At 47.3% G+C, this 72,089-nt stretch overlaps 2 protein-coding genes across 2 annotated transcripts; one reads left to right on the top strand and one right to left on the bottom strand.

Moving 5' to 3' along the window:
- Window positions 1-20,929: 20,929 nt before the first annotated feature.
- Window positions 20,930-50,456, bottom strand: LOC141153253 (interferon lambda-3-like). The gene is made up of 5 exons (XM_073637960.1): window positions 50,316-50,456; window positions 21,772-21,849; window positions 21,485-21,628; window positions 21,284-21,364; window positions 20,930-21,019 (listed from the first exon to the last, which is right to left on the bottom strand). Exons 1-5 carry the CDS (start codon window positions 50,454-50,456, stop codon window positions 20,930-20,932), a joined length of 534 nt encoding a protein of 177 aa, XP_073494061.1.
- Window positions 50,457-56,320: 5,864 nt separating this feature from the next.
- Window positions 56,321-57,765, top strand: LOC141155534 (interferon lambda-3-like). Its single transcript, XM_073642399.1, has 5 exons — window positions 56,321-56,461; window positions 56,851-56,928; window positions 57,055-57,198; window positions 57,316-57,396; window positions 57,676-57,765. The coding sequence occupies exons 1-5, from the start codon at window positions 56,321-56,323 to the stop codon at window positions 57,763-57,765; spliced, it is 534 nt and encodes a 177-aa protein (XP_073498500.1).
- The last annotated feature ends 14,324 nt before the right edge of the window (window positions 57,766-72,089 follow it).

Genomic DNA, 72,089 nt, shown 5'->3' with positions numbered 1-72,089 from the left:
ACTGCATGGCTCTTGTAAGGGGCATTGCAAGTTGCTCCGTCCTAATTTTTTGCAGCTTTTGCTGGGAAAGCATAAGCAAATACTATGGGCGACCCACTCCTCAATAATGGGACTTATGTTTGTAATATCCTGTACTACATGGCTCTTGTAAGGGGCATTGCAAGTTGCTCCGTCCTAATTTTTGGCAGCTTTTGCTGGGAAAGCATAAGCAAATACAATGGGACACCCACTCCCCAATAATGGGACTGATGTTTGTAATATGCTGTACTGCATGGCTCTTGTAAGGGGCATTGCAAGTTGCTCCGTCCTAATTTTTGGCAGCTTTTGCTGGGAAAGCATAAGCAAATACCATGGGACACCCGCTCCCCAATAATGGGACTTATGTTTGTAAAATGCTGTACTGCATGGCACTTGTAAGGGGCATTGCAAGTTGCTCCGTCCTAATTATTGGCAGCTTTTGTGGGAAAGCATAAGCAAATACTATGGGAGACCCACTCCCCAATAATGGGACTTATGTTTGTAATATGCTGTACTGCATGGCTCTTGTAAGGGGCATTGCAAGTTGCTCCGTCCTAATTTTTGGCAGCTTTTGTGGGAAAGCATGAGCAAATACTATGGGAGACCCACTCCCCAATAATGGGACTTATGTTTGTAATATGCTGTACTGCATGGCTCTTGTAAGGGGCATTGCAAGTTGCTCCGTCCTAATTTTTGGCAGCTTTTGCTGGGAAAGCATAAGCAAATACTATGGGAGACCCACTCCCCAATAATGGGACTTATGTTTGTAATATGCTGTACTGCATGGCTCTTGTAAGGGGTATTGCAAGTTGCTCTGTCCTAATTTTTGGCAGCGTTTGCTGGGAAAGCATAAGCAAATACCATGGGACACCCACTCCCCAATAATGGGTCTTATGTTTGTAATATGCTGTACTGCATAGCTCTTGTAAGGGGCATTGCAAGTTGCTCCGTCCTAATTTTTGGCAGCTTTTGCTGGGAAAGCATAAGCAAAGACTATGGGAGACCCACTCCCCAATAATGGGACTTATGTTTGTAATATGCTGTACTGCATGGCTCTTGTAAGGGGCATTGAAAGTTGCTCCGTCCTAATTTTTGGCAGCTTTTGCTTGCAAGGCATAAGCAAATACTATGGGACACCCACTCCCCAATAATGGGACTTATGTTTGTAATATGCTGTACTGCATGGCTCTTGTAAGGGGCATTGCAAGTTGCTCCGTCCTAATTTTTGGCAGCTTTTGCTTGCAAGGCATAAGCAAATACTATGGGTCACCCACTCCCCAATAATGGGACTTATGTTTGTAATATGCTGTACTGCATGTGACGCGCCCCCTGGGCCGTGTGTACACGTGTGTGGGATACCCGGTGCCGGGTCTCTGGGGTCTGTAGTCTCCGTGGCGTTGACCCGATCCCGTGGCTCAGGCTGGTCAAACCAGTGGCAGTCTTTCTTAGGTTTTGAGGTTAATTGTCCGACTGCGCCACCCTTGGATTGCGGTCAGGGAGTACCTCCGCTGCGAGGCAGACCGCTGAGGCTGGTGTTGTGTGCGCAGCATAGAATGGGATAACTCCCCTCGGGAGGAGTATAGCCTCAGGGCAGTGAGTGTGGATGATGGGGGTGATGGTGCACGAGCGCAGCAGGAACGACTCAGAGTCTTTGCAGTGTAGTTCAGGGTCTTTACTGATGATTATAAGGTAGACCCTCCCGGGAGTACTGGCTAGCATAAGAGGCCTGGTCAGTCTGTGAGCAAGCAGGAGTTCCCCTGGCCAGGTGGAGTTGTAGGCCTCCCCATCTGTCTGCACTCTTCCTGGCTACCTTGCTGTAAGTGGGTAGAAGTAGCCCACGTCCCTGAGTGTACCGTGTAGTGCTCACCCGTATGGCTGGTGACTTGGGGCCTTCTGTTAGCCTCCGCTCCATGACGGCTGTGCTGGTCCCTTGCTTGTGACTGAGCCTCCGGGCTTCTATGGCCAGAGGACCTGAATTCCCCTGCCGGCTGGTTTCTGCTGCTGGATATATAAGTCCTCACAGCTTCGGACTCCGGTGTCTGGTTCCTATTGTCTTCTGCCAGGGCGAGCTCTGCTCAGCTTCCAGCCCCTGGTCTTTAGCTCCTAGCTCCTACAGAGCTCCTTGCTGTTACTTTCCCTTGCTCTCACTCTGACTCTGACTGTTCTCTGACTCACTCAACCCCGCCCCAGATCCAGTTTATAAGGGCAGAATTCTCCCCTCCCATGACTGGGGCAGGAGGATGTTGCATGTTTAAGGGATCCTGACCAGGAAACCTCCCACTTGCTCTCCGACATAATAGCTCTATTACTGTGGTGACCAGACCCCTGGGGTGCCACACATGGCTCTTGTAAGGGGCATTGCAGTTCCTCATAATTTTTGGAAAGCCTTCCATTCACTGCTTAGGCCAACAGTGCACGTGAGACCCAGTTGCTATAAATCGAAAAAAAGGTTTAGTTGGGCATTGGAGTGGCTCGAAATTTTTGGTAGGCATTGCACTCACTGTATGCCCTATAACTGTGTAGCCGAACCGCTCATTTTGTTACAGAAACATATCCTACAAGACATATCTGGTTGACTGGCCTGATATTGATGTGAATGGTCCCTGTTCCTCCTGCTCTTTCTCCTTTGCCACCACCTCATCCATCATTTATCACCTGAAGCTTTGTTTTAACGGGAGTCATAGAACTGGGATAGTAGCAGGAAAACATCCAGCAATCCACGGAGGAGGTAGGATATGCACCAAAACGCGGACCACCTCAGGCCTAGCCGCTACTACATACATGCGCTTGCATTCCAAGTAAACAAAGCAGATGCTAACTTCTAATATCATCATCATGCTCCTCACCTAGGCACTAGTGTTGAGCCACCCCCGTAGTGTTCGAGTTCGGTTCGGTTCGTCGAACACCCGTGTGTTCGCCGAACTGTTCATCGAACTGTTCGTCGAACACCTTCGAACACCATTAAACCAATGGCAGGCAAACAAAAACACATAGAAACACATAGAAAACACCTTCAAAGGTGTCCAAAAGCTGACAAACTGCTCAGAAGACACAACTAACACATGGAAAAGTGACAAGTACATATAGTCATGCGAAAAGAAAAGAGGTGGAGGAGTAAAAGGAGGGGGAGACACAGATATAGGCATGTCATGCCCTTCTAAAATCCAAAAAGTGAGAAGCCGACACGTTCAGTGCGCTCTTGCCCGTGCCACCTCCGTGTCGCCGGGTTTGTGCCAGAGCCGCGGTGAACCCTGACGGCCAGCCCCCCTCTCCCAATACTGGTGCCTGTCCGCTGGTGGGTCGTGCGAGCCCCCCTGTGGTGGAGGCAGCTCTAAGCTTTTTAATTTAAATTGTCTCTCTAATTTGAATAAATACACTTTAAATCCATTTACAAGGATCTATTGGAGGGCAAGTCTCATGCCAGCAGCCGCGTAATTCCAGCTACAGTAGCGTCCACTAAAGCTGCTGCAGTTAAAAAGCTTTTATAAGGATCGAGCTCGGCTGTCCACCGCAAAGCATCCTACTGCCAGTCCCAGCCCCTATGCCTTGGGGTGCCTCCTGATGCTCTTCACTGAGTATCCCGTGGTCCCGAAGCATTTTCTTTGAAAAAATTAAGTGTCCAAACTACAGGTGGTGTAGCTTGCTTAACAGCCGGGATAATCCGCTGACTAGCAGACACTGCTACTAGGCACAAAGTATTTCCTGGGCTAGATGCAGTTAAAAATTTGTAATTAGATACTCTCGTTGGATGCTGAGAAAGCATTCCATAGAGTCTCCTGGCACGCCATATATGATTCTCTTAAAAAGCTTGGGGTAGGGGTCTAGGGGACCCTTTTATAGCCAAAATCACGGCCCTGTATCACAATACGTCACCTAGGCTGAAGATAAATGGAACTGTAGCACCCTGAGGGCTCGGTTGCTACAGAGGTATTGCACCTCACCCAGAGGTGTGATATCTCACTCTCAGGTAAGGATGGAGTGTGGATCAGGACCCGACACCTGCATGCATTACACCACATTGCCGTGGGGCAGGGCGACCAATATGCCTCTGAGATGGGCACGACAGTCCCTCTCCCTGGCTGGAGTAGGGGGAGGGAACACTGAGGAAGGGGAACCCTGTAGTGCAGGAGCAGGGAGGAAGCAGTTCCTGGGTGCATTGAGAAGGGAGTATAAAAGGTGGGCACCATCTTAGTTCAGTGCAGAGAAGTCTGAGCAGAAGTGGCAGGGAGCAGAGGCTCTGCATGAGCTCTGCTCCGGAGGCGGGCCTAGTAACAGAGGCCCAGGCCTGGAAGAGGGAGAAGGAAGGAAGAGGAGCGGAGAAGTCTCCAGGAACGAGGAATGAAGGGATCCCAGGGGTGCGGACGGGCGAGTCGCCACCGCACGCCCGAATCCACCTGCGTGGAGGGGTTAGGCCAAAGGGGGAGACCGGTCCCTGAAACTAGTGGAGGCAGGAAACGACCCTCAGCTAGAAACTGGAGGCTGTGACATTTTATGTGGCGCAGCCCCTCGCTACACCCGATAGGAAGGCACCACATAGGGTCAGGGAAACTGGCGCCAAGTTTACCAAGAGGAGGCCCGAGGCAGCTGGACAGAAGGGTTGGTAAGAAAGGCCAGACAAAGGACACACAAAGGGGGTCCTGTGAAGCGCTCCAAAGTTATCTGGGAGTTGTCTGAGCCCCTCACCTGGTGAGCACAGTACGACGTGGGCAGCCGTTACCTGCAGACGTGGTCTGGATAATAAGAACTGTGAGTAAAGGCCCTGGACTGCATCACTGACTCCGTGTCGTTACTGCTGCTGCCCTGCACCATCACCCCCATCCTCCGCATACACTGCCCTGAGGCTATACTCCTCCCGTGGGGAGTTATGCTATGCTCTGCTGCACCCACAACACCAGCCTCAGCGGTCTGCCCTGCAGCGGCGGTTCACTCTGACCGCAATCCACGGGTGGCGTAGTCGGACATTTAAACATCAAAACCACATAAATAGTTCCGCCACTGGTTTGACCACCCTGAGCCACGGAACCGGGTCGCCGCCACGAAGACTACAACCACCAGCATCCACCAAAAAGGGTCCGGCTCCGGGTGTCCCAAGGCCCAGGGGGTGCATCAGAACATTTTCATCACCTTTCACAATCACCAATGGGACAAGGCAGGGATGTCCTCTGTCCCCTCTCTTATACATCCTAGTGACGGAGCACCTGCTCTCATCAATTCGCCATAACCCCAATATTAGGTGGATTGAGGTGGGAAGCATCGAGTACAAGTGCTCTCTATTTGCTGATGATGTCCTAGTATATATCACTCAATCACATATATCCATCCATGCTGTTATGGCTGAAATAATCACTTTGTTACATGGTCAAATTTTAAAATCAATGCAGCGAAGTCTGAGGCCCTCGATGTCTCCCTCCCCAAATCCATATAGGATTCCATCCAGTCCAACTTTCCCTTTGCCTGGCCCTCACAGGGTATCAAATACTTAGGAATTCCTATTCATTGAGACCTCTCCCATCTATGTTATCTTAATTTTGGGCCCTTTATTGAACAACTCCATACAGACCACGGTTGGCAAGTTAGAACTGTAAGATTCAATACGTGAACCACTGGTGTTTTGTGGAAAAGCACATGTACACTGTGTTCCAAATTATTATGCAAAAAGTGTTTAGGAGTGATAAGGGAAGAATTTGTTTGTTTGTCAGTTAAACTCATTGATGGTGATGTGTGTCAGGGCTCTTTATATCACTGTAAGCAATTGCAGACACCTGTGCTAATTAGTTTGGCAGGTGTGTCCAATGAAAGGCAAGACTACTTAAGAAGGCTGTCTCACATTATTAAGCAGCCTACATTTTCTGCCAAAATGGGAAAGAAAAAGGATGTGTCTGCTGCTGAGAAGCAACAAATTGTGGAGTGTTTAGGTCAAGGCATGACTACAATCAACATTGTGCGATGATCAGGATGAAGTGTCTTGGCAATCAAGAAGTATGTAGCTGATTCACAGTACACACGTGTGCGTGCTGATAAGGGCAAATTGAGGACTCTTTCCTACAGGCAATTACGTCAGGTTAAAAGAGCAGCGGCAAAAAAGCCTTGTCATAGCAGCAGACAAGTTTTTGAAGCTGCTGGTGCCTCCAACGTCCCCCGAACAACAAGATGCAGGGTCCTTCAGAGGTTTGCAGCTGTGCATACGCCATCCTGTCGACCTCCTCTATCCACTTCACACAAGCAGAAAAGGCTCCAGTGGGCCAAACATTACATGAAGACTGATTTCAAAACTGTTTTGTTCACGGATGAGTGCCGTGCAGCGCTCGATGGTCCAGATGGATGGAGTGGAGGATGGCTGGTTGATGGACACCTCACGCAAACACGGCTACAGCGCCAACAAGGAGGAGGTGGAGTAATGTTTTGGGCTGGAATCATGGGGAGAGAGATTGTCGGCCCCTTTAGGATCCCTGAAGGCGCTAAAGATGAACTCCATAATGTATGTGGATTTTCTCAAACAGCACTTCCTGCCATGGTTCAAGAAGAAGAACCGTGTATTTCACAGCAAGATCATTTTTTTGCATGATAATGCACCATCTCATGCTGCACATAAAACATCTGCATCTCTGGCTGATATGGGCATAAAAGGGGACAAACTTATGGTGTGACCCCCCATGCTCCCCTGACCTCTACCCCATTCAGAACCTCTGGAGCATCATCAAAAGGAGTGTCTATGATGGCGGGAGGCAGTTCACATCTAAGCAACAGCTCTGGGAGGGTATTCTGTCCTCATGCAAAACAATTGAAGCAGAAACCATCCAAAACCTGACAAATTCAATGGACGAGAGAGTTCAGAAGCTCCTTTCGAACAAGGGGTCCTTTGTGAAAATGTAACATCACCTAGAATAAAGTTTTGAGTTGAAAACTGTTTGATTTCAGTTTCTAATAACCTGCTAATGCTTATAATTTCAAAAATGACCATTTTTTTGGTCTTTATTAAAATGAAAAGGTTGATCGAAAAGTTTAGGGGATCTAAGAGTGTGGCAACCCAGTAGTCATGATTACTTCGAATTCTGACAATATGAGGGTCATGTTGCAGGTAGTGCAGCAAGAAGACACTTATGTGTCTTGCGCATCTCGGAGCCCCAAAATTATTTTCCGGGCTAGATGCAGCTAAAAATTATTATTAATTTTAAATCTGGTGGAGCTTAGTATAGATGGCCTAATAGGATCAGTGCTGCACACTGCTACAAAGCCCAAATTATTTTCCAGTCAAGATACAGATAAACATGATTAGTAATTTTAAATCTGGTGGAGCATATTATAGATGGCCTAATAGAATCAGTGCTGCACACTGCTACAAAGCCCAAGTTATTTTCCAGCCAAGATACAGATAAACATGATTAGTAATTTGAAAGCTTAAAACGGTTGGTAGGGTGATTTTAACCAATCATCAAGCTTTTACTCTCCCCAGGATGACACAGGGGTAGAAAAGTCGTTTTGGATCCATGATTTGTTCATCTTTATAAACGTGAGTCTGTCTACATTATCAGTGGAGAGCCGCGTGCGCTTATCTGTCAGCACACCACCAGCAGCGCTGAACACACGTTCAGACAGAACGCTGGCTGCGGGGCACGACAAGATCTCCAAGGCGTAAGTGGCTAGCTCCGGCCATTTATCCAGATTGGAAGCCCAAAAAGAGCAAGGGTCCAGTGACACAGTCATGGCTTCAATGTTTACTTGGAGATACTCCTGTATCATCTCTAGGCGTTGACTATGTGTCAGACTTCTTGTCTCCTGTGGCCTTGCAAAGGATGGGCTAAAAAAGTGGTGAAATGATTCCGCAAAATTGATGTTACCAGCAGATACTGTGGTTCTGTTACGATTTGAGTGCTGAACACTTGACGGTCCCACGGTTGGCAAGTTGGAACTGTGAGATTCACTACGTGCACCACTGGTGTTTTGTGGAAAAGCACATGTAAGATTCTGCAACAGTCTCTGCTGATACTCCTGCATGCGTGCATCCCTTTCTATGGCAGGAATAATTTCGGCAAATTTACTTTTGTACTGGGGATCTAACAGTGTGGCAACCCAGTAGTCAGGATTATTTCTAATTCTCACAATTCGAGGGTCATGTTGCAGGTAGTGCAGCAAGAAGGCACTCATGTGTGTTGCGCATCCAGGAGCACCAAGTCCCTGTTGTGTTGGTGGCGAGGTAACAATCATGCTTCCTTCCTCTGTCCTCTCCCCCCAACCTCGCACAACAGAAATGTGATCAAGGTCTCCCTCATCTGATGAGTCTTCCATCAGTTCGTCCTCCACTCCTTCCTGGGCTCCTGCACCTTCCTCACTAGTTTGGCTGCTACCATGCGCCCTGGTAAAACCATCTCCCCCACCCTCACATGTCTGCCGCCTTGGTGCTGCTGACCGTCTGGACCTTGCAGATGTTAGCCCTTCCGCATACAACTCCTCCTCCTCTACTTCCTCCACCTCCTCTTGTACCACCACCTGACTCCGAATTATGTTTAACATGTGCTCCAGCATGTAAATCACCGGAATAGTCATGCTGATAATGGCATCGTCAGCACTAAACATCTTCGTCGCCATTTCAAAACAGTGCAGAAGGGTGCATAGGTCCCTGATCTGAGACCACTCCTCCAGCGTGATTTGCCCCACCTCTGGATCTCGTTGGCCCAGGCTATACGTCAGAACGTATTGCACCAGGGCTTGTCGGTGCTGCCACAGTCGCTGCAACATGTGCAGAGTTGAATTCCACCGGGTAGGCACATCGCATTTTAGCCGGTGAAGTGGCAGGCCCAACGACTTCTGTAGAGATGTAAGTCGCTGAGCTGCGGGATGCGAACGGCGGAAGTGAGCACACAGCGACCGTGCCCTCTGCAGAAGGCCATCTAGTCCGGGATAGTGGGCTAAAAATTGCTGGACAACCAGGTTCAACACGTGAGCCATACAAGGCACGTGTGTGACATTGCCCCGGCAAAGGGCCGCACCCAGGTTTGCAGCATTGTCGCACACGGCCTTCCCTGGTTTCAGGTCCAGTGGAGACAACCATTCATGAAATTGGTTCTCCAGAGCTGACCACAACTCCTCAGCTGTGTGACTCACATTTCCCAGACATTTCAAAGTAAAAACCGCCTGATGACTTTGAGCCCTACTGCCAGCATAGTAAGGAGGTGTGCAGGATCCCTTCTGCGCAGTTAGAAAGCTTGTGGCATGACCAGACAGGCTTTGGGTGCAGGTGGAAGACCGAGAGGAGGTTGAGGAGGCAGAAGCAGTGGAGGAACTTTGACATAGAGGATTGACGCACAACTCGTGGGGACGGCAAGACTTGGACAGCAGCCCCTTGTCCTGCTGTCACCATAGTTACCCAGTGCCCAGTCAGCGACATGTAACGCCCCTGTCCATGCCTACTCGTCCAAGTGTCTGTGGTGAAATGCACCCTGTCACACACAGAGTTTCTCAAAGAAGCGGTGATGTTGTGTGCGACATGCTGGTGGAGCGCAGGCACACCTTTCTTTGAGAAGTAGTGCCGACTGGGCATCTGGTGCTGGGGCACTGCGACGGACATAAGGTCTCGAAAATCCTCTGTGTCCACCAGGCGGAAAGGCAGCATTTCTGTAGCCAAGAGCTTGCAGATGGTGAAATTCAACCTCTTAGCTTTCTCATGGCTAGGATGAAATGGTCTTTTACTTGTCCACATCTGAGGGACCGAGGGCTGGCTATTGTGCTTAGACGGGGTTGATAAGGGTGTCCCCGGCAAACTGCCGGTCTGTGAGGAGGATGCAGGCGGACATGTTAGGTTGCCTTGATCCAAAGGTGGTGCTATCGATGTCGGACAACGTTCAACACCAGCTGGTGTTACCACCTCCAAAGAAAATGATGACCTGCCAATCACGCTGGCTGTTGCGGGTAAAGAGGTGACAGGTCTGCGCCCCAAAACAGGTGTGACTGCTGTCCCCCCAGTCACAGAGGATGAAGAGGCCGCGGATGCACAAGATATGGCAGACGGTGGTTGGCCCGGCCGGCTAGGCCGCATTGTAGCACACTGAGCTTCCCACTGCAACTTATGCTTCATGTCCATGTGCCGGTTCATGCATGAAGTACTCAAACTATGTATTTTTTGGCCTCTACTTAGCTTTTGCTGACAAATGTTACAGATAACACGAGTTGGGTCATTTTTATCGATCTGAAAAAATGCCCAGGCTATGCAAGGCTTAGCACCCATGCGACCTGAAGAGCCACCACGACTTGTGGTGAGAGGCAGAGTTGTGTTTGAGGATGCAGCTGTTGACGTGCTTCCAGTACTACGTCTCTGTCCAGGAAGGCGCAACCTGACCTCGTCGTCACTAGCATCTTCCTCCACCTCCTCTGCTGACCTCATCTCTTGGCTGACTGTGGGTTGACAGTAAGTGGGATCTCCAACCTCATCATCATCACCCTGTGCGTTATCACACCCGTCGTCCTCAGAGCCAACCTGTTCCTGCCCTGACAAAAAACTAAAGTTGTCGCTCCAATCAGGTATTTGAGTATCATCATCGTCTTCCTCATTGTCTCCACCAACAGGAGTTACAGTTTGGGAATGAGGGTCTACATTATGGTCAGAACCTTCTGCGTCTGGTCCTGGATCCGACTCATAAAGATTCTGGGCATCAGTGCAGATCATTTCCTCGTCTGGATTCACAGAAGCGCTGGAGTCGACCTCTGATTCCCAGGCTATAGTATGAGTAAACAGCTCTGCAGACTCAACCATCTGTTCTACCGCATACTCAGACGAGCAGCTGGAGATTTGGGAGCTGTGAGGAAGCAATTGCGATTGGGGTGACAACTTTGAGGACTGGAGTATTTGTGATGTTGAAGTTGATGTGGAGGAGAGCCCACTTAAAGGAGCACTTGATATCCGTTGAAGCACCTGCTGTTTTTGTGCCTCATCTGGAATTTGTAGCGATTGGCGTGGCCGTAAGAAAGGGATCTTATCACATTGTCCGCTAAAAGAAGTAGACATTTTAGTTTGGCTGGAAGATGGTCTTTCTTCTGCAGATGTTACTGTTGCTTTAACAACTACCCCACGGACACAACCTTTTTTCCCCTTCCCAACACGCCTATTCCCCTTTCCACCAGCAGCAGGCCTTTTTCCACTCATTTTGGTGGTTAACTAATTCACAACTCTGGAGTTGTTTGCACAAAAAAACAATGGATGGGAACCGAGCAGAGCTGAGTGGCCAAACTGTGGTATTAGGCCAAAACTATGCGCTGGGTTAGATGCAGAAAAAAATTATATTCAATTTGCAACCTGATGGAGGTCAGTATAGATGGACTAATAGAACAAGTCCCATACACAGCTAGAAGCCCAAATATTTTTTCAGAGGTAGATGCAGAAAAAAATTGTATTCAGTTTGCAACCTGATGGAGGTCTGTATAGATGGACTAATAGAGAAAGTCCCACACACTGCTAGAAGGCCAAATATTTTTTAAGAGCTAGATGCAGACAAAAAATTATTTTTAATTTGCAACCTGATGGAGGTCAGTATAGATGGACTAATAGAGAAAGTCCCACACACTGCTAGAAGGCCAAATATTTTTTCAGAGCTAGATGCAGATGTAAATTATTTTTAATTTCCAACCTGATGGAGGTCAGTATAGATGGACTAATAGAGAAAGTCCCACACAATGCTAGAAGGCCAAATATTTTTTCAGAGATAGATGCAGACAAAAAATTATTTTGAATTTGCAACCTGATGGAGGTCAGTATAGGTGGACTAATAGAACAAGTCCCACACACTGCTAGAAGGCCAAATATTTTTTCAGAGCTAGATGCAGAAAAAAATTATATTCAGTTTGCAACCTGATGGAGGTCAGTATAGATGGACTAATAGAACAAGTCCCACACACAGCTAGAAGCCCAAATATTTTTTCAGAGGTAGATGCAGAAAAAAATTATATTCAGTTTGCAACCTGATGGAGGTCTGTATAGATGGATTAATAGAACAAGTCCCACACACAGCTAGAAGCCCAATATTATTTCAGAGGTAGATGCAGAAAAAAAATATATTCAGTTTGCAACCTGATGGAGGTCAGTATAGATGGACTAATAGAGAAAGTCCCACACACTGCTAGAAGGCCAAATATTTTTTCAGAGCTAGATGCAGAAAAAAATTATATTCAGTTTGCAACCTGATGGAGGTCAGTATAGATGGACTAATAGAACAAGTCCCACACACAGCTAGAAGCCCAAATATTTTTTCAGAGGTAGATGCAGATAAAAATTATTTTTAATTTGCAGCCTGATGGAGGTCAGTATAGATGGACTAATAGAGAAAGTCCCACACACTTCTAGAAGGCCAAATATTTTTTCAGAGCTAGATGCAGACAAATATTATTTTGAATTTGCAACCTGATGGAGGTCAGTATAGATGGACTAATACAGTAAGTCCCACACACTGCTAGAAGGCCAAATATTTTTTCAGAGCTAGATGCAGACAAAAGATTATTTTTAATTTGCAACCTGATGGAGGTCAGTATAGATGGACTAATAGAGAAAGTCCCACACACTGCTAGAAGTCCAAATATTTTTTCAGAGCTAGATGCAGATAAAAATTATTTTTAATTTGCAACCTGATGGGTGTCAGTATAGATGGACTAATAGAGAAAGTCTCACACACTGCTAGAAGGCCAAATATTTTTTCAGAGCTATATGCAGAAAAAAATTATATTCAGCTTGCAACGTGATGGAGGTCAGTATAGATGGACTAATAGAGAAAGTCCCACACACTGCTAGAAGGCCAAATATTTTTTCAGAGCTAGATGCAGACAAAAAATTATTTTGAATTTGCAACCTGATGGAGGTCAGTATAGATGGACTAATAGAGAAAGTCCCACACACTGCTAGAAGGCCAAATATTTTTTCAGAGCTAGATGCAGACAAAAAATGATTTTTAATTTGCAACCTGATGGAGGTCAGTATAGATGGACTAATAGAGAAAGTCCGACATACTGCTAGAAGGCCAAATATTTTTTCAGAGCTAGATGCAGATAAAAATTATTTTTAATTTGCAACCTGATGGTGGTCAGTATAGATGGACTAATAGAGAAAGTCCCACACACTGCTAGAAGGCCAAATATTTTTTCAGAGCTAGATGCAGAAAAAAATTATATTCAGTTTGCAACCTGATGGAGGTCAGTATAGATGGACTAATAGATCAAGTTCCACACACAGCTAGAAGCCCAAATATTTTTTCAGAGGTAGATGCAGATAAAAATTATTTTTAATTTGCAACCTGATGGAGGTCAGTATAGATGGACTAATAGAGAAAGTCCCACACACTGCTAGAAGGCCAAATATTTTTTCAGAGCTAGATGCACATAAAAAATTATTTTGAATTTGCAGCGTGATGGAGGTCAGTATAGATGGACTAATAGAACAAGTCCCACACACTGCTAGAAGGCCAAATATTTTTTCAGAGCTAGATGCAGAAAAAAATTATATTCAGTTTGCAACCTGATGGAGGTCAGTATAGATGGACTAATAGAACAAGTCCCACACACTGCTAGAAGCCCAAATATTTTTTCAGAGCTAGATGCAGAAAAAAATTATATTCAATTTGCAACCTGATGGAGGTCAGTATAGATGGACTAATAGAATGATGCTATGCCCAAAAGATTTTACTTCACTAGGTGCAGTAAAAAAATTGGTATTCTATACACAGATGGTATATCTTGCAACACAGATAGGCTACTCCACTGACTAACACACTCTGCAATAGGCCAAAAAGGATTAGCTTTGCTAGATTCAGCCAAATGCTGTGAAATAAACTTGCACAGCACTGGCACAGACCTGCCTGGCAAAAACTGATAGGAACTGATGTAACCTAGTCCTGAAAAGGACTGCAATTACAATTTGTCTTTACTCCCACAATCTATCTATTTAAGAGCACAGACCTGCCTGATAAAAGTCGTAGGAAATGCTGTAACCTAGTCCTTAAAAGGACTGCAATCACAACTATTCCCTACTCCCAAGCTATCTGTAGATTTGTGCGAAAATTGGCTTGAAATTAACAAGGTATAACGCACACAGCAACAGCGGTGCCATCTAACACGCAGCTGCAGCAGTGAGAAAATGGTGGCGACGGGGAAAATGGCTTGGTCTTATAGGGCAAGGACATGTGACATACACTGCCAATGACACATGCTCTTGCTTGTGTGAAAAAAAGCACTTTGCTCCGTGTGTGCGCTGCTGATAGGCTGACAGATTGCACTGTAAATGCGGGAAAGAGAAAAAAAAAATGGAGATCTTCATTATTCCTGCAGAGACCCATCCCCTGCCCCTCCCCCCACCCCGCTGTACTCTCAAACTGCGTATTAACATTAATTTTCATCATTACTGAGAAAAAATCCAGTTATGATTTTGGTGCACGAACAGTTATCGAACATAACCTCGAACAGCCGAATTGTTCTCAAATCGTTCGAGTTCGCCGAACAGCTCGAACACTGCCCAAAACAGCTCGAATTTGAGATTGGCGAACAGTTCGAGTCGAACAACGCTCATCTCTACTAGGCACTCTCAACTCCCCTGATGGAGAAGCCAGGGCCCACCGGAGGAGTCTGGTTCTCTGGTGGGCTCGTCCAATGCTGCCTTAAAGCAGGCCCGGCTAAGAAAAGTGTGGGGGAAGGTGACAGGAGAAATCATGGCAGCTGGGGACCGAGTATGGACACCTGGCCGCCACCTGGCGGCTGGGGACCGAGCGTGGACACCCGGCCGCCGGGCGGCTGGGGACAGAGTATGGATACCTCGCTGCCGAAGCTGCCATGAGGTAGTGGCCAGCTTCGGCATCCTCCAAACTAAAAGTCCCCATTTCAAGTGAAAGCTAGCAGTATGGTATTGCAGCCTGCGGGTGGGTGGGTGGTTGGCTGCATATTTTCGCTTGCATTGCAAGGAATGGGGGAGGTACAATTGAACACTGCCCTGGGACAAGGACTTGCACAGGGATAGTTGCAAGTCTGCATCTTCTGATGCGGCAAGGATCACTTCTGATGGGCACACTTTTAGACAGTGACCTGGGGGTCAGAGATGCTTCCAGGGGTCTTCCCCATGCTGATCCCTTGTCTTTTCAGCACTGTATGCATGTGTCACACAGCACATGGCCAGATACGGTTGTAAAATGTTAAAATGACATTTCCCGGTGAACGCATTTGTCACGGTTGAAAGCAATACAAAAGTGCAAAAACGCATGAAAAATGCTACTTGTGAACATAGTCCAAGGTGTGGAGGAGTATTTTTGTTTTTGGTTATTTATTTTACCTTATACACAAGTTTTTACCCTGGAAAGGAAATTCCTTAACATATTTCACAGGAAAACCGTTTCAGTTTCGTTTTTGAACGTTTTATTGTGAGCCCGCAAAAGTGGCTTAATACCTCTGACCACGTTGTTGACAGCAGTGACCTGGGGGTCAGAAATGCTTCCAGGTGGCGATCCCCATGCTGCCCCCTTGTCTTTTGAGCACTGTCACTATCGTTTTGGGCACTTTTTAGGCTTTCTACAGACTGCCGGGGGTGCTGCCGCAAAAATGCTCGGGTCTCTCAAAGACTAACATTGGGCTCGTTGCTCGGGTCGAGCACCCGAGTATCACGGTAAGCTCGGCCCGAGCTTCGAGCACCCGAGCATTTTAGTGATCGCTCAACACTATCAGTCGTCATCTTGGTGAGGACACGGAAGTCTTGCCCGTTACCAGTCTGGCACCCATGGCTGACTTTATGTTACGCTGCCTTAACCGTGACCCTCGCATTCTCAAAATGTTGGGTGACAGTCATTACTGGTTGATGACACTTTTAGACCCCCTCTACAAGGAGAACTTTCACTCTCTTATTCCTGAGTTGGAGAGGTCTACAAAAATGGGGCAGTACCAGAAGGCCCTTGCTGCAGAACTATTAAAAAAATTCCCATCTGAACACGGTAACGGCAGAGGTCACAGTTCGCTGCCCAACTAAGGCATACAGGCGAGAGAGACACAACTCCAATCCAGCAGAGGCAGGGGAACACTGTCAATGTTCTAGGACAGTTTTCTGAGACCTGCCCAGCTTACAGGCCCTGAGGCGCAGGGTACTCTCACAAGGAGTGGAAAGTTTCAAAAGATGGTGAAGGAGTACCAGCATCCTCCGTGATTCCTCTGTGCCTTTTAATTATTGGGTATCCAAGCTGGACACTTGGAATGAACTCACTCTGTATGCCTTGGAGGTCCTGGCCTGCCCTGCCGCTAGCGTGTTATCAGAGCGTGTTTTTAGTGCCGCTGGGGGAATTATAACTGATAAGCGCACTCGCCTGTCAACTGACAATGCTGACCCTTATCAAAATGAACAAGGGCTGGATTGGGCCAGACTTCTCATCACCACCAAATGACAGCAGAGTAACATAAAGTCAAATCCACTGTGTTATTTCGGGAGGTGTATTCCCATGCATCGCTTCACACCCACACATGGGTATACGCTTCCTCATTTCGGCTGTTTTTTGCTCTTCTCCGTATCCTCAGCCTCCACGACCACTATACCACCAGGGTGACCGTGGTCCATTTTGCCAGCATTGCAAGTTCCTCTGTCCTAATTTTTGGCAGCTTTTGCTTGGAAGGCATAGGCAAAGACTATGGGAGACCCACTCCCCAATAATGGGAATAATGTTTTTAATATGCTGTACTGCATTGTAAGGGGCATTAAAATCGTCTTGTTAAGCTACTGTGACCTCCACGTCTCTTCCAAGGGTCGTTAATATTGTCTTTTTATTCCACTGCGACCTCCACCACTCTTCCAAGGGGCATTAAAAGCGTCCTGTTAAGCTACTGTGACCTCCACGTCTCTTCCACAGGGCGTTGATATTTTCTTTTTATTCCACTGTAACCTCCACCTCTCTTCCAAGGGGCATTGATATTGTCTTTTTATTCCACTGCGACCTCCACCACTCTTCCAAGGGGCATTAAAACCGTCTTGTTAAGCTACTGTGACCTCCACGTCTCTTCCACGGGGCATTGATATTGTCTTTTTATTCCACTGTAACCTCCACCACTCTTCCAAGGGGCATTAAAACTGTCTTGTTAAACCACTCTGAACTCCACGTCTCTTCCAAGGGGCATTAAAACCATCTTGTTAAGCTACTGTGACCTCCACATCTCTTCCAAGGGGCATTAAAACTGTCTTGTTAAACCACTATGAACTCCACGTCTCTTCTAAGGGGCATTAAAACCGTCTTCTTAAACCACTCTGAACTCCACAGCTCTTCCAAGGGGCATTGACATGTTGTTTTTAATTACCTCTAACCTCCACGACTCTTGCAACGGGCATTGCATTTCCTCCTAATTTTTGTCAGCTTTTGCTTTTCAATGCATAGGCGAACACTAAGGAAGACCCACTCCCCAATAATGGGTAGAAGGTTTTTAATACACTGTAATCCACGTCTGTTTCAAGGGGCATTGCAGTGCCTAATAATTTTTGGAAAGCCTTCCATTCCCTGCTTAGGCCAACAGTGTACAGGAGACCCAGTTGCTATAAATGGAAAAAACGGTTTAGTTAAGGCCCTCTGACCTCCATGTCACTTCCAAGGGGCATTGGAGTGTCTCGAAATTTTTGGTAGGCATTGCATTCACTGTATGCCTTATAACTGTGTAGCTGAACCGCTCCTTTTGGTACAGAAACATATCCTACAAGACATGTGTGGTTGGCTGGCCTGATATTGATGTGAATGGTCCCTGTTCCTCCTGCTCTTTCTCCTTTGCCACCACCTCATCCATCATTCATCACCTGAAGCTTTGTTTTAACAGGAGTCATAGAACTGGGAAAGTAGCAGGAAAACATCCAGCAATCCTCGAAGGAGGTAGAATATGTGCCAAAACGCTGACCACCTCAGGCCTAGCTGCTACTACATACATGCGCTTGCATTCCAAGGAACAGAAAGCTAAGGAGGTGGATGGCCTCATGATCATGAATAATTTACTCATTGTGTAGGAGGCCGACCACTGCTGCTGTCTACCTTCTGAACTTTTGTTGAAGCCTGATTGACCCAGGACCCGCAATCCTCTATGTCTGGAGGACGTGTTGCATCCCAGTGTCCAACTGTGTATCGGCTTCCACAATATTAACCCAGTGTGAAGGCGTCAGTGAGATGGACCATTCCTGGCCACATTCACTTGTCCACGTGTTTGTGGTTTGGCTGTCCTTCCCACTAAATACACTGGGGAGGGCACAGGTAATGTTTTGGTATGCGCGCTTTTGTATAAGGCGCACCGGGACAAATAGGGGCGGCTGGGGACCGTTTATGGACACCCGGCCACCCCCACGCGGCTGGGGACTGTGTGTGGGCACCCGGCCGCGGGGCGGCTGGGGACTGAGTATGGACACCCAGCCAACCCCTGGGGGCTAGAGACCAAGTGTGGACACCCGGCCACTGGGCGGCTGGGGACTGAGTATGAATACCAGACTACCGACGCAGCCATGACGTGGTGGCCAGATTCCACCTCCACATGCCTAAAAGGCCCAATTTCAAGTGCAAGCAAGCTAGCAGTATGGTATTGCAGCCTGGGGGTGGGTGGGTGGCAGGCTGCATACTTCCGCTTGTATTGCAAGTTATGGGGGAGGTACAATTGAACACTGCCCTGGGACAAGGACTTGCACGGGGATAGTTGCAAGTCTGCATCTTCTGATGCGGCAGGGATCACTTCTGATGGGCACACTTTTAGGCAGTGACCTGGGTGTCAGAGATGCTTCCAGGGGTCTTCCCCATGCTGTTCCCATGTCTTTTTAGCACTGTATGCATGTGTCACACAGCACATGGCCAGATAAGGTTGTAAAATGTTAAATTGACATTTCCCGGTGAATGCATTTGTCACGGTTGCAAGCAATACAAACGTGCAAAAACGCATAAAAAATGCTACTTGTGAACATAGCCCAAGGTGTGGAGGAGTATTTTTGTTTTTGGTTATTTATTTTACCTTATACACAAGTCTTTACCCTGGAAAGGATGTTCCTTAACCCCTTTCCGACCTGGTCAGTAATAGTACGCACCAGGTTGGGAAGGCCGGTTCAGCGGGAGCTCCGGCGGTGAGCCCGCACTGAAGCGAGCACATGTCAGCTGATTATTGGAATCGCAATCCACCCGCGGCTGTTAACATGTTAAATCTCTGACAGTGGCATTTAACTCGCGCTTCCGGGAGTCCTAAGCCCCGCCCATCAGTGACCCCGTCACGTGATGGCGGGTCACTAATGGGTGGGCATGACAACTCAGGGTCTGCAGCAGACGCCTGTGGTTATCATGTCTCAATTGCTATGAGCGCCACCTAGTGGTCAGCGCTCATAGCAAGTGAGCATTTCTCCTGCATACAAGCGATCTGCTCATGACTTGTATGCAGTAGAATCAATCAGACAACTGCTGCTTCTAGTCTCCTCTGGAGACTATAGAAGCAAGCAGAAAGTGTAAAAAAAAAGTTTTTAAAAAAATAAAAAATATATAAAAGTTTAAGTCACCCCCCTTTCGCCCCATTCAAAATAAAATATATATATATTAAAAAAAAACCACATACACATATTTGGTATCGCCGCGTTCAGAATCCCCCGATCTATCAATATAAAAGAAGAATTAATACAATCAGTAAACGGCGTAACGAGAAAAAAATTTTAAACGCCAGAATTAAGTTTTTTTGGTCGCTACAACTTTGCAATAAATTGCAATAACGTGCGATCAAAACATCGGATCTTCCCCAAAATGGTATCAATAAAAACCTCAGCCCGGCACGCAAAAAATAAGCCCTCACCTGGCCCCAGATCCCGAAAAATGGAGAAGCTAAGGGTCTCGGAAAATGGCGTCATTTTTTTTGTTTTTTTTAGCAAGCTTTGGATTTTTTTTTCACCACTTAAATAAAAAAGAACCTATACATGTTTGGTGTCTATGAACTTGTAACGACCTGGAAAATAATGCTGGCAGGTCAGTTTTAGCAATCTGTGAACGTGGTAAAAAAAGGACCCAAAAAACAACTGTGGAATTGCATTTTTTTGCAGTTTCACTGCACTTGGAATTTTTTTCCCATTTTCCAGCACACGATATGGTAAAACCAGTGATGGTGTTTAAAAGTACAACTCGTCCTGCAAAAATTAAGCCCTCACATGGCCATATTGAACGAAAATTAAAAAAGTTCTGGCTCTGGGAAGAAGGGGAGCAAAAAAGGAAAACACAAAAACAGAAAGACCCATGGTCGTTAAGGGGTTAACATATTTCACAGGAAAGCACTTTCACTTTCATTTTTGAACGTTTTATTGTGAGCCTGTAAAAGTGGCTTAATGCCTCTGACCACGTTGTTGACAGCAGTGACCTGGGGGTCAGAAATGCTTCCAGGGGCGATCCCCATGCTGTCCCCATGTCATTTGAGCACTGTCACTATCGTTTTGGGCACTTTTTAGGCTTTCTACAGACTGCCGGGGGAGCCGCCGCAAAAATGTTCGGGTCTCCCATAGACTAACATTGGGCTCGTTGCTCGGGTCGAGCACCCGAGTATCACTGTGAGCTCGGCCCGAGCTTCGAGCACCCGAGCATTTTAGTGCTCACTCAACACTAATAATTATATAATATGTAATAACATAAATATTAATAAATATACATTTAAAAATATAAAAAAACATTTCTACATTATTCATGATTAAGAAAGTTCATAGAGGGAAGTTCTTCTTGATTTCGAGGTCGTATTTTGAAGCTCCTTGACAGGTGACTGAAGTTCCTCTTCTAGAATGAACTTATTAGGGTCATCATGTATTTTCTTTATCAGTTGTTCACAATGAACATGAATCATTGGAGAAAGAGGGGAACAATTGGGGATTGGCTTGGGAGATGTTCCACTGCTTGAAGAACATCTTGTCGATTTGTGTTTCTTCTTTAAAGCTTCTTTGTAGTTACTTCCCATGAGCCCAGCATCCAATATCTTCCACCACTAATGGGATGAGACTGTGTAACACAGCCTCCTGGAGACATTGTGGAGATGCCTACAAAATAATATGTATTGTGATTATTATGTATGTTGAGAATTCACCATTAATTTAAAATATTGTCTTCGTGTTATCTCATATGTCTGACATCTGTGAGTTTTTTTCTTCCATTTGTCTAATCTGTGTAGTACAGATCATTGTAAAATATGATCCTGTCCAGTCATGAGCAGGACTTCATCTACTGTATATGTCCAGGGTCAATCATTTGCTTTACCATGGAGGACAGGATCAAACTTCTGCTTGTTACTAGAAGATACTTACCTCTTTCACAAAATGGTGGAGATGGTGCAGCCATGGCCTCAGCTTCTCAGAAGGTGTTTTACTGTGTCCTGGTGATTCTCTCTGAATACAAGATATACAAGATGATGATAAGTTATGGGTCAATAATTATAGTATCAGCACAGAAACATCAAAGCATAAACTATGAAAATAATAAAGATAGAGTGGACCACGTGGACTTACACAGAGCAGTAGATCATCTCTGATTTTGAGGAACATCCCAAGTGACTGTGATGCCAGGTCAGGTACAGCAGATGTGGACAGATTCACCAGAACTTCTGTAGTTATTGTAACTCGCTCCAAAGTCAGAATCAGACGATCATTGGCCTGAAGAAAGAAAAAAGCAAAATATGTGTCTAAAAATGGTTCCTCAAGTATATTATTTCCTTAGAAGGATTTTACTTCACAGAACTGTTATGGAAGAAAGTGATGTACAGTACAGTAGAAGAGAATGCCAGATATGTACTTACCATTAGGTCACATACAGAAGGCTTGTGTCTCACCATTCTTCTGTAGCATTTGATTGGACTGGTGGACATGTTCTTCTCCTGTAGACAGATGGAGCAGAATTTGTTGAGCCTTTACATCACATAAAGTACATTGAATATAAATTAAGTCATTCAGAATATCTTCCTGTATAGTGTGACTATTGATGTTATTCATACAGAAGTCAGGAACCCACTGTAAAAGCTTTTTCTCATCATGGACTAGGCCCATGGCAGTACCAATTACTTAATTTAACCTACTCTACCACAATATTAAAAACCACCATATAATATAAATTCCTACTTGAAAAGAGATCAATTCCTTTACAGATTTCTATTACAAGTTGCTTTTTACATTGTAATTGTCTTTACGTTCATTAGTCCTTTTGGGGCTTGCATCCGAACCCCCCTGAAAAACGGGATTCAGACGTCTGCGCCGACAGGGTCATAGACTATAATGGTGCTGGCAGAGCAAACATGAACTCTGACGTGTATCACTTTCAGGCAAATGTAATGCAGGTGTCAGAATGCAACGAGCAGAGTCACAAAATGAGGGCAGTCAAATAGCTATAAATAATTTATATATGTATTTATATTAACCCCTTAAGCCCCGAGGGTGGTTTGCACGTTAATGACCAGGCCAATTTTTACAATTCTGACCACTGTCACTTTATGAGGTAATTACTCTGGAACGCTTCAACGGATCCCCCTGATTCTGAGATTGTTTTTTCATGACATATTGTACTTCATGATTGTGGTAAAATTTCTTCGATATCACTTGCGTATATTTGTGAAAAAAACGGAAATTTGGCGAAAATTTTGAAAATTTTGCAATTTTCAAAATTTTAATTTTTATGCCTTTAAATCAGAGAGATGTGTCACACAAAATAGTTAATAAATAACATTTCCCATATGTCTACTTTACATCAGCACAATTTTGGAACCAAAATTTTTTTTTGTTAGGGAGCTATAAGGGTTAAAATTTGACCAGCGATTTCTCATTTTTCCAACAAAATTTACAAAACCATTTTTTTGGGGACCACATCACATTTGAAGTCACTTTGAGAGGTCTTTATGACAGAAAATACCCAAAAGTGACACCATTCTAAAAACTGCACCCCTCAAGGTGCTCAAAACCATATTCAAGAACTTTATTAACCCTTCAGGTGCTTCACAGGAATTTTTTGAATGTGGAAGAAAAAATTGAACATTTAACTTTTTTCACAAAAATGTTACTTTAGACCCAATTTTTTTTAGTTTCACAGGGGTAACAAGAAAAATGGACCACAAAATTTGTTGTGCAATTTCCCCTGGGCACGCAGATACCCAATATGTGGGGAAAAAACACTGTTTGGGCGCACGGCAGGGCTCGGAAGGGAAGGAGCGCCATTTGACTTTTTGATTGTAAAATTTGCTTGAATAATTAGCGGACGCCATGTTGTGTTTGGAGAGCCCCTGTGTGCCCAAACATTGGAGCTCCCCCACAAGTGACCCCATTTTGGAAACTAGACCCCCCAAGGCACCTATATAGATGCATAGTGAGCATTTGGAACCCCCAGGTGCTTCACAAATTGATTCGTAAAAATGAAAAAGTTTTTTTTTTTTCACTTTTTCATTTTTACGAATCAATTTGTGAAGCACCTAGGGGTTCCAAGTGCTCACTATGCATCTAGATGCATGTTTTTTTTGTTTGTTCTTTATTCTGTTCCACGTGTGGTAAAATTGATAAGGTAGCTTTATTCTTCGGGTCAGTACATTTACAGCGGTACCACATTTATATCGGTTTTCTATGTTTTGCACTTTTACATAATAAAAGCAATTTTATAGAAAAAAATATTTTTTAGCATAGCTTTGTTCTGAAAGCTATAACTTTTTTATTTTTCGGCTGATGGAGCTGTTTGGCAGCTTGTTTTTGCGGGATGAGATGACGTTTTCAGCGGTACCATTTTCATTTATATTTGTCTTTTTGATCGCGTGTTATTCCATTTTTTGTTTGGCGGTATGGTGATAAAGCATTGTTTTTTGCTTCGTTTTTTTTTTCTTTTTTTTACCGTGTTCACTGAAGGGGTTAACTAGTGGGACAGTTTTATAGGTCAGGTTGTTCCAGACGCGGCGATACAAAATATGTGTACTTTTACTGTTTTTTTTGTTTTTTTTTATAATAATATTTATTGATGGGTACATTATATTTTTTTTTTTTGGTGGATTATTTTTTTTTATTTTTTTTTTATTTTTTTTTCACTTTCTGGGTGTTTTTACACTTTTTTACTCTGTCCCACTCTGGGACTTTCACTTTTTTTTCTCTGATCGCCTGCATGGCACAGGAATGCAGCACCATCCCTGTGTCATGCAGGCTGTCAGCGCCGGACAGGGAGAAGATTGTTTGGAGATGCACTGCGCATGTCCAAACAATCTTCCTGCTGCCTGGTGACCCGGATGTTGTCATGACGACATCGGGTCGTCATGGCAACACCCGGGAAGCCTTTGCAGACAGCGCTGGAAGCCGGAAGAGGAGGTGAGTATCTGCGATCACCTCCCCTTGCCCCCGCAATGCTGCGATCGACTTCGATCGCAGCATCGCGGGGGTTAATGAGCTGGGAGCGGTCCAGGGCCGCTCCCTGCACATAGTATCGGGTTTCAGCTGTGACAATCAGCTGACACCCGGTGGCGATCGCGCCCGCACAGCCTGTGTGCGCGCGCGATCGCCATGACGTACTAATACGGGTCTCGCTCTTAAGTCCCAGGACACAGACGCGTATTAGTGCGTCAGATGTTGTTAAGGGGTTAAACAAGCTGACAGGGATTGCAACAGGGGTTAGTAATGAGAACAATATCACAATAGCAATAACAATAGCAATAACACACAATACATCACAATAGCAATAACAATAGCAATAATATCCTTTTCTAAAATACTGAATCTAGCTCAAATATGGGATTAGCACTGAAGTCCATTCGTTCTGCAAATGGACCTAGTGGTGGTCTCTGGTTATTTCCCCTAGACCTTTAAGTCTTTTTCTGACAAAGTCAATTAGATCTCGTTTGGCTTGATCCTCTTCACCTGTCCCCCTCCCAACCTGATTCCCTAAACCCGATTGTTCCCGATACCGTGAGGGAACGGTTGAATTGACAGCCCTGTTCAGTGATGACACTCGTCAGCTTCTGCTGACGTGATCTCTCCGTCATGTCTCGTTTCTATCCTCTCTTTGTCCTGTCAGTCGGGGCAGTTTACCACGTCGTGGGTAGTAGTGTCTTGTACATTTCCTTAATGTCGTATCCAAGTACCGGTCCTCTTTCGTAGCCGTGACACCCTAGGGACCACTGCGCTGAATCCCGCGCTCGTTCACCGGCAGCCACCCGTCTTGCCTTACGGGTCTCTCACCCTGGTCTCTCTCACTGGTTCCTTCAGCGCGTCCGGCCTGCGTCACGTCTCTCTCTGTGTTTGGTGCCGAAATCACCTCAGGCACTGCGCGCTCGCCCGTTAAATTTTGAAATCCTCTGATGCTGGTCACCTGACCAGGTCCAGCGCGCAAACTTGAAATGCTCAACAGATGGCGCTCTTTCTCCTTATTACATACATCTCGCATTGATTCTCTGAAAGACTTTTCTCCTTCTATTTCATTCCTCCCTCCTTTTTGATCGCCAGTCCCCGGGCGAGTGGATTCTTTGCGAGATCGATACCTCCTTCGAAGCAGCGTAAATTTAGACAAGAGTTGAGCACACGCTTCTGTTTTCTGTTGAATCTGAGACCAAATAAACTCCTCTTGAGCATATCGGTTAGGAGGGATCCCGGCATTAGCCCGTTTGGTTCTGCAGGGTTCCTCACGCAAAGGTGATTCCGGGGTATCTGATAAATCAGGCAGTGACGATTGTAAATCGCCTCCTGATCCATTTTGTATCTCACTCGGGACTGAAGGACTCAATTGCATTGTAGTCCATCCTTCTTCGTCTTCCAGAGTCACCATGTGTGGCACTTGAGTTAGTTTTTCCGCAGGCTCAATATTGTTACAGTCTTCTGCTTAGGACGAACAGGGTCGTAGCATATTACGGTGCAACACCCTAGATGTCGTGGCATCACCCCCTTCAGACCTAACCATGTAGACTGAATTCTTTGGATGGATCTGCTTCACCACTCGATATGGTAAAGACGCGCCCTCTGGGCCGTGGGGTACTCAGTAGCCGGGCCGGTCGATGCTGGAGGATGTCACGCTGGCAATGACCCGGTCCATGACCCAGGGTGGTCAATAAAAGGGAAAGTAAAAAGGGAATAAACTTTTTGGAGATAAAGTTTGTGACGCCACCTGTGGTATGCGGCTATATGGGGCCGCCGCTGCAGTGCAGTGCCACTGGAGCTTAGGTGACGCAGCAGAGTTGGTTTAGCTCTCGACAGGGAGAGCTAAGCTAAAGGGCAGTGTAGATGATGATTTTATGAGGTAGATGTTGCTGGTGCTGTGTAGTGCAGGGCTGGTGATATTATTCAAGGACACAGTGGGGTACAGTCTTCAGGTTTTACTCACAGTTGTTCAAGATTCCAGGCTACAGTTACCTGCGTGTAGCCGCCCACGTCGTCCTGTGTCCTCCGGGGTAGGGGTCCAGCAACCCTCAGGTATCTCAGGAGCACTTACACGGGACCCAGTTCTTTGTATCTTTCCCGGTCGTCTCACTGCGCTGGCTCTCACCCTCCTACCCTGCGCCTCACAATCAGTGTCCCAAGCAAGTGGCCTTGGGCCTTGTCGGGCGACGTGTTCTCAGTCCCCTGGACCCTATGTGGCCACCTTTTCGAAGATGTAATTGTGGATTTTGGCTGCAACACCTTGAAAATGCTGCAGCCTCCGGTTGGCTAGCTGAGCCTGGTTGTTCTCCACTAGTTTTAGTGCCGGTCCCCTTCTGCAGCCTGATCCCTCCACGTCAGCGTGAATTCAGGCGCATCGGTGGCATCCGCACTCACCGTGCCCCTGGGATTCCCTCTGTCTTAATGGAGCCCTCCTCACTGCTCCCCTCTCTCTCTCCTTCCTTCTGGGCCACTGTGGCTGGGCCCTGACTGAACTCCCATCCTGCTCCAAGCACTGGAACAGGAGACTGACTGAACTGCTCCCCTTGCTTCTCTCTGTCTTTTATACCCTTTCTGTCTGTGCTCCACTGACCTTCTTCCTCCACCCACCTCCTCTACCTAGCTCCACCCTCCAGCTTGGGACAAGGGATTGTACTCTCCCTTAGGATTGTTCCTGGGTAGAAAGAAGTGGAGGAAAAAGGGAAAGAGAGCTCTACCTGAGCATTGTAACTAGAGACTGGAAATTTTAAAAGAATATAAAATCTTTTATGATCACCTGAGCAAGGTGTACTGATAGGCACAACTCTATTTGAGGAATTTGTCCATTATTAGGGTTCTCAGACCATGGTTTGCAGCTCTTCCATAGACGGTGGTGGTATATTTGTTCTACCCGACAGACAGCCACCACGTGAAAAAATTGAGACAAATGGATTCTGGAGGCACTCCCGTGGAAGAAAGAGTAACCAAAAAATTGTTGAATCTTCCAAATGTGATGCAATCACATGAAGGATATTCCACCAGGGATTAATATTTGTAGGTTTATTAAAAAATCATAAAACCATGAATACACATAAGGGACATGGATGTACAAAAAGGGAAGGGAGAAGGGGGTCTTTAAAAAGAATCACACAACGCGTTTCTGCTCATAGAGCCTTCATCAGGTGTGTATGAGACCTTAGATTTGACTGAACTCTTATACCCAGCATCTTTACTTGTGGGTGGGGTCACCCTCAGAGGTATCACCCAACTCAAATCTACTCTTCCTCTCTGTTGTGGAGTCTGGAGTCTAATTGATGAATATAGGTGGGCTCCTGTATACATATATTTCTTACCAATAGTGTCATTGCTCAAATTTTAAAAATCATCACCCAAATGTGAGCTGGAAGCCTATGTTAACCAAATGACTATTTTGTCAAAATCTATAATTATCTACCATGTGGAGTTCCTACAAGAAATCTAAAAATTGATTTAGGGAGAAATTGGACTGATATGATGGGTAGCAAAAAAATAAAAAATAAAAAAATAATAAAAAAAAATATATAAAAAAATAAATAAATAAATAAATAAAAAAAAACATCCCAGACCAGACACATAGATGTATGCTCACTCCTGGAGTCTCACCCCTCCGCCGCAGTGCACAGAGTGGTCCCGAACCGATCCCGAACCGGTGCGGTGAGTGTTATTGTAATACAAATTGTTGTTTGATGTGTCAGATTGCTTATATTTTTTCTTTGGGTTGTTCCCCACACATATATATACATTCACACATACATACACATATATATATATATGGATTGGATCTCGGATATAACATGATAATATGATGCTTTAGCATCTGCTGGATAATAATTGGGGCATGTGTTGATAAAAATAAAGAAAAGTGATTTGATGGTATATTTTTGATTGTCTCATGAATTTTGGATCTATAATGATTAAAATATATGTATGCGCTGGTGATGAATTGAATGTGAATGGGTGAATTATAGGGGGGGGGGATAAAAACCAATGACGCGTATATTGATGTTACTTGCCACTACAACAGTAAAGTTAATTCTGAGATGGAATGATTTGCACATATGAACAGGTTATATGAGAAGGAGGTCAAATGAGACAAACTGGTCAAAGACATATGATGTATTGGAGAGATATCAGGGATTGCCAGATAGATGCCCCAGGTCCTTAGTTCTGATACAGGACTTTACTGAAAGTGTCATGATGTTAATTGCCATGGAAAAAGTGGTGTTATTCAGCTAGCTACATATCTCTTATACTGTCTCAACTGTCTCGTTTAATCCACCTGGATACAGACTACCCAGTCTGTAGATCCAGTAGGATTCTTTCGCATTGAGGACTGATTTTCTGTTCTTGGTGAGTGGTGGAATTTGCTCTACAGGTGTAACTGTTATGAAGTCAAAGTTCTTGTTGTGCACAAGAGTGATGTGTTTGGAAAGGCTCTGTTTGAGAAACCCCTTTTTAACGTTATGCCTGTGGCCATTCATACGGTTTCGTAGTGTTTGGGTGGTCCGTCCTACATAATGTAACCCACAGCTACCAATCACCAAGTTTCAACCTACATTGGACTTCTCAAAACCATCGGTTGTTTTGGAGGAAACGTTTGAAAGAGCGCAGAGAGCTGCACACCCACCATAATGGACTACTACCACATCCGGATGGAATCAAGGAAACAACAAATAGCTTCTCTATTGGATTTTACAGAAACTATGGAACATGGCTCTGAAAAGAATAGGGCTGTGAATAAGGTAATAGACTCACGCACTATAATTATAGTAACTTTCTCTAGATTTGAAAACAGTATGAAAACTGAATTGAGACATCATATAGATGCTGACTTTTTAGAATTATGTATTGAAAAGAAACAAATCCCGAAGGGATTGCAGATAAATATACCCTCGACCTTTCTGAATGATCCAGTGTTCAAGAAAATTTGGGGGGAGCATTTGTTCTCATGTTCTGTTGGTCTAATGAAACTCCTAATCATAAATCGTAGGGAAATGGCACAAGCAGCTACAGCAACATGTGATCAATGTGTCAGAGACTTGGAAACATATTCCACAATGCCCCTATATAGGGAAACGAGTGCTGAAGTCACTGATAGGCTTAAGAAATTCGAACAAACCCTTTTGGATAAAAAAATACATAAATTTAAACGTGATCTCATATCAAAAAGCACGGATATGATCACAAAAAATCCCCGTCACCCCCACAAGTTCACAAACCATCCCCCCTATCCAATGAGAAGGCCCATTCCCCCTCCCCTGAGTTCAAACACTATCAAAATTCGCAACACCATTCCCAACAACAACAGCAGAGTTTTTTTCCCCCCTAAAGCTGCGACCACTCGCACGTTTCATCGGTCCACAAACCAAACCCTTTACCTTGACAAGATTGACTCCCAGTCACCTCAGGGGGCAGAAGTATCATCCACCCCACACCTTCCTCTGCAAGTGCCCACCCTAGAGGTCCAAATGTCCCTCCCCACTCATCTCAACAAACGACAACCCGGATACCAGAGCCAATTGCCAATTTGCCACCCCTTTCCCGGTTCCACAACACATTCTGAGTAACATCTTCTACGTCAACAGGCTCTGGAACCCACTCCTCCATTAGTCTTGATCAGCCAGTTGCCCTCTCAGAAGGGACGATTCCCAATGCCTCAACCGCCATTCACAACCCACCACATCCAGTGACCCCTCTGAAATCTGCCCTCAATCTCAATTTAGAACACCCCTCTCGGATCCACGATCACCCCAGGACTACACCACCCATACCAACAGGTTCTGGGACTCTGTCCCCAATCAATCTCAGTAATATATCAGTCTATGGGTCTCCCGACACATCTCTACAGACTACAATAGTCCAAGCTCTATCTACTACATGCAATTTGCGCAAGGAGTCATCGTCCTTCATCACATCCCTTGCCAGCACCATATCTGATATTTCTTTTTTAGAGTTGGGACCCACACGCCCTCCTCCACCTCCAGTACTCATTCACCCCTCCCATCCCCCTTACCGACCCTCTTCCCACCTTATAACAAAGTACTTTCTTACTATAGAGACACCAATCACCAGAAAAAGAAAAGGAGTCCCAGAGGCAAACGAGGAGGAAAAAGAAAATCCTCTCGAAAATCAACCCCCCTCCAAAAAAATTCCCAGACAGTAAAAATCTTCAATCTCTCCCAGATCTCTCTCGACACAGATGAGATTAGTCTTCTGACCAAGGGCTTGAACTATTGCCCCACACAAAAAGCGGATGAGCACCAACTATTTCTTGACCTGAACAGATTTGTTAGAAAACTCACTTTAGATAGGCACTACCACATTCAGAAGTACAAAGGTGATCCCCCACCTATGGTCAATGATGCATATGTACATCAAGCTGTGGCACCGAAATCCGATTTCAATCCACTACACCATAGAGGGCATCATTTAGGCACTTTCTATTCTTTAGTAATGGAAGAGTTTGAAAATATTAATAAATATAGGGTGGGTAAAAATAACCTCCAGAGAAGGGAATTTTCAGCTTTGAAACGGTTACAGAGTAACAACAACATTGTTATCCGACAATCTGACAAGTGGGGAGGGGTGGTCATACAGGATAAAGAGGAATACATAAAGGGAGCCTATAATATACTGTCTGACACCAAATATTACAAACCAATTACATCTGACCCCACTGATGTCTTTGAAAAAGAATATAATAAGCTAATACATGAATCCTTTCAAGCTAAGATATTGAATAAAAGAGAAAAGCGTTATTTAACAAATAATAGCCCAAACAAAGCTTTCTTTTACCACCTACCAAAAATACACAAAGACACAAAGAATCCCCCCGGAAGACCCATCATATCTGGGATAGGCTCTCTCACTAGCTCTCTATCCCATTTTATTGATCTTTTTCTTCAGACTTATGTCCTTAAATTACTGTAGCGCTGGCGTCCCTGCCCTCTGCTAGGCAGGGACGCTGCTCCCCTCACCGCTCTGCTCCGTGCCCGGCGTCCTCTCCCCGCTCTGCTGTCAGCGCGCGCTCCTTCCCGGCGTCCTCCTCCCGCTCTGCTCTCAGCGCGCGCTCCTTCCCGGCCCCTGTGCTTAGGGCGCGCGCGCGCGCGCTCCCCTCCTCTTAAAGGGGCCGCGCGCGCCGTCCTAAGGAGTCCCCGGCCAATGGCCGGAGGACTTCATCATATATAAGGCACCTCCTCCAAAATGGAGGTGCCCGAGCAATGTTGTTTGCACCTGTGTCTCACCTGTGCTTCAGCCCTCAGGTCCCGCTGCCAGTTACCTGCCAGTTTCCTGCCAGTTACCTGCCTGATTCCTGCCTGAATACTTGTTACCTGTCTGCCAGTCTGAGGTCCGACGGTCTGCCTTACTACTCCTGTCAGTCTGTCTAAAGGACCAGCCTGCCCGCTCACCTGGGAGCGCACATCAGCTACCTGCCTGCTTTCCTGAGGTCCGACGGTCTGCCTTACAACTCCGGTCAGTCTGTCTATGGACCAGCTTGCCCGCTCACCTGGGAGCGCTTCTCCGTTACCTGCCTGCTTGCCAGCCCGGAGGCTCCGTTGTCACGTGCTGTGACCACCAGCTATTCCAGACTCTTGCCCGCTCACCTGGGAGCGCTTCTCCGTTACCTGCCTGCTTGCCTACCTGGAGGCTCCGCCGTCACGTGCTGTGACCACCAGCTATTCCAGACTCCTGCCCGCTCACCTGGGAGCGCTTCTCCGTTGCCTGCCTGCTTGCCTGCCCGGAGGCTCCGTTGTCACGTGCTGTGACCATCAGCTACTTCAGACTCTTGTCCGCTCACCTGGGAGCGCTTCTCCGTTACCTGCCTGCTTGCCAGCCCGGAGGTTCCGCCGTCACGTGCCGTGACCACCTGCTATTCCAGAGACTCTCGCTTGCTCACCTGGGAGCACACATCTACCATCTGCCTGCTAGCCTACCCGGAGGCTCTGCCATCACAGGTCGTACCTACCCTTTACCCAGAGACTGCCCTGATCACTTGCCGTATCTCCCTGTCCGTTCATCCAGAGACTGCCACCCGCTCCCTTACAAGGGCCGCCCCCTTGTATAGTAGCTCAGAGGTTCCGCCTCCCAGACCCGTTACAGTTTGCTCGGGCCATGGAACCCGGTGGCACCCAAGCTCCCTCGCTCTCGGACCTCTGTCTTGAACTATCCCGTCAGAGGTCCCAACAGGAGTCCATCCTGGGTCACCTGCGGAATGTTAATACTCGCCTGAACACTCTGTCTGATCCACCAACAACCTCCGCCAGTGCCATATCTTGCAATCCGGCAGCTCCGCTGCCCACTAATACCATGGTATCCTACCCCGGACCCCGGCTTTCTGCACCTCCTCGCTTCGGAGGCGACTCCGTCCAGGCTCGGGGCTTCTTAAATCAGTGCACCCTGCATTTCGAACTTTTGTCCTACCAGTTTAACTCCGACCGGGCCAAAATTGCCTTCATCATGTCCCATCTCACCGGGGAGGCCCTGGCCTGGCTAAATCCTCTATGGGAGAGAGGAGACCCCCTGTTGTCCAACTTGCCTGCTTTTCTCACGGCTTTCCGGAAAGTCTTCGACGAACCCGGACGGAAGACCTCATCTGCATCATCGTTGCTACGCCTCCGTCAGGGGAGTCTCACCGTGGGCCAATATGCCATACGGTTCCGTACCCTTGCCTCGGAGCTGGCCTGGGATAATGACGCTCTGGTTTCCGTCTTCTGGGAGGGTCTGTCCGGCCGTATTAAAGATGAACTTGCCGGTCGGGACATTCCTACCACTCTCGATGACTTAATAACTCTTGCCACCCGGATTGACCTACGGTTCCAGGAGCGTGCCAGAGAGGTCACCCGTGAGAGGAGGTTACCACGTCTAGCTCCTACTTTTCAGAAACCAGTCACTCCTTCTGTCTCTAACCAGGTACACCCTCCTGAGCCTATGCAGGTCGACCAGACCAAGATGGTCAAGACCCATCAGGACTTACGCCGTGCCGAGGGGACCTGCTTCTACTGTGGCAGTAAGGAGCACCGGATCCGTGCCTGCCCAGAGAGGTCGGGAAACGCCTGTGTCTAGGTTCGCTCAGAGAGGTCCACCTAGACAAGAATAAATCCTCTCCATCCCTGCTGTTGTCAGTTTCAATCGTCTACGGGGAGAACCGTTATTTCGAACTAGCCCAACTGGACTCTGGAGCAGCCGGGAATCTTATTTCACAGTCCCTGGTAGAGAAATACCGCATCCCCACCAAACCTCTGGCTGTACCCTTGTCTGTGGCTGCCGTGGATGGGGGTCTCTTACCACGCCCCATCCAACTCATCACCGAATCCATTACTCTGCAGGTGGGAATGCTGCATTCTGAGAGTATCTCCTTTCATGTTCTGCCTGGACTCTCTCACGCCCTCTTGCTAGGTCTGCCTTGGCTCCAGAGACATGCACCCGTGCTTGACTGGCAAACCGGAGAAGTCCTTCGCTGGGGACAAGACTGTCATAAGACCTGCCTGGTTCCCGTCCATCCCGTCCGTCCCTCTCCTACCCCAGCTAATCTACCTGGACTTCCAATTCCTTATTGGTCTTATGCTGATGTCTTTAATAAAAAGGAGGCAGAGACATTACCCCCTCATAGACCATACGACTGTCCCATCGACCTGTTACCCGGTACTACTCCTCCCCGTGGGCGTATTTATCCTTTATCCGCTGCTGAGACCCGGTCGATGTCCGAATATATTGAGGAGAATCTGGCCAGGGGATTCATCCGGAAATCTACCTCCCCGGCGGGAGCAGGCTTCTTTTTCGTCAAAAAGAAGGACGGCTCTCTCCGTCCCTGTATAGACTATAGAGGCCTAAACCAGATCACGGTGAAGAATAAGTATCCCCTTCCGCTCATTCCAGAATTATTTGATCGTCTGAGGGGGGCTAGAATCTTCACCAAACTAGACCTCCGTGGGGCGTACAACCTGGTTCGTATCCGTCAGGGGGATCAATGGAAGACGGCATTCAACACCCGGGACGGCCACTATGAATACCTGGTAATGCCCTTTGGTCTCTGTAACGCTCCTGCCGTCTTTCAAGAGTTGGTCAATGACATCTTCCGGGACCTTCTCTACTCCTGCGTAGTGGTGTACCTGGACGACATCTTGGTCTTCTCTCCGGATCTCCAGACTCACCGGAGGGACGTTCGTCAGGTCCTGCTCAGGCTCAGGCAGAATCACCTCTTCGCTAAATACGAGAAGTGCCTCTTTGAGCAGACCTCGCTTCCGTTTTTGGGCTACATTATTTCTCAGACCGGCCTACGAATGGATCCAGAGAAACTGTCTGCCATCGAGAAATGGCCTCGACCGGAGGGGCTGAAGGCCATTCAGCGGTTCCTGGGCTTCGCCAACTACTACCGCCTCTTCATACCACACTTCTCTTCCCGGACTGCCCCAATTTCCGCGCTCACCCGTAAGGGTACTAATCCCAAAGAGTGGCCGCCCGAAGCAGAAGAAGCCTTTCTTTCCTTAAAACAGGCCTTCTCTTCCGCCCCGGTGCTGCATCGCCCGGACGGCAACAAGCAGTTCTTCCTGGAAGTGGACGCCTCCTCCTCTGGAGCTGGAGCGGTACTTACTCAAAAATCTTCTTCCGGGAGGATGGTAACTTGCGGCTTCTTCTCTAAACTCTTCTCCTCCTCAGAGCGCAATTATTCCATAGGAGATCGAGAGTTATTGGCCATCAAACTGGCATTGGAGGAGTGGCGTTACCTGCTTGAGGGGGCTCTTCACCCGGTAATAATTTACACTGACCACAAGAACTTGGCTTACCTCCAGCATGCCCAGAGACTTAACCCGCGCCAAGCCCGGTGGTCCTTGTTTTTTGCTCGTTTTGATTTTGTCCTTCATTTTCGCCCGGCTGACAAAAACGTCAAGGCGGACGCCTTGTCTCGATCCTTTCTGGTATCTGATCTCGAGGAAGATCCGAAACACATCATCGATCCCGCCAGAGTAATGCAGGTGGCTCCCGTGAGTCTAAATCGTCTCCCTCCCGGAAAGACGTTCGTATCAGTACCTGATCGGGAGAAGATCCTTCACTGGGGTCACTCGTCTAAACTGGCTGGCCACGCTGGTCAGAAGAAGACCCTCCAGCTTATTTCCCGGCACTACTGGTGGCCTACCCTGCACAAGGATGTAATAGACTTTGTTTCTGCCTGTGTGTCCTGCGCCCGCAACAAGGTTCCGAGACATCCGCCAGCCGGTCGCCTCCTTCCGCTCCCAGTACCTGCTGCCCCCTGGCAGCATATTGCAATGGACTTCATAACTGACCTCCCACTCTCTGCCGGTTGTACGGTCATTTGGGTGGTCGCTGACCGCTTCTCCAAGATGGCTCATTTCGTTCCCCTGCCAGGCCTCCCGTCTGCACCCGAGCTAGCTAGAGACTTTATTCGTCACATCTTCCGTCTTCATGGCCTGCCCCTCCACATCGTGTCGGATCGTGGGGTACAGTTCACCTCACGCTTCTGGAGAGCCACTTGTAAACTACTAGACGTCACCCTGGACTTCTCTTCCGCTTACCACCCACAGTCCAATGGTCAAGTGGAGCGGATCAATCAGAACCTGACCAGTTACCTCCGGCACTTCGTTAATGCCCACCATTCTGACTGGGTGGATCTCCTACCATGGGCCGAGTTCTCTTACAATAATCACGAGAGTGAATCCTCCTCCAAATCCCCGTTTTTTGTAGTCTTTGGTCAGCATCCTCGGATTCCTTTTCCTGTCTCCACCTCGGTGGACAACCCGGCTGCGGAATCTCTCGTTAGCAAATTTTCCTCCATTTGGGAGAGTACCCGATCCGCACTCCTTCAGTCTTCCGAGCGTATGAAAAGACACGCTGACAAAAAACGTCTGGACCCTCCTCAATTCCGTCCTGGGGATAAAGTCTGGCTCTCGTCCAAATATGTCCGGCTCAAGATCCCTTCCTATAAGTTAGGGCCTCGGTTCATCGGCCCACTGGAGGTCATCAGTCAGATCAACCCGGTGGCCTATAAATTGAAACTCCCGGCCAACTTACGGATCCCTAACTCCTTCCATGTATCTCTCCTCAAACCTGTGGTACTTAACTCTTTTTCCAAGTCTACAGGTACGCCTCCTGCTCCGGTTTCTGCTGAGGACGAGTTTGAGGTAGAGAACATTCTTGCCACCAAAAGGGTAAGAGGAAAGACCTTTTTTCTGGTAGATTGGAGGGGGTTTGGTCCTGAGGAGAGAACGTGGGAGCCCCGGGAGAACATCCATGCCCCTCTCATCCTAGCTAAATTTCTGTCTGGCCTAAAAAAGGGGGGGCCTAAAGGGGGGGGTACTGTAGTGCTGGCGTCCCTGCCCTCTGCTAGGCAGGGACGCTGCTCCCCTCACCGCTCTGCTCCGTGCCCGGCGTCCTCTCCCCGCTCTGCTGTCAGCGCGCGCTCCTTCCCGGCGTCCTCCTCCCGCTCTGCTCTCAGCGCGCGCTCCTTCCCGGCCCTTGTGCTTAGGGCGCGCGCGCGCGCGCTCCCCTCCTCTTAAAGGGGCCGCGCGCGCCGTCCTAAGGAGTCCCCGGCCAATGGCCGGAGGACTTCATCATATATAAGGCACCTCCTCCAAAATGGAGGTGCCCGAGCAATGTTGTTTGCACCTGTGTCTCACCTGTGCTTCAGCCCTCAGGTCCCGCTGCCAGTTACCTGCCAGTTTCCTGCCAGTTACCTGCCTGATTCCTGCCTGAATACTTGTTACCTGTCTGCCAGTCTGAGGTCCGACGGTCTGCCTTACTACTCCTGTCAGTCTGTCTAAAGGACCAGCCTGCCCGCTCACCTGGGAGCGCACATCAGCTACCTGCCTGCTTTCCTGAGGTCCGACGGTCTGCCTTACAACTCCGGTCAGTCTGTCTATGGACCAGCTTGCCCGCTCACCTGGGAGCGCTTCTCCGTTACCTGCCTGCTTGCCAGCCCGGAGGCTCCGTTGTCACGTGCTGTGACCACCAGCTATTCCAGACTCTTGCCCGCTCACCTGGGAGCGCTTCTCCGTTACCTGCCTGCTTGCCAGCCCGGAGGTTCCGCCGTCACGTGCCGTGACCACCTGCTATTCCAGAGACTCTCGCTTGCTCACCTGGGAGCACACATCTACCATCTGCCTGCTAGCCTACCCGGAGGCTCTGCCATCACAGGTCGTACCTACCCTTTACCCAGAGACTGCCCTGATCACTTGCCGTATCTCCCTGTCCGTTCATCCAGAGACTGCCACCCGCTCCCTTACAAGGGCCGCCCCCTTGTATAGTAGCTCAGAGGTTCCGCCTCCCAGACCCGTTACAATTACCATCCTTTTTAAGAGACTCATCCCAACTCATTCTGGAGACAAAGGATCTACAATGGGGAGAAAACTATATGTTTCTCACCCTAGATGTATGTGCGCTATATTCCAACATAGAACACAGTTTAGGTCTTGATGCAGTAGACCACTTTCTATCAGAGGACAAAAATATATCACCGGAACAAAAAAACATTCCTGATGAAAGGTCTAAGATTCATTTTGGAGCATAACCTTTTCTCCTTTCAAGATAAGCTGCACCTCCAGCAGTTTGGGACCGCGATGGGGACTCGGGTCGCCCCCAGTTTTGCAAATCTTTTTATGGGGCAATTCGAGCCCCTATCGCCTATTACATCTCCAAAATATACCGTACATATATGTTATTATCGTTGATATATCGATGACTTATTCCTCATATGGAAAGGTACAGAAGAGGAAGCGTCTTCCTTCGTCCACGAATTAAATCAGAACAACTGGGGAATCTCCTTCACAAGCAATATGTCCAGAGAAAGAATTATTTTTCTGGGCTTGGAATTATTTACTAAAGATCAAACCATTCAGAGCAAAACCCATTTTAAACCAGTTGACACCACTGGTTATTTAGATTTCTCCAGCGCTCATTACCCAGATGGAAACGTAACATTCCATGCAGTCAATTTCCCCGGATCAGGCGCAACTGCACTTCCACAATAGATTATATTGAACAATCTAAAATCTTAATATCCAGATTGGAAGATAAAGGTTATCCAAAAGAATTGATCCAGTCCTCCTACCGAAAAAACCTGATACTTAAACAAAATGTTTGTTTAGAAAAATCACAAAATGATTCGCTAAAGGATATATCAAAGTGGAGGTACAGTTTTATCACTGCTTTCAACAGGGGTAATTCAAACATCCGTAGAACACTAAACAAGTACTGGTATCTTATCAAAAAAGATCCAATTCTGAAAGGGATGGTACCCTCTACAGTAGACCCAGCATAGTTTTCAGAAGAGGTAAGACTCTAAAAAACAACATAGCACCCAGTCTTTTAAGAAATAACGAGGTAAAAAACAGAAATGCTAAACATCAGAAAAAAGAGAAAATGGGAATATCTAAATGTGGAAATACATGATGTCACTGTTGTAAGATTATCAATTGGGATATGAGAAAGAGTATCCACACTAAGAATCCCAAGATCACCTTCCAACCCACCCAAGAGCTCACAAGCAGCTCGGAATTTGTCATCTATGTGGTAACATGTAGTTGTGGGTTACATTATCAAGGATGGACTATCCAAACACTACGAAGCCATATGAATGGCCACAGGCATAACGTTAAAAAGGGGTTTCTCAAACAGAGCCTTTCCAAACACATCACTCTTGTGCACAACAAGAACTTTGACTTCATAACAGTTACACCTGTAAAGCAAATTCCACCACTCACCAAGAACAGAAAATCAGTCCTCAATGCGAAAGAATCCTACTGGATCTACAGACTGGGTAGTCTGTATCCAGATGGATTAAACGAGACAGTTGAGACAGTATAAGAGATATGTAGCTAGCTGAATAACACCACATTTTCCATGGCAATTAACATCATGACACTTTCAGTAAAGTCCTGCATCAGAACTAAGGACCTGGGGCATCTATCTGGCAATCCCTGATATCTCTCCAATACATCATATGTCTTTGACCAGTTTGTTTCATTTGACCTCCTTCTCATATAACCTGTTCATATGTGCAAATCATTCCATCTCAGAATTAACTTTATCGTTGTAGTGGCAAGTAACATCAATATACACGTCATTGGTTTTTATCCCCCCCCTATAATTCACCCATTCACATTCAATTCATCACAAGCACATACATATATTTTAATCATTATAGATCCAAAATTCACGAGACAATCAAAAATATACCATCAAATCACTTTTCTTTATTTTTATCCACACATGCCCCAATTATTATCCAGCAGATGCTAAAGCATCATATTATCATGTTATATCTGAGATCCAATCCATATATATATATATGTATATGTATGTGTGAATGTATATATATGTGTGGGGAACAACCCAAAGAAAAAATATAAGCAATCTGACACATCAAACAACAATTTGTATCACAATAACACTCACGGCCCCGGGGCCGCTCTGTGGACTGCGGCGGAGGGGTGAGACTCCAGGAGTGAGCATGCATCTATGTGTCTGTTCTGGGATGTTTTTTTTTTGTTGTTGTTTTTTTTGTTTTCTTTATTTTTTTCTTTATTTATTTATTTTTAATTTATTTATTTATTTTATTTTATTTTTTTATTTTTTTTTATTTATTTTTTTTTTGCTACCCATCATATCAGTCCAATGCCTCCCTAAATCAATTTTTAGATTTCTTGTAGGAACTCCACATGGTAGATAATTATAGATTTTGACAAAATAGTCATTTAGTTAACATAGGCTTCCAGCTCACATTTGGGTGATGATTTTTAAAATTTGAGCAATGACACTATTGGTAAGAAATATATGTACACAAGAGTCCACCTATATTCATCAATTAGACTCCAGACTCCACAACAGAGAGAAAGAGTAGATTTGAGTTGGGTGTTACCTCTGAGGGTGACCCCACCCACAAGTAAAGATGCTGGGTATAAGAGTTCAATCAAACCTAAGGTCTCATACATACCTGATGAAGGCTCTATGAGCAGAAACGCGTTGTGTGATTCTTTTTAAAGACTCCCTTTTCCCTTCCCTTTTTGTACATCCATGTCCCTTATGTGTATTCACGGTTTTATGATTTTTTAATAAACCTACAAATATTAATCCCTGGTGGAATATCCTCCATGTGATTGCACCACATTTGGAAGATTCAACAATTTTTTGGTTACTCTTTCTTCCACGGGAGCGCCTCCAGAATCCATTTGTCTCAACTCTCCCTTAGGAGCAATCTCGCCATTCCCTACTGAATTGGAGTGTATTGGATGTGGGTGTGAGGATCCCGGGTAGTACTCCCTCCTTACCTGAGAGTGGGGTACCACACCTCTGGGTGAGATGCAGTACCTCTGTGGCAACTGGACCCGCAGGGGCGCCACAGTACCACCTCCCAACGATGGTCTAGTTTACTCCCAACCCGTGTGGCCCTTACTAACACACGATCTCCTGGTCGAAGTGGGCTCACTGAAATCGGGGGCCGCCCATTATGCTCTACTTACTGAAATTTCGGCTCAACCAGTTATCTCACTGTATGAAGCTGCCATCTGTGTTCTCGAATCCACGTACTCCGACTGTTGTACGGACCGGAATCTTCTGAGTCTAGCTCCAGCTCAGTAATCTCTCGTCCATTCCTTCCAAACAGCAGCATATAGGGTGTGTAACCAGTAGTCGCATGAACGCGATTATTATACACCCACAACAACTCGGACACAAACTCGAGCCATTTCATTTTCTTGTCCTCTTCCAATGTCCATAACATCTGCAACAAGGTTCGGTTAAAGTGCTCACATGCCCCATTTCCCTGGGGTGATAGGGCGTTGTTCTAGATCTGTTGATCCCATATGTATGATATAACTCATCCATGACTCACCCTTGGAAGCAGGCCCCTTGGACAGAATGTATCCGCTTCGGGCCCCCATAGATCCGAATGAAATCCTGACAAATTGCTTTGGCTGCGGTTTCTGCCGTCTGATCCCGAATAGGTGTCACCACTGCAAACTTGGTGAAGTGATCGGTCATTACCAAACAATGCCCGTAGCCTTTGTATGATGCTCCAATCGTCAGATAATCGATCATCAGAACCTCTAATGGTGCAGAAGTTTGGTTGGTCTGAATGGGAGCTCTTTGTTAAGGAGGCTTGCTCAACTCACATTGCCGACACTTTTGGCAAACTTCTTTGATTTATTGCTACAGTTGGGCCCATATACCAGTCATTGTAACCACCCGAAGATCTTCTCCACGCCGAAATTGGCACCTCTTCCATGAGCCTCCTGAGATAATTGTGTTACTAGTGTTCCTGGGACTAATACATGCCAGGTCACGTCAAACTCTCGAGGTAGCTGGATTTTTTCGGCATAGCAAGCGATCCTTCAAGAAGAGTCTTTCCCACTGACCTAAGATTTGTAGGGTAGATGGGAGCAAAGTAGCTCTAGCCTCCTGGTCGGGTCTGTGACCTAGAGCGACTCATTCCCTAAGCTTTGCCAACTCTGGGTCGAACTGTTGCAACTGTATCCACTCATCTCTTGAGCGACCCAGGATTTGAGTGGGCCTTGCCTTTTCATTGGAGTTTTGAGAATTGTTTACAGCTGCAGCGAATTTAAGAAAATCAAGAGTATCGTCACCTTCCAGCTCTTCATCTATATCACTCTTCGGCCCCATCTGAGTGACCCGGGACAGAGCATCTGCATGGATGTTCAGGGCCTTAGACAGATAAGCGATTTTGTTCTGATATTTAGATATCCTTGCAACCCACCATTGTTCAAATGCACCCAACTTTGCGTTTTCCAAATGAGCCAAAGGATTATTGTCCGTCCGTACTTGTACTTCTGAACCTGACAAGTACTCCGCAAATTTCTCAGTCAAGGCCCATACAAGTGCCAGTAGCTCCAGTTTGAACAAACCGTAGTTATCTGGATTCTTCTCAGTGTCCCGAAGTGACCGACTGGCATACGTGATCACTCGCTCTTTTCCTTCTTGCACTTGAGCCTGTTATGATAGGCTACAAGCACTAAGGAAAAGACAGGAAATCTGTCCCTACATTAGAACTAAGCTAGATCCCTACGATGTAACGGGGAACCTGATCCTGCGATCAGACCCGCTAAAGTCCTCAGCTAGTCTGAACGAAGACCTATAGATGTGAAGGAGGGATCCCTACAAGAACTAGGGACTGGGAGAAAGATGGACACCTCCTAGCAGAAATTGTAGCAGTAAAAAGACAAACACACAACATAGAACATAAAGGTCAAAAAGACCTAGCAAAACTGACAAAGAAAGGTTACAAAGCACCTGGCTAGCTTGAGAGTAGAAATTACAATGAAGTCCAGCATGGCCAGAAGGGCAGAGCAGGATTAAATAGGCAAAAAGGTCATGTGACCAGCAACATAGAAAAAACCTAACAGGAGAGTTCTAACAGTACCCCCTCTTCTAAGAGGATCCTCCGGATCCCCTAGGACCAGGCTTATCAGGAAACCTCTTGTGAAACGCTCTGACAAGTCTGGAAGCAGAAACATCATCTGCCCTCACCCATGAGTTATCCTCGGGACCGAAACCCTTCCAAGCGACGAGATACTGCAAACTCCCCCTATACCGTCTAGAATTAAGGATGCAGGAAATTTCATATTCCCCGTCCTCCACCACCGGAGGAACAGTGGCAGTGGCGTCTCTATCTGATACATCAGCTTTTTTCAACAGAGAAACATGAAGCACCGGATTAATCTTCCAGGAGGTAGGAACCTCCAACCTAACAGCAGATTGGTTAACTACCTGAAGCACCTTAAAGGGCCCTACCAACTTGGGACCCAATTTTTTAGAAGGAATCCTCAACTACAGATTCTTAGAGGACAACCAAACCATGTCACCAACCGTAAACAAAACCTCTTGACGTTTCCTGTCAAAGTACCTCTTAGATTTTTTGTTAGCCTCCTGAAGATTACCACGCACATCCGTCCAAACTCTCTCCAAATCACCGGAAAAACTCTCCTCCTCAGGCACAGCCAATACTAATTTGGAGAATGACCCAAAAGACGGATGTCTCCCAGAACAACAAAAAAAAGGCGAACACCCAGCAGAAGAGGATGTATGGTTGTTAAGAGCAAATTCAGCAAGCGGCAGAAACTCAAACCACCCCTCTTGATTGTCTGCCACAAAACAACGCAAGAACTGCTCAACATCCTGATTCTTCCTTTCTGTCTGGCCTTTAGACTCAGGATGATATCCAGATGAAAACGACAAATGAACTCCCAACCTGTCACAAAAGGCACGCCAAAAACGAGCCACGAACTGAGGTCCCCTATCAGAAACAATGTCAGTAGGAACATCATGGAGTCTGACAATTTCCTTGACAAAGGCCTTAGCGAGTGTCTTAGCGCAGGGCAGTTTGATGAAGGGAACCAAGTGACACATCTTGCAAAAACGGTCCACGACCACCCAGATGACCGTGAAACCCTCAGAGGAGGGAAGGTCAGTAATAAAGTCCATAGCCAGATGTGTCCAAGGTGCACTAGGAACCTCCAGAGGGCAAAGCAACCCCGCAGCAGGAGTATGAGAAGACTTAGTTCTAGCACACACAGTACATTGACGCACCCACTTAATGACTTCCTTCTGCCATCCAGGCCACCAAAAACTGCGACCCACAAGTCTCTTGGTCTCAGAAATTCCTGGATGACCTGGCAACCAAGACTCATGACACTCAACAAACAAATCTCTCCTAAAGGTCCTAGGCACAAACAACCTCCCATGGGGAGTGTTAGATGGGGCATTCTCCTGTGCTTTAAGAATCTCATCTTCCAAAACGGAGTCCAATGCAGCAATCACAACACCTTCTTGTAAAATGCTCTCCTCCTCCTCAGCACCGACCATGGGTGAAAAGCTGCGAGACAACGCATCAGCTTTAACATTCTTGGTACCCGGGATGTATGTAATGGAAAATTAAACCGCGAAAAAAAAAGTGCCCACCTAGCCTGACGGGCATTCAAGCGCTTGGCAGCATCAAGATAGATCAGATTTTTATGATCAGTGAAAACCTGAATGGGAAATTCAGCACCTTCCAAGAGATGACGCCAGTGTTCAAATGCGAGTTTAATAGCCAGCAATTCCCGATTACCAATATCGTAATTAAGTTCAGTCTCAGAAAATTTTTTTGAAAAAAAGGCACAGGGATGTACTCCATCCTTGTTTTCCTGAGACAACACCGCACCGACCCCCACAGAAGAAGCATCAACCTCAACCAAAAACGGCTTAGTCACATCAGGCTGCATAAGGATGGGGGCAGAGCTGAACCTCTCCTTTAGAAACACAAACGCCTCAATGGCCTCAGTAGTCTACTGAACCGTATTAGCACCTTTCCTGGTGAGATCGGTCAGTGGTTTAACAATAATAGAAAAATTTTTAATGAATTTTCTGTAATAATTGGTGAAACCCAAAAACCTCTGTATCGATTTCAAACCAATAGGCCTAAGCCATTCCTGCACAGCTTTAACTTTCACCGGGTCCATCTCAAAGCCCTCACTGGAGATAATGTAGCCCAAAAAACTAATTCTCTGTACAGCGAACTCACATTTCTGTAGCTTAGCAAAAAGCGAATTGTCAATTAATAACTGTAATACCTCACGTACGCTCCGCCAATGAGACTCCAGATCAGGCGAATAAATCAAAATGTCATCCAAACCACATTTTTGCCGATCAAAGGTCTAAGGATGTCATTAATAAGATTCTGAAAAAATGCTGGTGCATTGGTAAGACCAAAAGGCATAACCAGATTCTCAAAATGGAGTGTTAAAAGCAGTCTTCCATTCATCACCCTCCTTCATGCGCAACAAATTGTATGCCCCCCGGAGATCAATTTTAGAGAACCACTTGGCCCCCACTAACTGGTTAAACAAATTAGGAATCAATGGCAGTGGGTAGGGATTTCGAACAGTAATTTTATTAATCTCGCGAAAGTCCAGACAAGGACGTAAACCGCCGTCCTTTTTTTTAACAAAAAAAAATCCAACAGCCACAGGTGACTTAGAGGGTCTGATATGACCGGCGGCCAAGCTCGTCTGTATGTATTCCTCCAAAGCCTTTCTCTCAGGAATGGTAAGATTAAATAAACGACTTTTCTTGGTGAATACCATTAATAGTGAGGGGAAATTCATAAACCTTGTGAGTAACACATTTCAAGGGAGAGCTATCGACAGAAACCACGGCAATAAGGGATGACAAAGGTTTGGGTTTTAATTTATGTTTTTCCAAGAATCCCCCATCAATCACATTCAGAGTAGAACAACAATCCACAAATACCCGAAATTCAATTCATTCTTCCTGAGCTGCAGTAGTAGCAGAAAGAAATACCCCCTTAGTGTTTAAAACAGGCTATACAGGCGAAACTGACCTTTTTTTTTTTTTCTTTGTTCATGCGAAGTACACAGTTCTTAATGAAATGGTCAGATTTTCCGCAATAAAAGCACAAACCTTCAGAAAACCTGCGGTCTTTTCCTGAGAGCGGGGTGACATCGCCCCAATCTCCATCGGCTCTCCAATGTCAGTACAGACCCTCTCAAGACTAGGAGCTGACCTGGCAAAGGATTTACTCTCATTAACCCTTGCACGCAGTCTCCTGTCCACCCGTATAGCTAATTGCATTGTCTCCTGCAAGTTTCCAGGTGTAGGATAAGCAATAAGCAGATCCTTAAACCTTTCACCTAGCCCAGCAAAAAACAAACTTTTCAGAGCTGAATCGTTCCACCCCACCTGAGCAGACCACCGACGGAAGTGAGTACAATAATTTTCCACATTACCTGATCCCTGTCTCAAAAGTCTCAATTCCGTCTCAGCTGATGAGACACGATCAGGATCATCATACAACAACCCCAAAGCAGAAAAAAAACTATCCACTGATCTAAAGCACGGATCACTAGGTTGGAGAGAAAAGGCCCATCCCTTAGGTTCTTTGCGCAAAAGTGACATTATGAACCCTATGCGCTGTGATTCATCACCAGAGGATCTGGGTCTCAAACGAAAATACAATAAGCAAGCATTTTTAAAGGAAAAAAAATCTTGTTGTTCACCAAAAAATAAATCAGGCAATCGTACCTTTGGCTCCACAAAATGCGCTCCAGAACAGCTACTCACGTGTTGTTGGAGCTCGGCCACCTACACAGAGAGTCCCTGCAGGCGTTGAGCCAAATCCTGAACCGACACCATGCTGGAAACTGGAGGTCCTTCCTTAGAGATATTTTTGGGCTGGACTTACTGTTATGATAGGCTACAAGCACTAAGGAAAAGACAAGAGATCTTTCCCTACAATAGAACTAAGCTAGATCCCTACGATGTAATGGGGAACCTGATCCTGCGATCAGACCCGCTAAAGTCCTCAGCTAGTCTGAACAAAGACCTATTGATGTGAGGGAGGGATCCCTACAAGAACTAGGGACAGGGAGAAAGATGGACACCTTCTATCAGAAATTGTAGCAGTAAAAAGACAAACACACAACATAGAACATAAAGGTCAAAAAGACCTAGCAAAACTGACTGAGAAAGGTTACAAATCACCTGGCTAGCTTGAGAGTAGAAATTACAATGAAGTCCAGCATGGCCAGAAGGGCGGAGCAGGATTAAATAGGCAAAAAGGTCATGTGACCAGCAACATAGAAAAAACCTAACAGGAGAGTTCTAACAGAGCCAACACTGCTCCCAGTCCATGTAGACTTCCATCAGTGTACAATACAAAAAGCTGTGAGAAATCAGCATAGGCCAGTATTGGGGCATTCGTTAGCGCCATTTTTAATGCTCGAAACGCATCTTCTTGTCATGGTCCCCACTGAATAGGTTGCCGCTTTGCTCCTCCAGCCGTTCCCCTCTGTCGTTCATTGAGCGGGACCGCAATCTTAGCGAAGTCATTTATGAATCTGCGGTAATATCAAGCGAGTCCTAGAAATGCTCTCAACTCCCTTAAGTTGACTGGTGTGGGCCACTTCTGTACGGCAGCTACTTTCTCAGCAGTGGGATACACTCCCACACTGGATACAGAGTGCCTCAAATATTCAATCTCTCATTTGAAGAGATGACACTTACGAGGCTTGATTTTCAATCCATGCCTCTGAAGTCGTTCTAGCACTTGTTCCAGTCGGCGGAGATGATCTTCAAATGTGGCTGAATAAATAATTAAGGTCCCTCAAGCATCTCTCCATCAATCTTTGCAATGTTCCTGGTGCATTTGTCAGCCCGAACGGCATCCGGTTAAACTCAAACCCATAGGAAGAACAAAGGCAGTTTTCGGACGATTTTTCTCATCTACTGGGACCTGCCAATAGCCACTGGCCAGGTCAAGAGAATCGAAGAATTTAGCACTTCCTAATGCGTATAGAGATTCTTCTATTCGGGGTAATGGGTAAGAGTCTCGCACAGTACATGCATTCAATTTCCGATAATCTACGCAAAATCTCAGAGTACCGTCTTTTTTTCGAACTAGCACAATAGGAGCTGCCCAAGGACTCTGACTTTAGGCAATTGCACCATTCCACAGCATATGGGCTAAAAGTTCCTTCACCTCCTGGTACATTTGAGGTGGGATCTGCTGATACTTTTCCCGAATGGGAGCCGTATTTCCTGTGGCATTTCATGTCAAATATCTTGAGTGCACCCGAAATCATCTTCATGTTGTGCAACCACCCTCTGGTAAGACTGTAAAAGTTGCTCGATCTGCTTAACTTGTCCAGCCAAGAACTCAGTAAGATTAGCCTCCATTTGCTCTAAGAGGCGACGCCCAGCCAAAGGTTCCTTTTGATTTCTTGCCTTTGAAGGGACACCTCTAGGGTCCATGGTTCTCTGTCCACGGGCTCCAACTCTATAGCATCTGCTCTGGTTAGGTCCTCTGGCATTATGCAAACCCATGTTATGTCTTGGCAGGGCAACAATTATAGGCTTGTGCCACTTAGGTTAATACAGCATGCGGGTATTCGACCCTGACGCACGGTAGCCAGTGTGCGAGCAGTCAGAAGTCCAGCAGGAGCTTCTTCCCCTTCTATTGGTTCTATCTGGATGTCCATACCCTCTAATGATACATGTGCCGGTAGAGTGAGCACAGTCTGTCCTACTGGCAATGTCACTGTAGCTTCAGGCGGCATAGACACTCTACCAAGATACTGAGAAGCAACAAGCAATTTTTGAATTTGACTGACTCGTTTGAGGTGTTGAAAGACCCTGTTGCTGGCTGGGTCACGAGTGGTGCGGGTCCAGTTATTTTTGTAAGAATCCTCAGCCAAGATCTGTCTGACCTCCTTAGCACATTCATACCCAGGGTTCCAATGGGCCTGTCACCTCCAGATCCTCTGGTCAGTATTATCCCCTTTTGGCCGAGGTTCTTTCCAAATGCCTGGACCGACTTCCATACTACCCCTGCCAGTGGGATAGGTAATTGGTTAGCCACTACCAATTTGACGGTAGGTTCCTTCCAGGAATGAGCAACCTCTGGAAAATGACTTTGAAAATATGCTTCAGGCATAGTGGTCACCTGAGACCCAGTGTACGTTAAACAACGAATCCTCTGTCCATTGAATTCAGCCCAAATAATACGCCTCTCGGAGATAATGTCTTCACAGCTTCACCTTACACACCCTGAAGTTTGAAACCCCACGGTATGCTCCACGACCGTGGGGCGTCTTAGTTTAATGGCTGCCCTCGTCTCCTCTTTTCTTTATTCGGACAGTCTCTGGAGTTATATGACCTCTACCGCCACAGGTCCAACACTCCGGTCCTCGCTCTACCAGTGAATTGAGCGCACGACTCTTTGGAACCTGATAGGAGCGTCTTCCTCGCTCTTGTCTCCATCCACGTGAGGCAGAGCGATCCATTAACAAGGGGGCTGTAGGGATCTCTCTAGTAGTGCTCAGTTCATTTAGAAGGTCCCGAATCTCTTGACGTATCTCTTGTGCCCAATTGGGAAACTGACTGAAAGCAGCGTGCTGAGAATTGGATGGAAGAGGGGTTATTGCCTCATGACTTCTGACATTGGGCTTGAGAACAGGAAACTATTCCTCCAAGACACTAGCTTCCGCCCCAATCTTGCATCCTGCCGACTACGACAAATGTAATGCAGGTGTCAGAATGCAACTCGCAGAGTCACAAAATGAGGGCAGTGAAAAAGCTATAAATAACAATTTTTATATGTATATATATTAAACAAGCTGACAGGGATTAAAACTGGGGTTAGTAATGAGAACAATATCACAATAGCAATACCACACAATACATCACAAAAGCAATAACAATAGCAATCAAATCCTTCTCTAAAATACTGTATCTAGCTCAAATATTGGATTGGCACTGAAGTCCAATGGCTTCTGCTGACGTGATCTCTCCGGCACGACTCATTTCTATCCTCTCTTTGTCCAGTCAATCGGGGCGGTTTAAAACGTCGCGGGTACAAGGGCCTTGTACATTTCCTTAATGTCGTATTCAAGTCCCGGTCCTGTTCCATAGCCGTGACACCCAAGGGACTGCTGCGCTGCCTCCCGCACTTGTTCACCGGCAGCCACCCATCTTGCCTTACGGGTATCTCACCCCGGTCTCTCTCGCTGGTTCCTTCAGCGTGTCCAGCCTGCGTCATGTCTGTCTCTGTGTCTGGTGCCGAAATTACCTCAGCCAATGCGCGCTCGAAAGTTAAATTTTGAAATCCTCTGCTGGAGGTCACCTGACTGGGTCCAGGGTGGAAACTTGAAATGCTCACCAGATGCCGCTCTTTCTCCTTATTACATACATGTCGCATTGATTCTCTGAAAGGCTTTTCTCCTTCTATTACACATATACACCTACTGGAAGGGGACACTCAGATGTAGTAGACTGCGTCTAAGTGTCTGACTCCTGTTTTGAGAGGGGTTTAAAACTCAAGCCCCAACTGGACCCACAAACGTGAAGATAAGTGCAATGTGAAAGCACCCTTAATTCCTGACTTCTGACTCTGGATGTAGATCTATAAAAAAATAATATAAGCAATTTCTCTTCTTACATGTTCATTCTGCAGTTGTTTGATGACCCTGATGTCAGCAGAGGATACTGATTGATATCTGGACATGGGACAGCGTCTTTTGTGTGGATGTCCAGTCACTGCTATAAGAACAATACTGAAGACCACCAATCTGATATCCATGGCTGGAGTATTTGTGGGGATCTGGAGAATTAATTCTCTTCCTATGATTCTGTGTATACAATAATAAAACATAGAACATGATTTTTGCACATAAACTCATCGTGCAAATGTCCATTGTGTTGCTATTCTGCATATACACCCAGTAGAAGATGCTCACCTGCTCAGTTGACTTGCGTTTCTCTGCTGCTCTCAGCTCTGTTTCTTGTCTTCCCATGTTTCTGACGCGCCCCTGGGCCTGCTGTGTCGTGCGGCATCGCGCGCACGGGGGCTTACCCGGAGCCGGATCAGATGGGGGTAGTAGTCTCGTGGCGGTGACCCGGTCCGTGCCCAGGGAGTCCAACTGAGCGGCAGTCTATGGCAGTAGATGTTAACTTGGATGTCGACTACGCCACCCGTTGAGTGCGGCTTTGCAGCCGCCGCTGCAGAACAGTCCGCTGAGGCCGGTGGTATGAGTGCAGCGATGATGTTATAACCCCCAACGGGAGGGGTATGGCCTCAGGGCAGTTGGTGCGGATGATGGGGGTAGTGATTGTGTAGAAAGGAGAGTCAGAGACGTGAGATGCAGTTTCGGGGTTTTTACTCACTGATGTTGCTTTAGTCACTCTGGCCTTGAGTGACCACCCGAGCCGTGCTGCGTCCACCAGGTGTGGGACTCGGCTAACCCCCAGGCAGTTCCGGAGCGTGGTCCTGAGCTTCCCTCTGACTCTCTTTCTCCTGGCCGTCCCCACCAGGGATCCACCTTTGTCCGGTTCCCTTGGGCCTTCTGATGGCAAAACCTTCTCTGGCTTTCCTGACCCTACTCTCGGTGTACCTTCCTGGTGGATGTGGTGAGGGTCGTGGCAAAACTTGCTCACGACCTCCGGTTCCTGGTTAAGGGTTACTTTTGCCTCCGCCAGCTTGGGATCCGGTGCCCTCTTCTGCCAACCCTTCACCCTTTTTGGTCTGCTTCTGGGATCTTAGGGTTCCCTCTTTTCTGCGTCTCTGGGCCTTCCTTCTTCCTCTCCTCTCTCCACTGCAGGCTTGGCTCTGGATCTGGGCCCAGCCGGAGCCACAGCTCCCTGTCAGCCCTCCTGGCTGAACTCTTCCTAAAGACTCACTCCTCCTGTCCTAAGATGGTGCCCACCTTATATACTCCCTCTATGTGTGAGCCCAGGTGACTAGCACCCAATGGGCTCCTAGCTTTACCCAGAGTACTCCCCCTATCTGCCCCTACACTACTGGGATGTTCCACCCCCCTCCCACTCCAGCCAGGGACAGACGCTGTCGTACCTGCACATTTACTTGGTGGGAGTACCGTAGTTCTGTCCCCCGGAAATGGGATGTATGTAGTGCATGCAGCCTACTGAGCTCAGTCCCACACTCCATCCTTACCCGGGAGTGGAATACCACACCTCTGGGTCGAGGTGCAATACCCCTGTAGCAGCCGAGCCCTCAGGGTGCTACATTCCCCCCTGGTAAATCACAGCACGTCCTCGGGCTGTAAAAGAATAAAATATCCAAAAACATACAATTTTTTTTTCAAAACATACAAGAACATATCAAACATTAAACATTATCAGATTTAAACAAGATAAACTTTTTCTTTCATATAAAACTCTTTCATAATAATGTTCTTTGAGTTACTGGCCACTGTGCGCTTGTGACCAGGTAGAAGTGCAACAGTCAGTTCAAGAACAACAGTTTCCTATAAAACCAGTAGGGGGCGCCTTAGAAAGCGCAACTATATACAAGGGGAGGTGGCCGCTCTCAGTCCTCAGCCAGTGGGGAAAAGGAATGGCTGTTCACAGTCCTCAGCCTGTTAAGGGATAGGGGACACACGGGTTTAAGTTCACACTTGTCCCAACGGGGAACATATTTAAATTAGCAGCAGTTCTTATACCCTTACGGGTAACTATGTACAGTTCTTTTTTTTACCGTACTCTAATAACGGCGTCCTCCTGATGCTTCCTCCCTGTATTCTTCAGACCCGTCCGGGTCCTCTTGCTCCTCCTGACACCTCAGCTCTTCCTCCGTCAACCGGTGTACATGAAGGGCATAGGGTCCTTTGGCACATTGGTGCCGGGTAAAGGTGACCTCATCACCCAGGTATAGGTCACGACCTCTGTGTCCCTCCGGCAGGTGGGACTCGACATCCCTGCGGGTCACGAAGACGTCGCCGGGGGTGCGGTGATCCCGGATGAAGCCCCAACCATGCTGCAGTTGGAATTTAATTACAGTCCCGGTGGCACGGGGACCGTGGGCTGCACGGGGGTTCCGTCGGGTCCGGCTCTTCTGTTCTGCACTTTGCACTTGCAGCCGCTCCTCGCGGACCCGCCTCTCTCGTCGTTCCCGGTTGAAAACCTCTAATTGCTGCCGGCAGCACTCTGCTCGCTGGGCTGCGGCCGCCCGGGTCTCTTGAGTGAACCCGATGAGGTCTCCTCCAGTGGGGTCCCACGCAAACTGCGCTTCCTCCAACGAGAGTGGGGTGATCTTGGCGGGCGCCGGAGCCGGGATCAGGGGCTCATCCAGGGGTCTTTCTTTCCGGAGTCGGGGATGGTAGTACTCCGGTGACCACTCAAAGGGCTGCTCATCCGGGCAAATATGCTGGGCTAACAAGTCTTCACCCAGGTGCGGCACTGTGGAGGTTGAGGGCGCGGTAGTGGTAGCGGCGCCCGGGTTCACCAGGCCTTGCGACCAGGCCTGGGGCACCCTGAAGGTGAAGGGCACCGTGAAGACGGCGGCGCCCGGGGGTACTTGACTTTGCGACCAGGCCGGTGGCTCGGCAGAGGGCGCTGTTGGTACTGCGGCGCCCGGGGGTACTCGGCCCTGCGACCAGGCCGGTGGCGTCTCCTGCTTGGCCGCGCTCAGGGTTGAGGCGCGTGACGTCACAAGAGGCGTGGCCGCGGCTCCTGCTTGAGGCCTAGTCTGGAGCGGTAGCGGTGCGGCAACGGGCACGATCGGTGGGATTTCGGGCTCTGCGACGGGGAGCGGGGGTAGGCTTACGGTGGCCGGGCTTGGGGTAGTGACGTCCCCTTTACTTGCCTCCGTCTCTTCAGCTCCCTCTGCGGCGTCGTCTCCGGCCTCCGTCCCTTCTGCATCCTCTTCAGGGGCAGGCGTGCTCCTCGTTGCGGGTGGTGTGCTTCGCTGGCGGGTTCCAGCCTGCTGGGCCATCTCCCTGCTCCACTCCGTCAGCGTTTCTCGCTGCACCTGGGCCATCCTCCGTGCGAGGCCCTCCAGCGCGGTCTGTGCACGCTCCCGGTCTCGGGGGAGCTGTGCCAGGATCTCCACCGGGTCTTGTGGAGTGGTAGCTTGCAACAGGCTCCTGACCACAGGGTCAGTGCTGTTTGACTCTCCTTCCATCTCCGGGTACGTCTTCTCCAGACTCATCCAGGCTGCACCCATTTTCTCTGTTTTGTTCTGTATACGCCCATACTGAGGGCGGTCCTGGGGTAACTTGGTGATTGTCAGTTCCAGGGGCAGACCCCCCACGCTGACGGACATCTCAATCATTGCAGTCTCTGCTGGTGGGGGCGGTCTTCGTTTTTGGCGCCATTCTTGGTCCTGGCCCACGATGGGAGGTGGCCTCTTGCCACCCTCTGGCACGCCCATAATGGCGTCCGCTCTGCCAGGGCGGGAAATCTTCTCAGATGGCGGGAACCGCTTCCCAGTGGCGGGAAACTCCGTGGATGGCGGGAAAAGACTGCAGATGGCGGGCAAACGGCGGGAACCGATCTGAGATGGCGTCCGATGGCGGGGACCCTCCGGAATTGGCGGGAGATTTCTTTTTGAGGTAAATGTGAACTTTTCTTCAGGCACGCAGTACCCGGTGGTTGCGGGCACGTTATCCTGCCGACTACGCCAAAAGTTGACGCGCCCCTGGGCCTGCTGTGTCGTGCGGCATCGCGCGCACGGGGGCTTACCCGGAGCCGGATCAGATGGGGGTAGTAGTCTCGTGGCGGTGACCCGATCCGTGCGCAGGGAGTCAAACTGAGCGGCAGTCTATGGCAGTAGATGTTAACTTGGATGTCGACTACGCCACCCGTTGAGTGCGGCTTTGCAGCCGCCGCTGCAGAACAGTCCGCTGAGGCCGGTGGTATGAGTGCAGCGATGATGTTATAACCCCCAACGGGAGGGGTATGGCCTCAGGGCAGTTGTTGCGGATGATGGGGGTAGTGATTGTGTAGAAAGGAGAGTCAGAGACGTGAGATGCAGTTTCGGGGTTTTTACTCACTGATGTTGCTTTAGTCACTCTGGCCTTGAGTGACCACCCGAGCCGTGCTGCGTCCACCAGGTGTGGGACTCGGCTAACCTCCAGGCAGTTCCGGAGCGTGGTCCTGAGCTTCCCTCTCACTCTCTTTCTCCTGGCCGTCCCCACCAGGGATCCACCTTTGTCCGGTTCCCTTGGGCCTTCTGATGGCAAAACCTTCTCTGGCTTTCCTGACCCTACTCTCGGTGTACCTTCCTGGTGGATGTGGTGAGGGTCGTGGCAAAACTTGCCCACGACCTCCGGTTCCTGGTTAAGGGTTACTTTTGCCTCCGCCAGCTTGGGATCCGGTGCCCTCTTCTGCCAACCCTTCACCCTTTTTGGTCTGCTTCTGGGATCTTAGGGTTCCCTCTTTTCTGTGTCTCTGGGCCTTCCTTCTTCCTCTCCTCTCTCCACTGCAGGCTTGGCTCTGGAGCTGGGCCCAGCCAGAGCCACAGCTCCCTGTCAGCCCTCCTGGCTGAACTCTTCCTAAAGACTCACTCCTCCTGTCCTAAGATGGTGCCCACCTTATATACTCCCTCTATGTGTGAGCCCAGGTGACTAGCACCCAATGGGCTCCTAGCTTTACCCAGAGTACTCCCCCTATCTGCCCCTACACTACTGGGATGTTCCACCCCCCTCCCACTCCAGCCAGGGACAGACGCTGTCGTACCTGCACATTTACTTGGTGGGAGTACCGTAGTTCTGTCCCCTGGAAATGGGATGTATGTAGTGCATGCAGCCTACTGAGCTCAGTCCCACACTCCATCCTTACCCGGGAGTGGAATACCACACCTCTGGGTCGAGGTGCAATACCCCTGTAGCAGCCGAGCCCTCAGGGTGCTACATTTCTCCTTTTATATTTCAGTCTCCAGGAGAAATCTTCTTTCTACGTTCAGAATTGAAATGACATGAGTAAAGTGTCTACAGCTATGGGAAATTCTTACAACTTTCAGTTTCCTTAGTATGCAGGTAAGAATGTAATGACAGGTAACGGGGAGGAGACTCCTCCACTACTACAGGTGACAGGAGGAATCCCTGCTATATTCAGAGGGATTACATGTAACAACACGAGGAAGTTACTGAGTGATGGGAAAATTGTTAATATATACAGTCGTTTAATCTGTATTCAAAGAATGTTAGAGTTGAAAGGGACCTCCAGGGTCATCTTATCCAACCCCCTGCTCGATTATTAAATGTAATATCTTTGTATATATAACAGGGATTCCTCCTGTCACCTGTAGTAGTGGAGGAGTCTCCTCCCACTTACCTGACGTTATCTTCCTAGCTACATACTTAGGAAACTGAAAGTTGTAAGGATTTCCCACGGCTTCTGTCACTTGAATTCTATTCACAGAGCGAAGGTTTCTCCACATCCTGAAAATGAAGAAATTTCTCTCCTGCAGATTCAAGCATGAAAGGAGAAACATGGGAAGACATAAGACAAAGCTCAAAGCAGAAGAGAGACGCAAAGCAAACGGGCAGGTGGGAATTTTCTTTTCAGTGTTTGTACAGAATATTAGTGCTTTGACCGTCTACATAATAAGTTTATGTACAGTAATAATGTTCTATGCATTCATATCTTACACACAGATCCATTGGAAGAGAAGAAAGTCTCCAGATCAGCACCAAAACTCAAGCCATGGACATCAGATTGGTAGTCTTCAGTCTTGTACTTGTGGCAGTGACCGGACATCCACACCGGAGACGCTGCTCCATGTCCAGATATCAATCAGTATCTTCTGCTGACATGAGGATGATAAAACAACTGCAGAATGAACATGTAAGAAGGGAGATTGTTATATATTATTTTTCATAGATCTACGTCTATAGAGATAAAAGTCAGGAACAAAGGGTGCTTTCACATGTGTTTTGTCAAAAGTGAAGAACCACAGCAAGTCTAAAACACAATTGTTCTCTTCTTTTCGATTATGTTTTACTTGACAGCTTTCAGTGGTAGAATTATACGTTAAATTGAGTAATTAATTAGAACTACTGTTGGTCTGGTACATGATGAAATGATCCATTTATGGTTGGTTCTTGATTCTTTTCTCACTCTGTATAATTGACATCAATTTTTGCACTGTACGGAAATATATTCTGCATGAGTTCATTTATAATATGCAATACGCTATGTACATCTTAAACAAATTCTGCTCTATCTGTCAATAGGAGAAGACCATGTCCACCAGTGCTATCAAATGCTACAGAAGAATGGTGAAACATAAGCCATCTGTATATGACCTAAAGGTAAGCACAGATATGTTACTTTCTTACTGGGCTTGAAATGGTGCTTGAAAATAAAACCCACCTTACCGCCTCACATAGTCATATATTTAGATGCAACTAATATTTTTACCTTCTTCCCTTCTGAAGGCCAGTGACAGTCTGATTCTGACCCTGGAGCGAGTTACTATAACTACAGAAGTTCTGGCGAATCTGTCCATATCTTTTGCTCCTGACCGGGTATCACAGTCCCTTATAATGTTCCTCAAAATCAGAGAAAATCTTCTGATCTGTGTAAGTCCGTATGGTCCTCATGTCCATTATCTGCATGGTTTGTGCTTTGATGTTTCGCTGCGGATATTGGAAATATTGACCCATAGCTTATCATTATTTTGAACTTTTCACATTCAGAAAGAATCACCAGGACACAGTAAAACACCTTCTGATGAGCTGAAGCCATGGTTACACCATCTCCAGCACTTTGTAAAAGAGGTAAGGGTCCTACACTAATCTACAGATGCACTAATAGCATCCTGACTTCCAAGGTGGTGCAGATAATTAACCCTTGACATAGACAGTAGATGAGGGTCAACGTTGACTTGAGCGACCACATAGTGTTCTGAAAGGAGACTAAAGAGATGACATTATAAAACTGAATATCGACAGAACATAGATGAAAGAAAGAAGCCCATGACATGTAGACTTGGAGAAATTGTAGGTAATGCTGAATCCATATCATGCACAGTTAACATTTTGCTTGTTATTTTGTAGGAATCTTCTCAATGTCTCCAGGAAGCCGTGCTACTCAGTCTTATCTCATTGGTGGTCGAAGATATTGGATGCTGTGCTCAAGGAAAGTAACTACAAAGATGTTTTGTAAAAGTCTTCAAGTCTAGAGGACGCTTTTCAAGTGATGGAACATTTTCCATTAACATCGCCATGGATTTGTTACCTTTTTATATGATTGATACCCCTAGTAAAGAACTGACGAGTACATTACATGATAATCCTAATAAGTAGATCTCCAGAAACTTATCTACAGTCACCTGTCATAAATTCTCAACATTGGACCTCAAGATCAAAAAAGAGATGCATTATCGCTTCGTGAATTTTCCTAAATATACATAATTCGGTCATGCTTTTGATACTGTTAAAAAATATATTTATTGATATCTATTTAATTATGTATGTAATTGTTTTATTTATTTATTTATATATATTAATATATATTTTACAATGTTAATTATTTTAATAATTTATATTGTATTTATTTGCATTCTAGTTTTCTGCTGTAATTTTTTTTAAATTTCAATAAAAGTAAATTAATTTACCTATTGCTCTTATAATTATGGGAAAAAGAAAAGTTCTGTTTGAGAAGTGGTTCAGAAGTAAATGATGATCCCAGAGATTTTGCAGGTGGCGAAGTGTGTATGTGAGTAAATGCAATTCTTTGGTGTATGCTGATTTCAAGTTTGCCATCGAATAGTCATTTTGTCAAGATAGGACTAGTCTATTAGAGTACCATAGGATTTTGCTGTGGGTCTAGGTATTAATGGAGTAATTTTCCCTAAAATTCCATGAAACCCAACCCATTTTAGATGTGACTTTAGAGTCAATCATTTGCCTCCTAGATTCTGTTTCCATTTGGTGATTAACTAAAAGACTGCTTGTGTGAGCAAGACCAGATGTAATGTGTTTAATTGCTACCTGATAGCTTTAGTATCCTAAGTAGTGTTGAGCGAGCAGTAAAATGCTCGGATACTCGTTGCTCAGGTCAAGCACATTGGAATACTCTGGTGCTCAACCCGAGCAACGAGCTCAGTGTAAGTCTATGGGAAACTCGAGCATTTTTAAGGCGGCTCCCCCCGACGGTCTGCAGATGGCCTAAAAATTGCCCAAATCGATGGGAACAGAGCTCAAATGATACTAAGTGCACTTACTGGGAAGGACCGCCTAACCACAAACACGTGGACAGGTGAATGTTGCCAGGGATGGTACGGAGCCAGTCCACAGTGTTTTTTGCTGAGAGTTGTATTTCACCACAGCCATACTCTTTAGCTCGGTGAAAGGACTGGCATAGAGGGAAACCGTATCTACTCTGGGTGTGATTTCTCCCAGGAAGTCCTCTAAAGCAGCTTGTTGCAGAAGCAATGGCAGCCCATCCAACATCAACGGAGGTGCTTTGATACACAAACATCTTTCTTTGCGCATTTAATTTCATGACTACAGAGTTGGGCAATGGCCTGATCTGCAATGCAGTTTGAGGAATAACATGCATAAGTACGTCCGATCCACATTTAAAAAACAGCCATAAAGTGTCCTTGAACCTTCCCCCACACTTTTCTTAACCAGGGCTGCTTCTCGGCAGGGGTAGACGGACCCACCAGAAAACCGAAGACTCCTCCGGTGGGCTCTGGCTTCTCCTTCAGGAGAGTTCATAGTGCTGAGGTGAGGCCATGATAATGATAGAGGCCACCATCTGCTTAGTTTTCTGTTACTTGGAATGCAAGCACAAGTATGCAGCCAGCCACCCACCCACAGGCTGCAATACTAAGCTGCCATATTTCTTTGCAGCTGCCTGCACTTGAAATGTGGCCTTTTAGGCTCGTGGAGGCGGAAGCTTTTCACAACCTCATGCCTCATGCCTCGTGTCCATACTCGGTCCCCAGCCATAGCTATTTCTCCCAGTGTTGTCTCCGCCTTCTACAAGCGCGGGTCCCTGAACATTACTGCTGGTACTTTTCTGTGGGAATTTGCTTGCCTCCTACCAGCCTGGAATATTTCCAGTAAACTATGGTACGACGTCATGGTATTATCACTGCCCCAAGTAACAGTAGTGATGCCATCCCCAATTTCCTTATCAGGAATTTTATCTCCAGGTTATTTTATCTCCAGGTTATTGTTTAGCCTTGAGAAAAATATGTAAGGTGAAATTAAACACTAGCTGGATGCAGACTTTTTACATATCTGTTTGGAGCAGAAAGTTATACCAAATGGTCTGCGGATACATTTTAATAGCACATAGACTAGTCCACATAATTCTGAGGGAGATATATTAATTGAGGAGAAAGAGGAATCCAATATTTCACTCTTCTGCTTTCTTTCCCCCAATTTAGTAGAGTCTAATACAAAATCACAGGACACAATACGACCTCAGAATCACATATCTGAATTATGCTCTAACTATAGTATTTTCACAATACATAACACCACTGAATCATCTAATATTTACACTACAGTAGTACAAGTGACGCGCCCCTGGGCCTGTGTCGCGCTGCGTTGCGCACGCGGGAGCTTACCCGGAGCCGGATCTCTTGAGGGTTGTAGTCTCGTGGCGGTGATCCGGTCCGTGCCCAGGGAGTCAGACTAAGTGGCGCTGTATTAGCGGTAGATGTTGGACGACTACGCCACCCGTTGAGTACAGCTGAGGAACCGCTGCTGCAGGGCAGACCGCTGAGGCCGGTGGTAAGATTGTGCAGCGTGATAGTATAACCCCCAACGGGAGGAGTATGGCCTCAGGGCAGCCGACGTGGATGATGGGGGTAGCAGGAACCACTCGGAGACGGTACGGTGTAGTTCAGGGTCTTTACTGGTGACAAAGATAGACCCTCCCGGAGTACTGGCTAGTGATTGGGGCCTGGTCAGTCCTTGAGGCCGGTGACTCGGGGCCTTCTAGTAGCTTCCGCTCCACGACGGCGGTGCTGGTCCCACGCGTGTGACCGTGCCTTCGGGTTTCTGGGCCAGAGGACCTGCAATCCCCTGCCGGTCGGTTTCTGCTGCTGGACAGGAGTTAGTCCCCACAGCCTCGGACTCCGGGTCCGGTGATAACTTCTCAGTCAGGGCGAGCTCTGCAGCTGCCAGCCCCTGACTCCTTGTAGCACTGCTCCCACAGAGCTCCTGATGTTCTTTTCCTATATCTGCTTCTCTGTCTCTACTTCTTCTCTACTCACTCACCCTGCCTCAGCCCTAGGTTTATATAGGGGAAGTTCTTCCCCTCCCAGGACTGGGCAGGAGGTGTGGCATGCATAGGATTCCTGACCAAGAGACCTCCCACCTGCTCTCAGACGTAATATCTCTATCACTGTGGCAACCAGACCCCTGGGGTGTCACATTCCCCCCTAGTGAAATTTAGTACTACGGGACTAAACATATTTTAGAAAAACATAACAAGATATAACAATAACAATACAATAAAGAAACACATAAAGGTGGTCACGGCATGTCCGTAACCAGGTGCAGTCTTTGAAGAAAGCAAGGTGTCCATTTCACCAAAACAGGGAGACGTAACCAGGTAGGGGTCTGTCCTGCCCCGAGTCCTTAACAGTCTTTTGTCCGTCCTGGGTTACGCTCCAACTATGTACACAGGATTCCCGGTAAATCCACCAAAGACTCCTATAAACAGCTAGAAACACATAATTATACACAAGCAACAAGAAAAACAGGTAACCACAAATAAAACAATTTATACACTTCAAATCCTCCAACGTGCGGGTAACTGGCCTCTAGTGACCCTAGTGGACCTATGGAGCTGACTGTCTGGCCCTGAACTACAGGGTGTAGGAGCTGTCAAGGGTAAATTGGGCAGCTGTCTATGGGCCCTTTGGCTCACTAGGGATATGGCAGGCTCACTGCAAGCAGAGGGTTGATCCTCCTGATCTGCTGGTGTGGGGTCTTCTGCCTCCTGGACCGGCTGTTCTTCCAGCTCTACCTGTTGCTCCGTAGGTGCTTGGGATGCTGGTTGGAGGAAGGTGAGTACGGGTACCACAACTGCACCATTGACTTGAGTCCAAGACCGAGGGAAGTCTCCGAGCACAGTACTAACCATATCTTCCCTTTCCTCTACGGGTCGATGGTCTTCTTGTTCCTCTTCAGGGTTCCGTAGCTGTTCAGGACACTTCTTCAGGTGATCCCGGGATACAATGGCTGTGGTCTCCCCTCCGTCTTTACTGATGGTACAGACCTTCGGGTTCTCGTGGCTTGAGGGCAGTACGGTGTACGGGTCCTTCTCCCACTGGTCGTCCAACTTGTGGAGCCGTCTTTTCCTCTTCAAGACCTGCTCTCCGGGCACCAGGGGAACAGCGGGAGCATACTGGTTGTAAGATTTCTCTTGTCTCTCCCTAGCCTGACAGAGACTTCGCTCCACGCTCTCCTGTACTTTCCGGTACTGCTGCTGCCTCTCTGTGTCCCAGTCTGCTTCTGGTGAAGTGTCCTCGGGTGTCAGGACTCCCATTTCCAGGTCAACAGGTAACTTACCAGGTATCGCCCTCATTAGGTAAGCCGGGGTACAGTTGGTGGAACCTACCGGGATGTGGTTGTATAGGTCCACCAGATCGGGCAGCTTCTCAGGCCACAGACTGCGTTCTTCCAGGGGCAACGTTTTCAGAAGATCCATTACCACCTGGTTCATTTTCTCACAAAGTCCATTAGTTTGCGGATGATAGGGTGTCGTCCTTATCTTCCGGCAGCCATACAGATTGCAGAATTCCTGGAAGACCTCCGCTTCAAAGGCAGGTCCCTGGTCCGTCAGCACTTGGTCCGGGTACCCGTGTGGACGGCAGAAGTGCTGCTGGAAGGCTCTAGCTGCTGTTTGAGCCGTTAAGTCCTTGACGGGGACGACAACCAAGAACCGGGAGTAATGATCCACGATGGTTAACGCGTAGACGTAGCCACTTCTGCTTGGGGTCAGTTTTACATGATCCAAGGCTACCAGTTCCAACGGCTGCCGGGTGACGATGGACTGCAGGGGAGTCTTCTGGCTGGCACGGTCCTTCCTCCTCAGGTTGCACGGGCCACAGTCTCTGCACCACCTCTCGATGGTTCCCCTCATGCCTACCCAATGGAACCGCCCACGCAGCAGGAACTCCAGCTTCTTCCATCCGAAATGCCCAGCTCCATCGTGGTATGCCTCCATCACCATGGCTGCGTCTCGTCGTGGCACCACTACTTGCCAGATTAGTTCATGCGTCCGGGAGTTAACCATCCTGCGGCACAACTTCCCCTTGTAAAGGAACAGTCTACTCTTTTCTGCCCACAGTTGCTTGGCTTCCTCCGGAGCGTCTGGGTCAAGGCGAGCCTCTGGCCGAGTCAGCATCTCCTTCACCAGCCGGACGGCAGGGTCACTGTCTTGCGTTTCCGCCCAGTTGTAGTGAGGTAAGGGGTTAAGCGTAGCGCCTTGCTTACTCCTTACCCGATGGGAATACTGGATAGTCCCATGACGGTGAAACGCGGGGAGTTCGACTTCTTCCAGTCCCTCTGGATCTTCTCCTACGTCCGGTAGGTTTGGCATCCTGGACAGGGCGTCCGCGTTGGTATTGGAGCGTTCTGCCCGGTATTTGATGGTGAACTCGTAGTTGGACAGGCGGGCCATCCATCTCTGCTCTAGGGCACCGAGTCTTGCCGTGTCCAGGTGTGTCAACGGGTTGTTATCTGTGTACACGACGAACCGGGAAGAAGCGAGGTAGTGCTTAAAGCGTTCGGTGACTGCCCACACCACTGCCAGGAACTCTAGCTTAAATGAGCTGTAATTCTCAGGGTTTCTTTCGGTGGGTCGCAGTTTTCGGCTGGCGTAAGCGATTACTCGCTCCTTCCCCTGCTGGATCTGGGACAACACGGCTCCTAGCCCGATGTTACTTGCGTCGGTGTAGAGGATAAAGGGCTGGCTGTAATCCGGGTACGCCAGGATTTCATCCCCCGTGAGGGCCATCTTCAGCTGGCGGAAGGACTCTTCTTCCAACTTCTCCCATCTGAAGGGCGGCTTCTGGTTCTTGGCCTTCCGGGACTGGCCTATCAGGAGGTCCTGCATAGGAGCTGCCTTTTTGGTGAAACCGGGGATAAACCTGCGGTAGTAGCCTACCAACCCGAGGAACTGCCGCACTTCCTTTACACTGGAGGGACTTGGCCATTCCTTAATTGCGGTGATCTTATCAGGGTCGGGAGCCACTCCGTCAGCGCTCACCACGTGTCCCAGGTACTGCACCTTTGGTTTCAGGAGGTGACACTTGGAGGGTTTCACCTTTAGGCCGTAGCTTGCCAGAGCTTCGAACACTTCCGCCAGGTGTTTCAGGTGGTCCTCATAAGTCTTAGAATATACGATGACATCGTCCAGGTACAACAGGACCGTCTCGAAGTTTCTGTGGCCCAGACAGCACTCCATTAATCGTTGGAAGGTTCCTGGTGCGTTGCAGAGTCCGAACGGCATACAGGTAAACTCGCTAAGTCCCATCGGGGTGGTGAATGCGGTCTTCTCTCGGTCCGCCTCTGCTACAGGAACCTGCCAGTACCCACTAGTGAGATCCAAGGTAGAGAAGAAGTTAGCAGATCTTAAAGCAGCCAAAGACTCCTCTATCCTTGGTAAGGGGTACGCATCCTTGTGTGTGATACGGTTGATTTTCCGGTAATCTACACACATCCTCATGGTGTTGTCTTTCTTTTTGACTAAGACTAGTGGAGCTGCCCAGGGGCTACAGCTATTCCTGATCACCCCAGCCTCCTTCATGTCTCTAAGCATCCCCTTGGCGTGTTGGTAGTGTGCAGGGGGTAGGGGTCGATACCTCTCTTTTATGGGAGGATGGTCTCCCGTGGGGATGTGGTGTTCTACCCCCTTGACTCGCCCGAAGTCTAACGGGTGTTTACTAAACACTCTCTCGTACTCTTGAACCACCCGATAGACTCCCTGTTTCTGGTGTGAGGGAGTGGAGTCAGTACCCAAATGTAGTTGCTGACACCAGTCCTCCATTGTTTTCTTAGAGCCGTTACCTTCCTCCGGGTGAGATGGAGGCAAGGGTTCCACAGATTGTATAGCATTTTGGTTAATGGTATATAATTTGGCTAGCGTGGCAAACCGGGGCAGGTACACTTCCCTCTTCCCGATATTGATTATGCGAACGGGCACCCTCCCATGGCGTACATTAACCACCCCCCGTGCTGTCAAGATGGTGGGCCTACTGTCTGAGTAAACTGGTTCTACCATTGCCTGGTAATCTCTACCTCTCAGACCAATAGCTGCCCGGCACCAAATCATCATTTCACTTTTTGGGGGCATGGCAATAGGGAAAGGGTCACACATTCTCACGCTACCAATCTCAACGCCGGAGAGTTCCACCTGTTGCCGTCGCATCAGTGCCCGGATCTCTTTTTGGAGCACTCGCTGCTCGCCGGAGCTGGCGTTCTTGGCAACCTGCTGTAAAAGGAAAATCACCTCTGCAAGACAATTTTAAATTACATTAGTTCCTAGAGTTATCTTTGGGTGACTCTCGTGTTTGTCAATGTCTACAATGATCAGTCCCTGTGCTGCCAGTTCGACTCTACCGATTTTAATGGTCACCTCTTTAAATCCAATCTGTGGCACGGGCTGACCATTGCTGGCGATGATACTCAAGTCGTCGTCAGGGTAGCGGGTGATATCCGAGTCATTCCAGTACTGCTTGAAGAGCACGTACGGGATGGTGGTGACCTGTGACCCGGTGTCCAGTAGGGCACTCATAGCAATGCCATCCAGTACCACGGGTAAGACTGGACGTCCTCCCACATATTTGTCGCGCCAGTTCGATGGGCCTGGTGATCTTTTTCCTGGGGGTTGGCCCTCTACCCCAGGTTGTGCCAGTTTAAAGGACAGTACCTTGCCATATGTCCGGGTCGATTGCAGCGGCGGCAGATGGGTCGTCCGTCCTCGTTGTATCGGTCGCTGGGTCTCCCTCTGGCCGGTGGGGTCCTCCTTGGTCGACGCCACGGGATGTCCTCCGGTCCGGATGCCAGCTGGATCTTCCCTGGAGTGGAAACCTGTAAAGACTGCACAGTTCGGGTTAGCGCAGCAACGCTTTTAGCTAGCTCTTGGACCTGATGGTGCAGGTCTGGAGCCGGGTCATTGTTCAAAGCCTGCGCATCAGCTCCCACAGGCCCTGCCGACAAGGGTGCCGCCTCCTGGTGGTAAGTGGTAGTGGGGCGTCTGTGGGTCACAACGCCACCTGGTGCCGGTTCTCGGAGCACTCGGATGGCTCTGTCCTTGAAATGTGCAAATCCCAGATGAGGGTCCTGTAAGGCCATTGCCCGCAACTGGGTTCGGTGGGCATTGCAATATAAACCCTCTATAAATTGTTCAGTCAACAGCCTGTCCTCGTCTCCCACGCCGTCAGGGTCGGTCTGCTTAATGGCTCTCAGGGCCTCTTGTAGGTTCAGGGCATAGTCCCTTATACTCTCGTATGCTCGCTGCTTGCACCCGTAGAATCTAAGCTTGATCTCGGCTGAGGTGCGGGTATCAAAGGTGTCCCTCAGCCGGGTTAGTATCCCTGCGACAGTCCTCCACCCAGGTGGCCAGGACTTTACCTCCTTTCGGGCTGCCCCAGTTAATTGGGCCACCAGGATGCTCACTTTTTGCTCTTCTGTGAGGGGGTACACCTGGAAGAGGCTATCCAGCTTTTCTCTAAAGTCATGCAGGGTATGTGACTCCCCTGAGTACTGGGGTAGCCAGGCCGCTCCCGGGATATAGGGCATGGTGAAAGGCATGACTGCAGCAGCGGTGGCGCTGGCGGGGGTTGAGGCAGTGAAGCTCTCCTCCGTATCCGACATCCTCCTCCCCCCTAGTGGACCGTGGCCTACCTTGCGATGATCCTCTTCCGTAGGCCGCGGCTCCGTAGTAGATCGTCAGGGTTGAGGACCTTCCGTCGCGCTCCTGTGACGTCGGCGTCTGCTGGGCTCCTTCCAGGACCTTACGCGACGTCCGGACGTGAGGCGGGGCTTCAGTTCTCGCGCGCTTTCGGAGTCCACGCCCCTCTTCTTCCCGCGCGACGTCTTCAAGATGGCGTCCAACGGCGGGAAAACTCCACGGAAGGCGGGAAGAAGGCTGAAAATGGCGCCGGATGGCGGGAATCTTCACCGATGGCGGGAAGAAGGCTGAAGATGGCGCCGGATGGCGGGAATCTTCACCACAGGTAAGTTTGAACAGTCTTTTTCAGGCACGCAGTACCCGGTGGTTGCGGGCACGAAATCCTGCCGGCTACGCCAAAAGTTGACGCGCCCCTGGGCCTGTGTCGCGCTGCGTTGCGCACGCGGGAGCTTACCCGGAGCCGGATCTCTTGAGGGTTGTAGTCTCGTGGCGGTGATCCGGTCCGTGCCCAGGGAGTCAGACTAAGTGGCGCTGTATTAGTGGTAGATGTTGGACGACTACGCCACCCGTTGAGTACAGCTGAGGAACCGCTGCTGCAGGGCAGACCGCTGAGGCCGGTGGTAGGATTATGCAGCGTGATAGTATAACCCCCAACGGGAGGGGTATGGCCTCAGGGCAGCCGACGTGGATGATGGGGGTAGCAGGAACCACTCGGAGACGGTACGGTGTAGTTCAGGGTCTTTACTGGTGACAAAGATAGACCCTCCCGGAGTACTGGCTAGTGATTGGGGCCTGGTCAGTCCTTGAGCAGATGGGATCTCCCCTGGCCAGGCGGAGTTGTAGGCCTCCCAAACTAACGATACTCTTCCGGCTACCTTGCTAGAGGCGGGTATAAGTAGCCCACGTCCCTGAGTGTCCCGTGTGGTGCTCACCCGTATGGCCGGTGACTCGGGGCCTTCTAGTAGCTTCCGCTCCACGACGGCAGTGCTGGTCCCACGCGTGTGACCGTGCCTTCGAGTTTCTGGGCCAGAGGACCTGCAATCCCCTGCCGGTCGGTTTCTGCTGCTGGACAGGAGTTAGTCCCCACAGCCTCGGACTCCGGGTCCGGTGATAACTTCTCAGTCAGGGCGAGCTCTGCAGCTGCCAGCCCCTGACTCCTTGTAGCACTGCTCCCACAGAGCTCCTGATGTTCTTTTCCTATATCTGCTTCTCTGTCTCTACTTCTTCTCTATTCACTCACCCTGCCTCAGCCCTAGGTTTATATAGGGGAAGTTCTTCCCCTCCCAGGACTGGGCAGGAGGTGTGGCATGCATAGGATTCCTGACCAAGAGACCTCCCACCTGCTCTCAGACGTAATATCTCTATCACTGTGGCAACCAGACCCCTGGGGTGTCACACAAGCACCATCTCCTTCTCCAGCAAATTCAAATATATCTTTTTTAGAGATTGTACCAAGAGTAACATGATCACCCACGGAGGTAATTTTACCCAGTCTGGAGACTGGCTCGCTAGTAGCGTCTCCAATACAGGTACAAAAGAAGAATCTGATCACAAAGTATTTTTCTCCAACACCGTTGCAACCCTCAAAAAGAAATGGAGGACCAGAGGTTCTAGAGGAGGGAGAAAAGAAAAAAACTCTGGTCTCTCCAAAAGAAGGAGGTATATAAAAAAGAATAATATTGAAGGAAATATAGAGAATAGTATGATAAAATTATTTAATTTATCAAAACACCAACTCTGTAAGGCTGAAGAAGCAATTCTATCTAAAGGTCTGGGCTTCTGTCCCACACAGAGAGCCAGGCCTTTCGATTTATTCCTAGATCTAAATAAATATGTCCACAAATTAACACTTATTAGACATTTTGCTATAATGGAACGAACAGCAGGGTGTAAAGATACGTATGAAGCAAAAACCATTGAAAAAGCTGATACCATACAACCCAGTAATAGTATACATAAAAATGTCCGTCCCAAAACCAATTTTAATCCCACTCACCACCGCGCAGCCATTTGGATACTTTTTATGCTTTAGTATCCGAGGAATTTCGGGGATTAAATAGGACTGGAGAAAAAAACATACAAAAAGGGAAAACCGAAAACATGAGTTCTGTAGTAAGAAACAGACTAACAAGGAATAAAAGATCTATTCTAAAAACGAATATTTCAAAAGAAGAAAAAGAAGCACTAATAATACTAAAGGACAATGAAAAAATTGTGATTAGAGGGGCAGATAAAGGAGGGGGTGTTGTCATTCAAGACCGAGATGACTATTTGGAGGAAGCATACAATATATTATCGGACGCAAAATATTATAAAAAATTAGATGTTGACCCTTCCAAAAAACATATTGAAGAATATCATAGGTTGATAGACACTGCCTTTAAACAAGACATCATAAATAAAAGGGAAAAACGGTTCCTGACTGACAAAAATCCAAATACAGCCCTCTTTTATCACCTGCCAAAGTTGCATAAAAACCCTGTGAAACCTCCCGGTGTTAGAACCTTGCTCTTAGGTTTTTTCCTTTGCTGGTCACATGACCTTGTTGGCCTATTTAATCCTGCTCCGCCCTTCTGGCTTTGCTGGACTTCATTGTATAACTACTTTCTAGCTAGCCTGTGCTCTGTATCTAACTCTGTTAGTTTGCTTGGTCTACGGACCTCTATGTTCTATATATTTTGTTTGTTCGTCTGTCTGCTACTATTTCTGTTAGGAGGTGTCCCATTTTCCTCCCAGTCCTTAGTACTTGTAGGGATTCCTTCCCGACATCTATAGGTCTCCGTACAGACTAGCTTAGGACTTTAGCAGGTCTGATCGCAGGATCAGGTCCCCTGTTACATCGTAGGGATTAAGCTGAGTTCTATCGTAGGGACAGATCTCCTCTCTTTCCTTAGCTCTGGTAGCAGAACATAACACCCGGACGACTGATCATTTCGGGTATACCAGTCAACTGTCGATCTGCACCTACAGGATTTGGTTAGAAAATTACCTTCTTTTCTCCAAGACTCCAGTCAATTAATAAAAGAATGTGAAAATTTTGAATGGGAAGAAGATTACATGTTCATAACCTTAAGACGTACATGCTCTCTACTCCAGTATTGAACACATATTGGGAATCAATTCAGTTTCACATTATTTGAATGGGATAGTACATATGCCTGAAAATCAGAGACAATTTTTAATAATGGGCCTAAAATTCATATTGGAAAATAACCTTTTTACTTTCCAGGGACAATTGTATATACAGCGGCTTGGCACAGCGATGGGGACTCGGGTAGCCCCAAGTTTTGCAAATATTTTCATGGGGTGCTTTGAGTCCTCATCACCCTTGTGTCAACGCCCCTTCTGCAACAATATATTATATTATCGTCGCTATATTGACGATTTAATCATTTTTTGGAAAGGTACTGAAGTTGAAGCTCAAGAATTCAATACGACATTAAATAGGAATGACTGGGGCATTACGTTTTCTGCACAGGTTATTAATAAAAAAATAAATTTCCTTGATTTAGAAATATCCCATAAAAATAAAAAATCAGCACTAAAACGTACTTTAAGAAAACTGATACTAATGGCTTCCTTGATTTTTGGAGCGCACACCATCAAAAATGGAAGCAAAACATTCCTTATAGCCAATTCCATCGAATTAGGAGAAATAATACAAATAAGGAAAATTATGTGGAACAATCGAAAATTCTGATCGATAGGTTTACAGATAAGAAATATCCAAAATGATTAATTATGGCAGCATACAGAAATAATCTAGAAAGAACTCAGCAGTAGTCTTTATTAGAGATGAGCGTTGTTCTACTCGAACTGTTCGCCAATCTCAAATTCGAGCTGTTTTGGGCGTTGTTCGAGCCGTTCGGCGAACACGAACAATTTGAGAAAAATTCGGCTGTTCGAGGTTATGTTCGATAACTGTTCGTGCACCAAAATCATAACTGGATTTTTTCTCAGTAATGATGAAAATTAATGTTAATACGCAGTTTGAGTGTACAGCGGGGTGGGGGGAGGGGCAGGGGATGGATCTCTGCAGGAACAATGAAGATCTCCATTTTTTTTTCTCTTTCCCGCATTTACAGTGGGGAGGTGCAATCTGTCAGCCTATCAGCAGCGCACACACGGAGCGAAGTGCTTTATTTCACACAAGCAAGGGCATGTGTCATTGGCAGTGTATGTCACATGTCCTTGCCCTATAAGACCAAGCCATTTTCCCCGTCGCCACCATTTTCTCACTACTGCAGCTGCGTGTTAGACGGCACCGCTGTTGCTGTGTGCGCTATACCTTGTTAATTTCAAGCCAATTTTCGCACAAATCTACAGATAGCTTGGGAGTAGGGAATAGTTGTGATTGCAGTCCTTTTAAGGACTAGGTTACAGCATTTCCTACGACATTTATCAGGCAGGTCTGTGCTCTTAAATAGATAGATTGTGGGAGTAAAGACTAATTGTAATTGGAGTCCTTTTCAGGACTAGGTTACATCAGTTCCTATCAGTTTTTGCCAGGCAGGTCTGTGCCAGTGCTGTGCAAGTTTTTTTCACAGCATTTGGCTGAATCTAGCAAAGCTAATCCTTTTTGGCCTATTGCAGAGTGTGTTAGTCAGTGGAGTAGCCTATCTGTGTTGCAAGATATACCACCTGTGTATAGAATACCAATTTTTTTACTGCACCTAGTGAAGTAAAATCTTTTGGGCATAGCATCATTCTATTAGTCCATCTATACTGACCTCCATCAGGTTGCAAATTGAATATAATTTATTTCTGCATCTAGCTCTGAAAAAATATTGGGCTTCTAGCTGTGTGTGGGACTTGTTCTATTAATCCATCTATACAGACCTCCATCAGGTTGCAAACTGAATATATTTTTTTCTGCATCTACCTCTGAAAAAATATTGGGCTTCTAGCTGTGTGTGGGACTTGTTGTATTAGTCCATCTATACTGACCTCCATCAGGTTGCAAACTGAATATATTTTTTTCTGCATCTACCTCTGAAAAAATATTGGGCTTCTAGCTGTGTGTGGGACTTGTTCTATTAATCCATCTATACAGACCTCCATCAGGTTGCAAACTGAATATATTTTTTTCTGCATCTACCGCTGAAAAAATATTTGGCCTTCTAGCAGTGTGTGGGACTTTCTCTATTAGTCCATCTATACTGACCTCCATCAGGTTGCAAATTGAATATAATTTTTTTCTGCATCTAACCCAGCCAATAGTTTTGGCCTAATACCACAGTTTGGCCACTCAGCTCTGCTCGGTTCCCATCCATTGTTTTTTTGTGCAAACAACTCCAGAGTTGTTAATTAGTTAACCACCAAAATGAGTGGAAAAAGGCCTGCTGCTGGTGGAAAGGGGAATAGGCGTGTTGGGAAGGGGAAAAAAGGTTGTGTCCGTGGGGTAGGTGTTAAAGCAACAGTAACATCTGCAGAAGAAAGACCATCTTCCAGCCAAACTAAAATGTCTACTTCTTTTAGCGGACAATGTGATAAGATCCCTTTCTTACGGCCACGCCAATCGCTACAAATTCCAGATGAGGCACAAAAACAGCAGGTGCTTCAACGGATATCAAGTGCTCCTTTA

Source organism: Phyllobates terribilis, unplaced genomic scaffold (genome assembly GCF_046119375.1).
Source record: "Phyllobates terribilis strain yellow unplaced genomic scaffold, ASM4611937v1 Scaffold_7__3_contigs__length_470593459, whole genome shotgun sequence".
NCBI classification, from domain to species: Eukaryota; Metazoa; Chordata; class Amphibia; order Anura; family Dendrobatidae; genus Phyllobates; species Phyllobates terribilis.
Note: the sequence above shows the minus strand (reverse complement) of the source record. Positions and strands in the feature narration are given on the sequence as shown.

Coding starts and splice junctions, on each gene's coding strand:
- LOC141153253 (XM_073637960.1), bottom strand. CDS start 50,456: ATGGATATCAGATTGGTGGTCTTCAGTATTGTTCTTATAGCAGTGACT. Junction 21,629..21,771: donor CTTCTGTATGTGACCTAATG/GTAAGTACATAT, acceptor TTCTTTCTTCAG/GCCAATGATCGTCTGATTCT. Junction 21,020..21,283: donor TCCACCATTTTGTGAAAGAG/GTAAGTATCTTC, acceptor ATTATTTTGTAG/GCATCTCCACAATGTCTCCA.
- LOC141155534 (XM_073642399.1), top strand. CDS start 56,321: ATGGACATCAGATTGGTAGTCTTCAGTCTTGTACTTGTGGCAGTGACC. Junction 56,462..56,850: donor AACAACTGCAGAATGAACAT/GTAAGAAGGGAG, acceptor ATCTGTCAATAG/GAGAAGACCATGTCCACCAG. Junction 56,929..57,054: donor CATCTGTATATGACCTAAAG/GTAAGCACAGAT, acceptor TCCCTTCTGAAG/GCCAGTGACAGTCTGATTCT.